Source organism: Aethalodelphis obliquidens, unplaced genomic scaffold (assembly GCF_003676395.1).
Source record: "Aethalodelphis obliquidens isolate GAN/ISIS:26980383/991018 unplaced genomic scaffold, ASM367639v1 scaffold16, whole genome shotgun sequence".
In the NCBI taxonomy this organism is placed as follows: domain Eukaryota; kingdom Metazoa; phylum Chordata; class Mammalia; order Artiodactyla; family Delphinidae; genus Aethalodelphis; species Aethalodelphis obliquidens.
The window spans coordinates 8,735,635-8,807,723 of record NW_020837960.1 but is presented as its reverse complement, the minus strand read 5'-3'; the positions used below and the strand labels follow the sequence as shown (position 1 = coordinate 8,807,723).

Genomic DNA, 72,089 nt, shown 5'->3' with positions numbered 1-72,089 from the left:
CCTTTTTTTTTAGATTCCATGTATGTGCATTAGCATACAGTATTTGTTTTTCCTCTTTCTGACTTACTTCACTCTGTATGACAGACTCTAGGTGCATCCACCTCACTACAAACAACTGTTTTGTTCCTTTCTATGGCTGAGTAATATTCCATTGTATATATGTGCCACAAATTCTTTATCCATTCATCTGTTGATGGACATTTAGGTTGCTTCCATGTCCTGGCTTTTGTAAATAGTGCGGCAATAAATATTGTGGTACATGTATCTTTTTGAATAATGTCTTTTTCAGGGTATATGCCCAGTAGTGGGATTGCTGGGTCACATGGTAGTTCTATTTTTAGTTTTTAAGGAACCTCCATAATGTTCTCCATAGTGGCTCTATCAATTTACATTCCCACCAACAGTGAAAGAGGGTTCCCTTTTCTCCACACCCTCTCCAGCATTTATTGTTTGTAGATTATTTGAAGATGGCCATTCTGACTGGTGTGAGGTGATACCTCACTGTGGTTTTGATTCGCATTTCTCTAATGATTAGTGATGTTGAGCATCCTTTCATGTGTTTGTTGGCAATCTGTATGTCTACTTTGGGGAAATGTCTATTTAGGTCTTCTGCCCAGTTTTGGATTGAGTTGCTTGTTTTTTTTTGATATTGAGCTGCATGAGTTGTTTGTATATTTTGGAGATTTATCCTTTGTCATTTGCTTTGTTTGCAAATATTTTCTCCTATTCTGAGGGTTCTCTTTTCATCTTGTTTATGGTTTCCTTTGCTGTGCAAAAGTTTTAAGTTTCATTAGGTCCCATTTGTTTATTTTTGATTTTATTTCCATTACCCTAGGAGGTGCATCACAAAAGAACTTGCTGTGTTTTATGTCATAGAGTGTTCTGCCTATGTTTTACTCTAAGAGTTTTATAGTGTCTGGCCTTATATTTAGGTCTTTAATCCATTTTGAGCTTATTATTCGGGGTCTTTTGTGTTTCCATACAAATTGTAAAATTTTTTGTTCTAGTTCTGTGAAAAATGCCATTGGTAATTTGAGAGGGATTGCATTGAATCTGTAGATTGCTTTGGATAGTATAGTCATTTTCACAATGTTGATTCTTCCAATCCAAGAACATGATATATATTTCCATCTGTTTGTATCGTCTTTGATTTCTTTCATCATTGTCTTAGAGTTTTCTGCTTACAGGTCCTTTGCCTCCTTAGGTAGGTTTATTCCTAGGTGTTTTATTCTTTTTGTTGCAATGGTAAATGGGAGTGTTTCCTTAATTTCTCTTTCTGATTGTTTGTTGTGTCTAGGAATGCAAGAGATTTCTGTTCATTAATTTTGTATCCTGCTACTTTACCAAATTCATTGATTAGGTCTAGTAGTTTTCTTGTGGCATCTTTAGGATTTTCTATGTATAGTATCATGTCATCTGCAAACAGTAACAGTTTTACTTCTTCTTTTCCTGTTTGGATTCCTTTAATTTCTTTTTCTTCTCTGATTGCCGTGGCTAAAACTTCCAAAGCTATGTTGAATAATAGTGGTAGAGTGGGCACCCTTGTCTTATTCCTAATCTTAGAGGAAATGCTTTCAGTTTTTCACCATTGAGAATGATGTTGGCTGTGGGTTTGTCACACATGGCTTTTATTATGTTGAGGCATGTTCCCTCTATGCCCACTTTCTGGAGAGTTTTTATAATAAATTGGTGTCGAATTTTGTCAAAAGCTTTTTCTGCATCTACTGAGATTATCATATGATGTTTAATCCAACAATTTGTTAATATGGTGTATCACAGTGATTGATTTGCATATATTGAAGAATCCTTGCATTCCTGGGATAAACCCCACTTGATCATGGTATATTATCCTTTTAATGTACTGTTGGATTCTGTTTGCTAGTATTTTGTTGAGGATTTTTGCATCTATATTCATCAGTGATATTGGCCTGTAATTTTCTTTTTTGTTTTTAGTATCTTTGTCTGGTTTTGGTTTCAGGGTGATGGTGGCCTTGTAGAATGAGTATGGGAGTGTTCCTCCCTCTGCAATATTTTGGAAGAGTTTGAGAAGGATAGGTGTTAGCTCTTCTCTAAATGTTTGATAGAATTCACCTGTGAAGCCATCTGGCCCTTGGCTTTTGTTTGTTGGAAGATTTTTAATCACAGTTTCAATTTCAGTGCTTGTGATTGGTGTGTTCATGTTTTCTATTTCTCCCTGGTTCAGTCTTGGAAAGTTGTACTTTTCCAAGAATTTGTCCATTTCTTCCAGGTTGTCCATTTTATTGTTATATAGTGGCTTGTAGTAGTCTTTCATGATCTTTCGTATTTCTGTGGTGTCAGTTTTTACTTCTCCTTTTTCATTTCTAATTCTGTTGATTTGAGTCTTCTCCCTTTTTCCTGCTGATGGTTTATCAATTTTGTTTATCTTCTCAAAGAACCAGCTTTTTAGTTTTATTGATCTTTGCTCTTGTTTCATTCATTTCATTTTCATTTATTTCTGATCTGATCTTTATGATTTCTTTCCTTCTGCTAACTTTGGGTTTTTCTTTGTTCTTCTTTCCCTAATTGCTTTAGGTGTAAGATTAGGTTGTTTATTTGAGATTTTTCTTGTTCCTTGAGGTAGGATTGTATTGCTATAAACTTCCCTCTTAGAACTGCTTTTGCTGCATCCATAGATTTTGGGTCATTGTGTTTTCATTGTCATTTGTTTCTAGGTATTTTTTGACTTCCTCCTTGATTTCTTCAGTGATCTCTTGGTGGTTTAGTAGCATATTGTTTAGCTTCATGTGTTTGTATTTTTTAGTTGTTTTCCATGTAATTGATATCTAGTCTCACAGCATTGTGGTCTGAAAAGATACTTAATATAATTTCAGTTTTCTTAAATTTACTGAGGCTTGATTTGTGACCTAAGTTGTGATCTATCCTGGAGAATGTTCCATGTGCACTTGAGAACTAAGTGTATTCTGTTGTTTTTGGATGGAGTGTCCTATAAATATTAATTAAGTCCATCTGGTCTAATGTGTCATTTAAAGTTTGTGTTTCATTATTTATTTTCTGTTTGGATGATGTGTTCACTGGTGTAAGCTGGTTGTTAAAATCCCCTGCTGTGATTGGGTTACTGTTGATTTCCCCTTTTATGGCTGTTAGCATTTGCCTTATGTATTCAAGTGCTCCTATGTTGAGTGCATAGATTCTTACAATTGTTATATATTCTTGGATTGATCCCTGGGTCATTATATAGTGTCCTTCCTTTTCTCTTTTAATAGTCTTTATTTTAAGGTCTATATTGTCTGATATGAGTATTGCTACTCCAGCTTTCTTGTGATTTCCATTTGCATGGAATATCTTCTTCCATCCCCTCACTTTCAGTCTGTATGTGTCCCTGGGTCTGAAGTGGGTCTCTTTTTGACAGCATATATACGGGTCTTTTTTTTTTTTTATCCATCCAGCCAGCCTGTGTCTTTTGGTTGGGACATTTAATCCATTTACATTTAAGGTAATTTTTAATATGTATGTTCCTATTACAATTTTCTTAATTGTTTTAGGTGTTTTTTTGTGGATCTTTTGCTTCTCTTGTGTTTCCTGCCTAGAGAAGTTCCTTTAGCATTTGTTGTAAAGCTGGTTTGGTGGTGCTGAATTCTCTTAACTTTTGCTTGTCTATAAAGCTTCTGATTTCTCTGTCAAATCTGAATGAGATCCTTGCTGGGTAGAGTAATCTTGGTTGCAGGTTATTCCCTTTCATCACTTTAAATATATCTTGCCACTCCCTTCTGGCCTGTAGAGTTTCTGCTGAAAGATCAGCTGTTAACCTTATGGGGATTCCCTTGTGTGTTATTTGTTGCTTTTCCCTTGCTGCCTTTTAATATTTTTTCTTTGTGTTTAATTTTTGTTTGTTTGATTAGTATGTGTCTCAGAATGTTTCTCCTTGGGTTTATCCTGTATGGGACTCTCTGCACTTCCTGGACATGATTGATTCTTTCCTTTCCCATGTTGGGGAAGTTTTCAACTATAATCTCTTCAAATATTTTCTCAGACCCTTTCTTTTTTTCTTCTTCTTCTGGGATGCCTATAATTCGAATGTTGGTGCACTTAATGGTGTCCTAGAGGTCTCTGAGACTGTCTTCCATTCTTTTCATTCTTTTTTATTTTATTCTGCTCTGTGACAGTTATTTCCATCATTCTGCCTTCCAGCTCACTTATCCATTCTTCTGCCTCAGTTATTCTGCTTTTGATTCCTTTTGTAGTATTTTTAATTTCAATTATTGTGTTGTTCAATACTGTTGGTTTGCTCTTTAGTTCTTCTAGGTCTTTGTTAAATGTTTCTTCTGTTTTCTCTATTCTATTTCCAAGATTTTGGATCATCTTTATTATAATTACTCTGAATTCTTTTTCAGGTAGTTTGCCTATTTCCTCTTCACTTATTTGGTCTTGTGGGTTTTTATCTTGCTCCTTTGCTTGTAAGATATTTCTCTGTCTTCTCATTTTGTCTAATTTACAGTATTTGAGATCTCTTTTCTCCAGGCTGCAGGGTCATAGTTCCTCTTGCTTCTATTCTCTACCCCCAGTGGTGAGGTTGGTCCAGTGGCTTGTGTAGGCTTCCTGATGGGAGGGACTGGTGCCTGCGTTCTGGTGGTGGAGCTGAGTCTTTTCCCTCTGATGAGCATGGCCATGTAAGGTGGTTTGTTTTGGTGTGTCTGTGAGCTTAGTATGACTTTAGGTAGTCTGTGTGCTGATGGGTGGGTTTGTGTTCTTGCCTTGTTTTTTGTTTGGTCTGAGGCATCCAACACTGGGAGCTGCTGGTAGTTGGGTGGAGCTTGGTCTTGGATTAAGATAGTGGTTTCTGTGAGAGCTCTCAGCAATTAATATTACCTGGGGTTGGGAATTCTCTAGTGCTACAGCATCCTGGACTTGGTGTTCCCACCCCAGAGACTCAGGTCCGACTTCTTGTTGAGGGACCAAGACCCCACAAGTTGCTTGTCCCAGAAATAAAGGGGATTAAAAAAAAAAGACTAACAAAACCCCAGACAAATGGTAAAAAGTAAAAACAAACAAACAGAAATGGAAATAAGGAAAGACACACAGACACAAAAGAAACAAAAACAGACCCAAATAAATCAAAAAGCAAGAGAACAAGCAGACGAACAGAAGAACCCAAGAACCAAATCAAACAATTAAAAAGAGAGCTGACAAAAACACAAAAACCAAAACCAAAGCAGAGTGCCAACTAAAGAATGAATCAAAGAAACAAAACAAACTGACAAAAATGATTAAAAAAAAGAAAAGCAAAAGAGAAAGGGGAAAGAAGATAGAACAACAGAAAAGCAATGCAGAAACAGGAATATAAAAGAAAATAGAAAATATATTAAGGAAAAAAAAAGACAAAACTCCAGAGAAATGGTAAAAACAAAATCAAACAAACAGAAACAGAAACGAGGAAACACACACATGTAAAAGAAACAAAAACAGAGCGAAATAAAAGAAAAAGCAAGAGAACAACCCGACAAATAGAAGAACTCAAAAACAAAATCAAACAATTAGGATTAAAACTAACAAAAACACATAACCTAAAACCAAAACCGAAGCAGTATGCCAACTGAAGAATAAAGCAAGGAAACAGAACAAATAGATAAAAATAATTAAAAAATAATAAAGTAAAATAAAATAGTATAAAATAAAATAAAATAAAATAAAAAGTGAAAAAACACAGGACAACAGAAAAGCAAAGTAGAAATGAAAATATATATAGAAAAGGAAAATATATTAAAGGAAACAAAAAAATAAGGGAAACGAACACAGAACAACAGAAAAGCAAAGTATAAATAGAAATATATATATAAAAATATATGTTATAAAACATAGAGACCCCAAAGACTAAATAAAAAAAAATTAAAACAGCAACAAACAAAAAATAAAGAAAAAGAAATCAAAAAAAAAAAAAAAAAAGAAAAGAAAAAAAGCCAGAACAACCAACAGAATGAATCAAAACATAATAAAATTAGTAGTGATAATTTTGTTTCCCTGGGGTCTCTGCTGTAAGTGAGCCACAACCCACCTCCACCTCCCCAAGAGGCTCTCCTCTGTCTCTGGGCTGGTCTCTGGACCTGCTGTGGGCCCTGTGGGGGCCCCTCAGACTCTGATCTGGCCCAGTTCCTGTGTGTGGTGCCCCCCAAAGTCCACAGCTGCCAGAGCTAGACCATTTTCAGTTGTGGGAACACTCACTGTCTACGCAGATATTCCATAGATGGGATTTATCTGCAGCTTGTACAGCTGATGGAAAGATTTTCGATCTTCTTCCTTAGTCACCCCATACCTGGGGTTCAGCTTTGGTTTTATCCCCACCTCTGCATGTAGTCCACCCACAGGATTCTGGTCCTGAGGCTCTCTGGGAGCTCTTGGGTCTGCCCCTGTGAGGACCAGGCACAGAAGTGGTATGACGGACTGGATTGCGTGAGCCCCAGCGGTGCCAAATGCATAGGGAAGCCAATGGCCAAGGGCACAGGAGATATGGCTCTAGTGAGGGCCTTTTCTGGTGCCCGGCATAAGGCATGTGATAGCCAGCTCTGAGGGTTTTTTTTTAATTGTTCAGCAGCCGGCACACAAAAGCCAGCCCTGAGCGGGCTTCTTTTATTGTTGTTGGCAGGCACCAGCGTGTGGGGAGAGAGAGGCTACAATAGTGGCTCTTCCTGCTCCGTGTGACTCAGCAGTAACGCCTGCTTCCATGGCAGTCCAGTCTTCCTCTGTAGGCATTCCCTGCTGCAGATTTCCTCCCTCCCATCCCCCAGTCTGTCTCCCCACAGCCAATGGCAGTTCACTTTCTGGGCCTGTTCTCCAATCCCCACGCACCAGCTCCCAGCCTCTTTGCACACCTGTGAACACACATCCCAGTCTGGGGCATGTAGGGCCGTGGTATGGACCATCTGTGTATTTCTTGCTCCATCCCATCTGCCACAGATCGGCTGCTTCATCCTCTTCCAACAGCCTCAAATGCTTCCCTTCTGTCCCAGTCAATTTCCCCAATGGAGAGGGGGTTTCCCCATTGGAGAGAGTGTTTCCCCGAATTCAAGAATCTCTCCTCTGCTTCAGATCCCCCACCCTGGGGTCCAGGTCCCATCCTACTTCCTCTCCTCCTCTTTCTCCCTTCTTTTTTTCCATCCTACCCAGTTATGCAGGGATCTTTCTAGTCCTTTCTGGTGTCCAAGGTCTTCTGCTAGTTTTCAGCCAGTGTTCTGTGAAAATTGTTGCATCTATAGATGTATTCCTGAGGCATCTGTGGAGAGAGATGAACTCCACGTCCACCTACTCCTCGACCATCTTGAATCTCTCCCTCTCTCTGCTTTCAAAAGACAAGGAATCTTTTCTTTAAGTGGAAAATTATTAAAACCTGACATATAAGATAATTGGTTTCCTGACTCCAAGTCCAGATCTTGTATATTTGGCTGCACTTTTTCATGTCTGTCCAGATATGCTTACAAATGCAACAAATAGATCTCACTGGTGGATTGATATCAGAAATTTCTCAGGTAGAGGTTTATTCCTTTGACTTAATATTTCATTACCCATAAAAAACAAAGCCTGTGGGGGAAAAACACAGTAAGACATTATTAAGCCCCACTAGTTCTTAAGACTTTAGTGGAGCCAAGTTTACATTCTTTCTTTGGAGTCAGTTTTGATGGGTAGAGGAGAGGAAGCTGGATCATGAAGATTACATGCATGAAAAATGGGGCAATGTCTAGGGAGATGCTCCAGCAAGAGGAGAGGGCCTTGTATGGTAGTTTCAGTGAGGCTTATTGAATTTGTATTGTGTAGTCACTTTTGTCTTCTAGATTTGCCCCCCTCACACCATCTTTAGGAAAGTTTCAGTGCCTTAACTTCCTGTTGGTTTTGATCAATTTTGCTAAGACACTATATCCGCCTACCTGGGGAATATTTCATGTTTCTGTTAGTGGCAGATCATTCAGAAAAGCCTGAGTCTCCTTCCAGGTGAGACATTCATAAAGTCCGGCTAGATCCTTCCACCCTGCTACCCTCTTACTCCAGTTCAGAGATAATCCAAGGGACTACTGGCAAGAGCAGATTGTGGTCCTTTTACTTGGTTAACTATAAACCACCAGTGATCCCCTTAGCCCTGCCAGGTAGCTTTGCACATTGTGGGTTGGAGAGAAATCTTCTCCAGGAAAAGATTGCCAATCAGGTGGTCACCTCACCCTGCTGTTAACATATTCCATGAGAGCTGATGAAAGCTATTGGCACTTTCCCCAGTGTATGTATGCCCACAAAAATTGTGTGCTGTTTTGAGAGACCAATGGAACCCTTGAAATCTCATCTCTAGAATGTCTAGGGGTACATGGAGGCCAGGTTAAGAACCCCTGAAGGACCCTGGACCCTATAGGCCATCAAGGCCTTGGAGGCAGTCACTGGTGATTGCTACTGACCTATCAAAACCCCACAAACCAGACTGACATAGACCATAGAAAACAGTGGTTGAAAATGGGAAAGTCATTCACTTCTTCCCTGACCTTCAGGTTCCCCAACCACAAAATGGGGGAAATAATAATACCCCCTACTTAGCTCAAAGGGTTATTGTGGTCATCAAATTATTTTTAAACAGTTACATATTAATCAAGAATGAAAAATCCAAATGCCTCTGGGGTGGGGGTGAGGGCCAGACAAATAAAGTGAATCTGTTGATTAGGGCCAGATGTAAATAAAAGAGAATGGTGAGGTCTGTGGCACACTGAGACAGGCATTGTGTGAAATTCAAATTTTATGAAATAATGTGGAGCCTCATAAAAAATCTGTGGGCTGAATTTGGCTTTGGGCTACACACTTCAGATTTCCAAAAAACGTAAAGTAGGGCACTCTGTTAACTGATGTGTGTGTGGGGGGAGCGGCGGGCGCAGATGGGACAACCAAGGCCTATTTTTTATGTTTTTATGTGCCTAGCATAGAAGACTGATAATTAGTGTGGTTTGGAGGGGCTTCTCCTTCAAATATCTCCCTCTTCCAGGAACTGAAATCCTAACCATTAGGGTGTGGGGACTTGGAGGGAGGGAGAATAGTGATGATTAAGGGATTAATGGTTCTCATTAACATGTAAATATGTTATCTATAATGGAAAACCTATTGATTCTCTTTTGGCTGTTAACACTTAAGCATTTTAAGACAGTAATCAAAAACCTCTGTAAACTGTAATTATACCCTTTAGCTTTAATATCAATGTTTGATTACCTATTGTGTATGAGGTACCCTACTAGGGGCTGGGATTACATACATGAATACAGCTTGGCCCTGCCTTCAAAGGCTTTTGACTGTAACGGCCAAGGTGGTGCTTTTTTGTTCATTACTGGATACCTGGCACCCCACAGTGCCTGGAACATAGCGGGAACTTGAGAAATGGGTGGAAGCTAGGCACCGCCGCAGCCTTGTGACATGCATGACAAATGCCAGTTGTGAGGTGTAGTGGGCACTGTGAGTGAGTTTTTCAGAAAAGCTTTAGGAGGGAGAGGAGACTGAGGAGATGGATACAGGTGGGGGGAGAGCGAGGAGTCAGGGACTGTTGAAGAAAGAGGTGATCCTGCTGGGAACTCCGTTTGCCCAGCAGGTCTGGGATGCTTGGGTGGTGGAGACCCCAGAAGAGGAGGATGTCAGTGAACAGGGGGAGCCGGGGAAGAGCTGGAATTGGGGGGCCAGCTGGGACAGAGCTGGTGGTAGGACGGCTCTAGGGACCAGGTGGGGCTGGTGGTGGCCAGCTGAGAAGGCTCTGCTAGGTGGGCATTCAGGCCAGGCTGCTAGCAGGCTCCTAGCCTGTGAGGGCTTCCCATGAGGTCCTACTAGGTGAGTGGAGAGCCACAGAGTCCCAGGGTCCCCAGTGGCCCTGGCCTCTGTGATGTCTGCCGTTGGTCTCATGAGAATGCTCCTTGGATAGGAGTTAGAGACCTTTCCCAAGCCCAGTGTTTTCATGCTTCCTGGTACCTGGAGAAAAGGGTTATCTCTCAGTCCTCTTCCAGACTTAAGTGATAATTTTTATAACTGCAGGGTTTTATGTTGGTTATTCTCCCCTGGTAACAGAGCTGTTAATTGCAGCCCTTATCAATGTCCGTTAGAGCAGAATGGTGTGAAGTGAAAATAATGTTTTCAGGTGTGACTTGCACGCTCTCCCAGGTTTGGCACCTTGACTTAGTTTAAGGTCAGGACATCCTGTTAGATACTGGAAGTGAGGATCTGAGCTTGACTCATATCTGTGGGCAGCACTGGCGGTTTTCCCTGGTTCCTGCAATCTCACCGACAACATTTCAGCCTCCTCTCCTGCCATTCCAACCCTCAGGACGAGGAACCAAAGTATTTGCAGTTACTGCACAAGCTGATGTTTTCACACCTGGAGACACTGAATGATTATGCCTCTTTAGTCTCTAAAAGCATTGATTTGCTCATTTAAAAAATGGGAATAATCACATCTAACTGTTAAGTTGCTGTGAGGAAGTGTGGTGTGGTTGAAAGCATAGATTTTGGAGTCAGATGGAAAAAGGCTGTAATTTCTTCTCTCCCATTTACCACATTACTGTGTGGTCTTGTGTTATTAACAAGAGTCTCAGTTTCCTCAACTGGTAAAATGCATATAATCATGATGACCTTCATTTGGCACATAGAAGACAAGCTTGGGTGATAGCACCCTCCCTTTCTTCCTCATCCATATGGTTCATCCTAGTCTTAACTCCTTGCGGACACGTAATAGAGGCTCATCATGGCGTCTTGTCTCTCACCTTCCCTGAGCTCCCAGAACACTCCTGAACTGGGTGGTTCTCCCTTTCTCAGCCTACTATTTCCCTTTCTTGCAAAATGACCACTCCTTTCTCCCTCATCTCACTCTTCCAAGAAGTTGGCCTCCATTAGGTGTTGGGAGGAAAGCAATGTGATTAAATTGCTTCATATCAATGTGCTAAGGAATGATCCACCTGTCAGCTTTATGGGAGTATTTGCATTTTCTAATGGAATTCATAATCAATGGTAGAATCATCTTAGTAGAATTTCTGGCTGGAGGACAAAGGAAAGTGTAGAATTTCAGGCATTATGGAGTAGGCAATGGTGTTAAGATTGGGAAGGTGTTGAGGTTGGTCAATTATACAGCCCAGTCGCCTGCAGTGTCTGCACCTAAATCTGTCCCTGGGCAGTGTGTGACCAAAGAACACAGCTCTTTGAGAGCTAAATCTAGAGGGAGATGCTATCTATCTGAATCCAAGTGCAATTCCTTCAAAGACCTGAAGGATTAAGATCTGGCCTCTTAAAATTATTTTTTAGAATTTGCATGGCCCATTTTATTTTCAGAGTTCTTTTATTCATTAATTAGTTATTCAGTTTTGGTTTTCTAAATTTATTTATTTAATTTATTTATTTTGGCTGCATTGGGTCTTCGTTGCTATGTGCGGGCTCTCTCTAACTGTGGCAATCGGGGGCTACTCTTGGTTGCGGTGTGCTGGCTTCTCTTTGCGGTGGCTTCTCTTGTTGCGGAGCACCGGCTCTAGGCACGCAGGCTTCAGTAGTTGTAGCACGCGGGCTCAGTAGTTGTGACTCGCGGGCTCTAGAGTGCAGGCTCAGTAGTGTGGAGCACAGGCTTAGTTGCTCCATGGCATGTGGGATCTTCCCAGACCAGGGCTTGAACCCATGTCCCCTGCATTGGCAGGTGGATTCTTAACCACTGCGCCACCAGGGAAGCCCAGTTATTCATTTATTTAATGTAGTTTTTAATTGTGTGCTTATTCCATCTCTCAAATGTGGAATTATTCAGAAGAACATTTAAAAGAAATTAACAGTATGACAGGGCTTATAATTATGCCTTAATCTTAAATTAATATCCCTCCTGTTTTCACGTCACCACGACAATTATCCCAAACGGTACCAGAAGCAGGAAATTATGTATTGCCTTATATATGGCATTCCCTCCTGGAGAGCACACCATTTATCATGGCTTTTTAATCTTCTCCACGTGCAATGGAAGATAAAGCATCTCAACAATATTTCAGGGTTTGGAGAAGATTAAAGCCCTACAAACATTGTGTTTGTTTCACCCAATTCCTCTGCTGTATCTAACTGGGTCAGAGTTTACGTGGGTTTGGATATACCTGCAGGAATGTGGTTGTTTATTTGGGGTTTCTGGGGACCCTCTGAAAAAGTCACATAAGTAACCCAAGCAGGAAAAACTGGAAACATGTAGATTTCTCTCAATATTTTCTTCTCCCAGAACTTCCTTTTTTCAGTGCTAACAGAGCGTGCCTGTGACATTTGCTGAATTAAGAGTAAAGAGGGCAAAGCCGGCATTTAGATCCTTGGACTGGCTGTGGATTTCTTTTTCCTTAGAAAAAGGATCCTCACTTTAGGCTGCAGCCCCCAAATGGAAATGCTGCTGCCACCTTTTCTGCCCTCAGAGGAGGCCTGAGAAAGATGCTTTGAGACCCCTGAGAATAGCCTGTTGGAAATTGTCTTAGTCAGGGACCTCCAGAGAAATAGAACCAATATGGTGAGCCAATATAAATAGGAACTATATAAACCAGTATTTATATAAATTGGCCCACAGCACTGTGGGAGGTGTCAAGTCCAAAATCTGTAGGGCAGTCTGGACATTCAAGTAAGAATTGATGTTGCAGTCTTGAGTCTGAAGTTTGTCAACCCAAGGCAGAATTTCTATGTTTCAGTCTAGAGGCAGAATTTCTTCTTTTGAGGGAAACCTCACATCTTTGCTCTTAAGCCCTTCAACTGATTGAATGCGGCTCACCCACATTATGGAGGATAATCTGCTTTACCTAATGTCAACTAATTGCTACAAATGATCTTGGCCAAAAGGCTGAGAAGTGATAAAAGTCAACTGATTGTAAATGTTAATTACATCTAAAAAAAATATCTTTCCAGTAACACCTAGATGAGCATTTGACCAAAAAACTAAGCATCCTAACATAGCCAGATTGGCGCTTAAAATTGACCAGCACCGAGACCAAGCATCTTGTTGACTGTGGAGTCTGTAGTGCCTTCTTCACATGACAAGCAGGGGACTCCAAAGCTGCCTGTTCCCCTGACCATGACTGGTGAGCTTGCCCAGTTGGCAGTTTCCTCCATCAACCAGATTCCCTTCTTTGGAGAAAAGCTCAGTGTGGCCCTTGTAGGATGGCCAAGGTTTCTTTCTGGGCATCTCTTCCTCTCTTTGGCATCACTTCCTCTCTTCCTAGCACAGCATTCCTGACCTCCCATTCAGGGGCACAGGGCATTTCCACAGTAGCATTTTTGAAAAGCGAACTCTTTCATCTATGTGTAATATACATCCAGAAAAAAGCACAAACCATATGAGCACAGTCTGATGAATTTTTCACCAAGAGAGCCTCCTCGTGTAACCAGCCCTGGACCAAGAGACAGAGCATTCCCACTCCTCAGAAGCCCCCCTTGTGTGCAACCCCAGTCACTGCTCCTGACCCTTAAGGGTGACCTCTATGTTGACCTGTAGCAAAACACATTAATTTTACCTTTATTTTGAGTTCCACATAAGGGGACAACATGGTAAGTCTGCTTGCACCATAGCCTGGTTTTGTGTGGAGAAATACCATGATGGGAAATCCTCTGAGTGCCCCTGTCCTGGTCTTTTCATCTCTGCTTGCAACCAACAAACACGGCAGGTCTGTTACACACGGGACATTGTGCCAGGGACTGTGGACACACACGGTTGCCTAAAGGATGTTACAAACAGCACCTGGTGGGGATATCGGAAAGGGGCCCTGTCTCCACATTCTCAGAACTGACTTCAGCCCCTAGTGTGTCCTCTCAGAAACCCCCTCCAAGTGAGGGCAGCACTCCCGATTTGCTCGGTGGAGAAAGGGAGCTGGAAGTGCTCCCTTGAACTTTCTTTTCCGGGCAGAGCCCCAGGCTGGGCGCTTCTGTCACTGACCCACTGTTCTCACCTCTCAGGGCCCTCCTGGCTGATCGGCTGCTTGCTGATAAGCACTGTGGCTGGTAGCGATTTACTGCACCACCCTTCTGATAAGGTGCTTGTATCTTAATAACATTGTAAGCCACAGGGCAGCCTTGCTCCCGGGGTGTGTGTGTGTGTGTGTGTGTGTGTGTGTGTGTGTGAGCCCATGGGGGCTGTTTGCTCCCATCTCCTTCAATGGCTTCTTTCCTCCTCCAGACCCCTAAATAGGATATTACCCAGGGTTGAATCCTTGTGCCCCTCTCTTTATTACGTTGCTCTTGATCATAGATATTAATTCCTTCCATACCTCCAAGTATTCCTGAGCCCTGATTTTCCACGGCCAGAGGACGATTTCCTCCTGGGATCTTGCCCACGCCTTAGACTCGTGCTCCTGAAATGTCCTTCCCCATCATGACCGTGCTGCTCTCCTTGCCCACCTCTCCACAACCCACCCATCTCTTCATTCTGCCTGCGAGATGCCCATGTGTCTGTGCCTTTTTTCCAGCCCGCTCCCCCCACCCCCGCCCCGCCATCACCCTCATCCTCTCCCTTTTTACCTCTGTCTGGATTGCTGAAAATGCTGCCCTTCTGGCCTCATCACTCTGTATCCCCATATTCCTTGCATCATCACTGGATGCATTATTTAGTCAGCCTTAAATTGCTGCCCAGAGCCTATGGGATAAAGCTTCAGTCGTTGGCCGGGCATGCAAGCCCTCCATGACCTGTCCCTGAAAACTCATCTCAGTGGAGATCCTGTGATTTCCCCAGGCGCCGGCAGCCACAGCTCGGCATTTCTCTCTCCTGCTGCTTTTGCTGCTGTTGCTTCTGTGGGACAAAATGCTTTAGCACTGGACAGATGAGTGGGATCACAGAGATCAAGCCCTTCATCTCATGGAGTATCCTGGTACCTCCTGCATATCACACAGCCTCTTGTCTTGGGAAGCCTTTCCTGATGATCCCAGCAGGAAGTGATCTTTCCCTTCTTGAACTCTGTGGCATCTATGATCTGTGTGGTTCTTACCTTATTTAGAATTAATTTTATATCTGAGTGTTTAACCTCCCTGTGGTTGACAGAGTAATGTTCCTCACCCACCAACAATGTCCATGCCCTAATCCCTGGACACGGACTGTTATGTTACAAGGCAAAGGGGAATTAGGGTTGAGGATGGAATTAAGGTTCCTAATCAGCTGACCTTGAGATGAGGAGGTGATCTTGGATTATCCATGTGAGCCCAATGTAATCACAACTGTCCTTAAAAGTAGAGGAGTAGGGCAAAGAAAAGAGTCAGTTTCAGAGGGTTGTGAAGTGGGCAAGACACTCCTGGCCAAAGACAGAGGAGGTGGCTACGAGCCAAGGAATGTAGGCAGCCTCTAGAAGCTGGAAAAGGTAAGGACACGGATACCACAGAAGGGAACTCAGCCCTGATAACACCTTTGATTTTAGCACCGTGAGATCTGACCTAGAATTATAAGACAGTACATCTGTGTTGTTTTAAACCAATTTTGTGGTTATTTTTAATAGCAGCAATAGAGAATTAATACACTAAATTTTGAGGACAGGGTGAGCAGAAGACCTTCCTTATACTTCTTTGTGTTTCTCACAGAGTGTAGCATAGTGCCTTGTATATATTAGGTGCTCAGTAAATGTTTGCTCTATGGATGCAGACTGGTTCCAGGAAACTGAAGAGGGCAAAGCCAGGCTTGGTGCCTTCCCATCACCCCCTCAGAATCTGTTATGCCCTCCTGGGCTCTCATCCTGGCCCTTCACCATCAACCTTTTCTGTGTCCCATTCCTGATTTTATGTAATTTCTGTTAATGGATAATATTTTAAGATTAGACCCTTCCTGGGAATATTCACACTGAAAAGGGTAGCCCTAGAGCTATAAACACACCCACACCCAAAGGCATTAAGCCATAATGGTGGAACAAGTAGGCTAGGAGGTGATGATCGTGACCTTGGATCAACTTCCCATGGGTTTGTTAGTCCTCCTTGTCCATTTCTACTCCGATGGACAAGGAACCAGAAGACGTGGGTCCTCAACTTGGCTTCTTCACCAACTTCCTGGGTGTCTTTAGAGGAATCACTTAACATTTCTGACCCTGAGAACAGGTTTATAAGCTTTCCCCACCTCACAGGCTGTAACTCCAGGCCACCTCAAGAAGTGGGGTGAGGGCTGACCCTGCCCAGAAATTCAGCAAGTGAGACAGTGAGTCGAGAATGTACCCCTGTTTGTTTTAATATACAAATAACATTTAAAGTGGACACAGCTGGAAGATGCACATTGATCCTGTGGCGTTCTACACCCCTGGCACCTTGAGGGTAGAATACCGCAGTCTAGGTGTTTAGTTTGGTTACCTTGTGTCCATTTTAAATGCTGTTTTTATATTAAAACAAATATGGGCGCATTCCAGACCCACTGTCACACCTGCTGAATTTCTGGGCAGGGCCAGCCCTCACTCGCTCCATTTCCCAAGGTGGCCTGGAGGTACAGCCAGCAGAGGGCCCGGCTACTGGCCCTGATCTCATTTACACTTTCCTTTTACCCCAAGCCTGGGCTCAGCTAGGTGAACAGGACCCAGAGTTGGCCACCCAGAAATTTAGCAGGTGAGGTAGTGCCCCTCCTAGGCAATCACATTTCCCCTTCTTCTTCCCCCCTGGGGTTAGTTCCTGACCGTCTTGCCTCACTGTCCGGTGCGATGGGCTCTGTTACCTTATCTGCTGTGTGGAGCAATGGCACTTCCACTTCTGCTCAGACACACCTGTGTCCTGCGGGTGGGACAGCAGAAGGACCTTGTGGGATTGAGGTCACAGTCGGGGTTCTGGTCTCAGTTCTGCCATCAGCCAGCTGGGAACTCTAAGCAGCTCACCTCACCTCTATGGGCTAACCGTTCCTCAATTAAAAAGATGGGCTTGGAGTAGATGGACTTGGAAAATGGGGCAACCAAGAACCCCGACTCAGAATTCTTTAAGGACAACCATCCCCATCAGGAGGAAGCCCAGCTTTCTCACTATGGCTCACAAAGCCTTTTGTGGTCTGGTCCCTCCTTACCTTGAGGGCTTTTTCTTGTTCTCCTTCTTAGATTCCAACTTCTGGCGATAATGAATGCCTGCCAGTTTCCAGAATATGCCATGTTCTCTCTTATTCCCAGAACTTTGCAAATGATGCTCCTCTGTCTTCAGTGCATTTCCTGTGCCCTTTCCTGCCTCTCTCTCTCTCTTAGATTCTTACATCCTTTGGGGGGCTCAGCTAAGACTTCACTTCCTGGGGTAGTCTTTCTGACCCCGCCACTCAGATCTTATTAGGAGCTATTTTCCTGCAGCCCACTAACATGCGGCCTTTATTTTGGTACAATTCTAATAGCCTGCTTACTTGTATGAGTCCACCCCTACTAGTCTGCAGGCTTCTCCAAGGCAAGACCTGTGATTTTTTTTCCCTGTGGAATCCCCTGTGACTAGATCCGTACTGGCCAATATGGTAACCACTGGCCACTTGTGGCTACTGGGTGCTTGAAATGTGACTACTCTGAGTTGAGATGTGCTGGAACTATAAAATAGACATGGGATTTCAAACATTTAGTACAAAAAAATGCAAAATAATTTTACACTCTTGTTCATAATTTTTTTAAATGTTGGAATGATAAGACCTAGGATATACTGCATTAAATAAAATATATTACTAATATTAATTTCACTTGTATTTTTTTACTCCTGCGGCTACTAGAAAATTTAAAACCACATATGAGGCTTTGCATTTGTGGCTCGAACTATATCTCTATTGAACTCTACTGGCCTAGAGTGTATAGCCTGGCACATCTGTTGAGTGAATGAGTTGGTGGATGGATGCATAGGAAAGGGAAAGGATAGGTGACCGTCTTTTCACCTCAGCCTCAGCTCATGTTGCTTTAAGATCTGACTGCTTCAGGTGTGACCCCATGGTCCTCTCATGCTGAATGTTCTGAGCTGGGCAGTCTTGCAGCTGGCCTAGATCCCCAAGGGATGGAGAAAATTGAGGTGAAACATGCTGCCTGGAGTCTATGGGTCCAGTCCTGCAGGCGTGTGGTGCACCTTGCCCATAACCTCAGGAAAAAGTATTAACTTGACATCCTGAATCGGGAACAGGGTAGATGCCCATTTTGAACAGTCGCAACGCCCTTCAATAACCATCTGGGCCATGTCTCTCATTAGCAGTGGGTGAGGGCACTTCTCTTACTGGAAACAACTCATTTTATAATATCTTGATGCCATAATCAAGAGGAGTTGATTGATTTGGGAATTTCCCAAGGCTCTGTACCCCTGAAGAACAAAGACCTCTTTTCTTAAAGACTATCTGTAGCTTTCTTTTGTGTATAGAACTTTGACTTTTTCCTCATCCTGTACTTTGTGGGCTGATTGTAAAACCAGATTGCGAAGGGGAGTTGAATAGACCATGCTATCACTGTCTTTGAACTTTGATTTTTTTTGAGGATTTAGTGATTGCTTGGAACAGCCATGGGTGTAGTGAGAACACAATCTTCTGAGGTGCTAAAGCTCTAACTGGGCACAGAAATGCTTCAGTCTGGCTGACATTTTGAAAGCCATATTCTTAGAACACAGAAGGTTCAGGTTCTTACAATCATAGCCAGCATTTACATAGTGCATTTATAATTCCAAAGCACTTTCACACACGGTGTCTCACTTGGTCCTTATATTTTATTGGTACCCTTTTAAACAAATCTCTTTGACTGAATGGTCTGTACTTTGTGGCTTCAGTTTCTTTCTTCTCTGTCTGTTAAATGTCCTCAATCATGCTTTCAAGGCCCACCACTTTGTTAAAACTGCTCTGTTAAAGGTCACCCTGACCCACACATTGCTAGGTCCAATCATCAATTCTCAGTCTTCTCATTTTGCTTGACCCATTTGAGTCATTTGACACAGTTGGTTGCTCTTTCCCTCTTGAAATTCTTTCTTCATTTGGCTTCAACAATGTCACACTTGCCCGCCTTTCTTCTGACCTCACAGGCAGCTTCTTCTCCATCTCTTTGGCTGTTACCTCCACAACTCCCTGACTTTTAACCTTGGAGGCTTTTAGATCTTAGATCTCAGACATTAAAAAAAAAAAAAGAAATCTATAAACACTTCATTGGTGATTTCACCAAGTCCCATGGTTTTAAACATTATTGATTATTGATATGCCAACAATTCTATAAGCCTGGACCTCTGCTCTTAATTTCAGACTTCTATATCCAACTGCCTACACAACATTGCAACTCACATGTCTAAAAAACACCTCCAACTTTATAATCTCAAAGTGAGTCTCTGAACTTCTCCTCTAGACATGCTCGTTCTGTGGCCTTCTCCATTCCAGTTAATGCCAACGTCATTCTTCCATTTGCTAAGACCAGAGACTGCAGAGTCAGTCTCCTCTCTTTCTTTTACAGCCCACAGCAGATATTTCCATCTCTAACATCAAGTTTCATCCAGAACATGACCACGGCTCACCATCTCCACTGCTGTCAATTTGGTCTGTACACCATCATCTCCTGCCTGGATTATCTCAGAAGTCTCACAATCAGCTCAGGACAGTCTGATCTCAACCAAGTAGTCAGAGTGATTCTGCTAAAAGAGAAATCAGACCATGTCATTCCTCTCCTCAAATGGCCGCCACTTACCCAGAGACAAAGCCAACATCTTTGTAATGGTCTTAAAAGCCCAGCACAACATGGCACTCCCTCTGACACCACTGACAAGTCCCTTCCACCTCATTCTTTGCCAGCCAGCCTGGCCTTCAGGCTGCGTCATTCAATTCCAGGTGACATGCCTGCCCTGTGGTTTTGCATTTGCTTTTCCCTGGAATGCTCTCCCCTCAGACAGCCTTATGTCTTCCTCTTCTACCTCATTTGCACTTTTACTCAAATATCTCCTTCCTACACGCAACCCCTGATCTCCCTATTTCCTTTTCCTTCTGTATTTTTTCTCCATGGCACTTAACACCATCTAACACACTACATCTTTTACTTATTTATATTTTTTATTGCCTGTCTTGTATTAAACTGTTAGATCCATGAGGGTAGGCATTTTAATTTTAATTCCTATATCACCTGGCATCTAGAGCAGTGCTTGACACATAGGACACACTCATTAAAGATTAGTAAATAAATGAATGAATAGTTTTATTAACTAAGAAGAATTATTATTCTTTTCTCCCTTCTATGAATGAAAGAATTGGGAACTCAGTAAGGACCCAAAGTGACACCAAACGTACATGCACACCTATAGATACCTATACACACAAAACAAAACTTAACTAAACACAGGTATGGCATAACCAACGTGTGTGACCCAAAGAAGTGGGTGAGGTGCAGTGCAGGGTCAAGATTATGTAGAAACTACTTATATTTGATAATGGTTGGTCTGGTCACTGGAGGGTTGTAACTAAGCAATAAATTGAAAAAGAATTCAGCTTAATGTTTTATACATGTTACTTATTTTTCAAATAATCTTGGAAGCTTTTCATTAAATATTAATTTTCATGAAGACATCAAAGTCACCATCCTTCTAACTCTAAGTTTTACATCCTATAAGAAAAGTTGAAACTGTAAAGTGTCATTATATAGCAACCAGAGTGGGAAATTCTTAAAAGCGAGATTAAATTAGAGAAGCCTCAGTTCCTCTCATCACAGTATTGCTGGCGCCTTCAAGTTCTAGTTGCTGGTTGCCAAAGGCCGCTGGATAGGAACAGGAGGAGATCAAAGAGTACCCCTTCTATCCTGATACTGCAAAGTCCATTTTTAGGTGGTACAGATTAGAAAATAAGGTTTCAAGTATCAGTTTGGGATTTCACCTCCCGTAGGAAGACTTCCTTAAGCCTCCAGAATTGGCTAGATGTCCCTTGCTGTAGTCAGGGCTGGCTTCATGGTCATGCCACCTGTGCGGTCCCACAAGGCCCCCTACTTAGAAAGGTTTTGCACTTGGTTTTATGCTTTGCTATCACTGCCTTAAAATTCTTAATCATTTTTGAACAAGGGGTCCACATTTTCATTTTGCACTGGGCCACACGTGGGCCAAGCCTCATGGATAAGTAAGTCATAGCTGAGCTAGGTAGGGAGTGTTAAGTGAGGCTCAGGATGGACAAGGAAGAGCCAACTTCAATTATGTTTAACTGATCATACATGACGTTGGGTTATTTGATAGTTTTGTGATCATATTTGCATGAATTTCCTGCACATGTTTGCCTATGGCTTCATTTTATGATTCATTAAATTTAGTTCTATTTAAATAGCAGTTTCAAAATTTGTTTCACTGTGTTCTGATAGTTTTCCAAAACTCATAAATCTAAGTTTAGTGATATGGCATGTAATCCTTGGTAATACATTCTAACATGATGCTGTTCTTCTGATGAAATAGAGGAAATGCAATATCTAAATTGCCACATTCTTTCTCTCTTTTTTTTTTTTTTTGAGGAAATGTTCTTTGCCTGTGAAAAGCTGTTTTTCAAATCTGAAATCATGAGAACAATAATGGCATATCCAAAAGTCCTATAAAGGCTAGATAGGTCATACACATAAAGGAAATAGACCAGGTGTGAATGATAGGAACGTGGCCAAATGGGGAATAGGCGTGTGGTTTAACGGGGCAGCTGCTTCCCAGCTCCAGCTCACTGATACGGGGAGTGTAAGTCTGCTGTCACTAGAACTTTCTTTTGCCCTCAAAGGAACTCCAGACATAGGAGTTTATGTGAAATTTCTTGGTTTTTAAAAATGTGGGCTCAAATAAAATGCCATGTGACCATTCTTAACTAATTAATTAATTAGTTTTTGGTTGCGTTGGGTCTTCGTTGCAGTGCGTGGGCTTCTCATTGCAGTGGTTTCTCTTGTGGAGCACAGGCTCTAGGCACGTGGGCTCAGTAGTGGTGGCTCATGGGCTCTAGAGCGCAGGCTCAGTAGTTGTGGCGCATGGGATGTTTCTCTGCGGCATGTGGGATCTTCCCGGACCAGGGCTCGAATCCGTGTCCCCTGCATTGGCAGGCGGATTCTTAACCACTTTACAACCAGGGGAGCCCCCATGTGACCATTCTTGTAGAGGTAATTCTTAACATGATTCCCTCACTTTGTCCCAAATAGCTCTCCAATATTTTTCCTTTCTCTTACATGATAAGCATTTTAAGATAAAGAAAAAAAAATCTATAATTTCATTTTGAGGCTCTTTAGAGAGAATGTCTGTAACATTTAACACTTATGAAGAAATGTTAAATTTGAAATCTAATGACAGCAACACACCTGCTTAGCTAACCTCCTATCAGTGGGAAGGGCCAAATGGTACAACTTCTGACATTTCTGTAACCTTTAGAAGCTTCTCCATCATAGCAATAGAAATTTAATGTAAGCCCCACAAGTCATCAAATTTTTTCTAGGAGCTACATTAAAAAAATAAAAAAGAGACAGGTAAAATTAATTAGAATATTTTATTAAATTTAATAAACCTAAAATATTACCATTACAACAGGTGATCAATATAAAAATGACTAAAGAGGTATTTTACATTCTTTTCTTTTATACTAAGTCTTTGAAATACAGTATGTATTTTATAGTTATAACACACTTACGTCTGGATCAGCCACATTTCAACTGCTCCATAGACACACGTGTCTAGTGGTTACTTTATTGGAAAGCTCAGGTTTGACGTGTCCTGCTGTGCTTACATGTCCAAAGTCACTCAGCTAGGAAGTTGGTAGATCCAATAGTTTTGCTCAGTATTTTAGACTCTTTGCCTTTTTCAGTACATGGACCTTTCTCTAAGTGCAGAATCCTGACACCTAGCTTGGGCTTGGCATTTGTAGGGTTTGAGAAGATTCAGGCAGGGAAGTAATGGAAAGAGAAAAATAAAAGACGAGACTAAATCTGAAAATGCTGCAGGAGTAGCAGGGGTCACACTTAGGATTTCAAGGTGACAACTCCTCTTAGGTGCAGAAAGTGTGCTTCTTTCTCACCATGAGAGGTGCATGAGGCTGAACATGTGCAAGTAACGCTGGGGAAAACGGGCCTTGCTGAGACAGCTGGTATCATTAACTCAGGTGGTTTGGATGTGAGGCAAGCAGAGCTTCTGTAGTGGGGCAGCTAAGCAAGAGGAGGATGCACCTTCACTTCTGGTTGGGGAAACCAACTCATCTGGCCATTTGAGGTTGACTGGGTGATTTACAATATCCAACTGGTGTGGGAAACTCAGGTGCTGCTGTTGGGATGAAGTGAAGGCAGTGGTCAGGAAACAGCAAGAGGAATTTATGTGGCCATCCTTGGTCCCAAGTGTCTGGGTAGAGTCTCTCTGGAGGGGTCCAGAGATAAGCCTGGGGTGTGGTGCTTCCTGAGTCCATTGGCCCCTTACGGTGGCAGGTGTTTCCTGACTGTACACCAGCAATCCTAAGGGAAATAGTTTTGAGCACACTTGTGGTTCATTAGTCCACGCTTTGTCTCAGAGGATGTAGAGTTTTTCTTTTTCCTAAAAAGTTAGCATATGTTGACTTTCAACACATTTTTTGGTTGTTGTTTTTGCTTTTCAGCATTTGCACAGAACTTTGCACTGGTTTCCATCAGTTGCGCTTTTGACTAGCTTGGTTCTTCATTCAGCCAACGTTAATGATTTTGCTGCAGATTAAAAACATAAGTATTTGGTTGAAAATTCTGTATTTTGGAGCTGGAATTCTCTGAACCATGATTGGATGGCTAAGTCTGTGTAGTTCCTTATACAGGATATACTTAGGGAATTAGAGTGTTTCGGGGTTTGGGTCAGGCTGAGGAACAACCTTAGGAATTCTGATCTGAGGATGAGTTGCTAGGGTGGCCATGTGAAATTACAGGGGTGTGGCCAGCACCATGACCTTGGAGAGAATTCAGGTTGCCTGAGTTCTTGTACTCATGTAATTTCTCTTGCTGGGAACTCACTCCCTTTCCTCCAATAATTTAAAAAATTCACAGTTTTTCACAATTCTCCTTGAATCAACTCATTCATTCATTCACTCATATATTTATTAAATACGTCCCTTCAGTGTACAAATGTCTATTGGGCACCAAGTACCAAGCACTGGGCCAGGTGCTGCGATTCAAAACTAAGAAGGCCTTTGTCTCCATCCTTAAGAAGCTCAACACCTGGTGAATTCTTCCCACATCAGCTCACTCAGACTGGTCCCCATCATCCATCCGGTCATTCCTCAGTATTCATGTCATTGGCTTTGAGTCCAATTTGTTGTTTTCATTCCTAGGATATTCTCTGAAGTGGCCTGCCTCCCCTGAGTGACCGGACATTTTTATTAGCAATAATTATGCTTTCTTCCTTCTTTTTAAGTCTTCATAGGGCCTGATACTTTGTACAGAGTGGGGCCTGATACACATTGTTAATGAAGGCCTCATACACACCATTAACCTTCTTTCCAGGGTACATGAATGATGTCAGTTGATTATTATTTTTACACATCATTTCTAGTATTGCTAATAGCAATTCGAGGGTTGTTGGAGGTGTTGAACACCTCCACCTCCAACCTCCAGATCTCCTTGTCTGGAGGTCAACAGACGTGGAAAGATGTGGAAAGGTACTGACTACGTACCTCCGTAGTCAGTCTGTTGGCTAAACTGGCCTCTATTGTCTTTTTATAGACCAGATACCCTGAAGACACTGTCTTCTGAAAGTACCTTGGTATGTTTGGCATTGCTTTTTAATGACGGGGGATTAAATTAAGGTTTTATCTATATGATTATTTTTTCCTGTGTGTTGCAACTGGTCAAAAAGTACAGCTTTAGGGAATTCCCCTAATGAAATGCACACACAGTAACTTTCCTTCAAGCTGTCAGTGAAGAATACAGTGTTACTCAAGTGAATTTCAGTGACGTCTTCCTTTAGAAGGAGCCCATTGTCAGAACAAATTTTTATAAATAATACACTGTTTGCTTTGCAGTGCTGATAATTTCTTCCTGTCTTTCAGTCTGTCAAATTACCAGGAAACTTGTTGTTTCTTTGGACAAAGGTATTTGCAGAAGAGCTGATCAAACTCTTATTATTAATAATCTCATTATTGAGTCATCATCAATGCTTTTATGCATTTGCTGCTACCAAATAGTACAGAATCTGAAAACTATGGAGGCACACAGGAACAAAGCAGCTTGTGAGGCAGTGGCAGGGAGGCGGGGTGTGGGGGGGGGAGGCAGGGAGGGAGAGTGGGGAGGGGGGAGGGGGAGGGGGAGTATCTTCCTGCCTAGGGCACACTTGTGTTTGAGAGAATTGCTGCCTCATTCCTGCAGGACTGCAGCCCCTCTGGAAAAGGGTCTCCTAAAGGATTGGTCATAGAGGGCTCTAAAGGTAGTCATGACTACGGGCTGCCATTGTTAATGAGATTTTTTATTTATTTGACAAGGGCACTGACATGTTCCTTGAAAAAAGGAGCAAGGAAAGCTCATTATACCCACAGACAGAGGCTACAAGCAAAAGAGAAGAGATTTTGCCCTTTGCTTTGGTGGGAAGCAGGAGGAAGAGGGAAACCACGATGGGAAGCAGAGGAAGCTTTCCTCTCTCTATTCATAGTCATGGTGTTCAATCTCAGGATAATGGGTTCAGTTCACCAATTTCCACTCTCACACGTGCCATCCGCTTTTCCTGTCTTGGGCCAGATGTCTCAGTGGCTAGACCATTCTGCCAAAGGGGCCGAAGCTGAATTGCTTTGGTAGGGAACAGTGAGCTTCACAGCTCACATCCTTTCCCAGGGGGCCCTGCCCAGGTGGAGCAAGCAGCCTTCGGTGGTCAGGTTCCCAAACAAAGCACAAGATATCCAGTTCAATTCAACTGTTAAGTAAACAGCCTATCATTACTTTAGCACAGGTATGTCCCACATATATCGTATGGAACATCCCTATACTAAAAAATGATTCGTTACTTTTTAGAAATTCAGTTGGACTGGATGTCCTGTATTTTTGTTTGCTAAATCTGACAACACACTATAGGGCAGAATAGGAGAGGTAGGGGCTTCAAAACACTCCTCCTAATTTTATAAATTAGGAATTTTGGACTATCATACATATACTACTATATATAAAACAGATAAAGAACAAGGACCTACTGTACAGCAGTAGGGAGTTATATTCAATATCTTGTAATAATCTATAATGGAAAAGAATCTGAAAAAGAATATACATATATACACACACATATATAAAAATTTGAACCACTCTGCTGTACAGCTGAAACTAACACAGCATTGTATCAACTATACTTCAAGAAAAAAGAAAAAAGAAAAAAGAAAAAAAATATTCTTCCTCTCCTCTAACAGATGGCCATGGATCCCCTGTCCCTGACCTCCATCTTCACTGCACATTGCCTTGGAGCAGATAAGGTAAGCAGACCCCGTTGCTTCCAGAAAACTTCTGGGAAAATGATCCTGACCTTCCTGGGCCTGCTCTAACTGCCTATCACCACGTCCACGTGAATGTGGGTATAAAGTTGCCCTGAGAAGGCGCCCTGTGTGGCTGGTCAGGTGTGTTTCAATGAAGACCCTGCTTCTCACATGAGTACAGTGTTGATTCTGAGAGTTTGTGCAGCCCCTGAGGTGCAAGAACCCTTCAGACCAGGTCTTCCGCACTGCTCCTGGCCTGGGGGTGGGGACAGTGAGGGGCAGGGACCTTCTTTCCCTGTTTCGAACCCAAACACCTTCCATATTGAGCTGGGCTTTAGGAAATTAAAAATAAAACCAAAAAAGCACACACAAAAAGATCTGACATTTGTATAGCACTTCAAAGCTTATAAGCAACTTCTTATACAATATTTCATTTAATTCTAATGATTTAGGAATTGTTATAACACTAGGGGGCTCAGTGATTTGCCTGATGCCACTGACTAAATGAGAGAGCTGGTTTTGAATATTCAGGCCGACACCCTTTTTCCCCTGCAGGAAGGAGGGCAGCGGTCACAGAGGTGTGTGAAATGGTGGAGGGGTGTAAATGGGCCTGAAGACCACCCCTATCTCTCAGTTTCAGGAATACACCTTGAGCTCCTGAATGCCTAACCAGCTCACAACAGGGTCTGGGATAAGGAAGTCAAGAGAGAACCTTCTGGAGAAAGAAACTGTTCAACCATGGGCCTCCCGAACTGGGTCTGGGGCAGCCTCCTGCTTGGGTTCTTTCTCCTCTGTCAAGCTCACGGGCCGGGTGATTGACAGCGCAGAGCCCTGACTGAAGTCCCAGGGCAGACACATGGCTGGTGTCTCCTTCTGAGTGGGGCTGTTGAGAGAACTCTGTGTGGAAGCAGACACTGCAAGGGAGCGGTCAGAGACAGCCTGGGCAGTAGCCAGTGAAGAGGGAATCCCCTGGGGAGAGTCACAGTCTCTAGATGGAGTTCCCTAGCTTTCCCTGGAAAGCCGCATTCAGGACAATGGGGGGGCAGGGGACAAATAGAGATGGCTTCTGGGCAAAAGATTGAGGCTTACTTTTCCTTCCTGGGGTCCCCAAGCTCTTCATCCACAAAGACTACTTTCACCCCATCTGTTTCAAGGAAGCGTCAAGTCGGAAACCAGATATTGGGCTTGCAAAAGCGCATTTGAGCTAAGATTTGGTAGGAGAGACCCAGATTCAAGGGCAGCTGGCAGAGTGGGGCTCAGGACCCGACGTGCAGGTGACGCAAGTTCCCGGCTGTCCTCACCTTCCTGGGTGGTCACGTGCTCTCTGGCAGCTTCCTCTTTCCCTGCACACTGGCCCGGGGGGAAATCCCCACTGGGCACTATAAGAAGCCCTGGAGCTCCTGCAGCAGCTAGTGGCTCCAGCCTAGAGCACAAGATGAAGCCGGGCCTCCCCTGCCTGCTGGCCCTTCTGTGCCTCCTCCACTCAGATACTGCGAGTGTCGGTGGGGCCATCGCCACCTCTACCCACTTCCGCACCACCGCCTCCACCTCCTTACTCACCTCTGACTTCAGCTCCACCTCCGCCTCTGGCTCTGGCTGGTCCACCCCCGGCTTCGAGTCCCAGGTGAGGATGCCCCAGAGTCTGATAGCTGCGTTCCTTCCCTTCCTCTGGCTTTTTGGGGAACTGAATATAATTTCACGGATGGCTAGGCCTGAACACTGGAGCAGAGTTACGACTCTCTTTGTTAATTGTAGGTGCCCTGAAAATGAATTAAAACCTGGGTAAAATAATTAAATTGTTAGCAGGAGAGACAGCCTTTCGGTTCGCCGGCTGGGGGCTTTAGGGAAAGAATCTAAGCTTTCAAGAGGTTCTCAAACCTGGCTGCACCTTAGAATCGGGGCGGGGCGGAGGGGACTAAGAAAAATGAAGATGCCTGGGTTCTCTCCCAGATACCAGCTGTTAGGGGATGAGCCCTGCCAGTAGACGCTCCAGAAAAGTGTGTCTAATTGATTTGCGGCTATCAGGGACCCACAGTGCTTTGGTTGGAGACCTGAGAGTTTCTCTGAGCCTGTTTGTAAGGGAGATGGGTGACAGAAGGAAGAGGAGGAATCCCTGGTCCTTGGGAAAGTGCTGTTACACATGCATAGTTCCCTGGAGGAGTGTTAGCTCTTTTCAGTCTTTCTTATAAGAGATCTTAAGAGCCATTTCCAGTTCAAAATGACGATAGCAGTAGCAACAAACAAGACAAACAAACAAATGAAAAACAAAGCATGCACTAGAAAGGGACTGGTCCAGCTAGCCTACATCTCTACAACGTGCAGTGAGCCTCGTTCTTTAGGGGATGAGCCCTCTTTGGATCTCCTTTGAAGAAAGGGAAATAGGCACAGAGGGGTGAGAAGTTAGGTCGCAGGAAGCAGCTCCTCCCTCCATCAGCTCCGGGCTTCTCTGTAGGAGTCCTGCTCTGAGAAACCTAGGCTTTCCTTGCTAAGGTATGATTTGGGATGGGGGAGTCTTAACTCCCCCCGAGGCTGTCCTCTGTACTTCTATGATCTTTACTCACAGGTCAGGTCACTGTTTATAGGATCATCTGAATGGAAGGGCCAACGGGAAAAGAGGAGGAAAAGACTTTTGTTTTCCTTTCACCATCAGAACCTCAAAGGCAATGAAAACTTGTCAATTATGAAATGAAATGGTTTGGATAGGGCTCAGAAATGGCAGTAACAATGTTTACTGAGTGCCTTATAAATGTCAGGACTACGTTAAGTGCATAATATATATTATCTTATTTAACCTCAGAGGTAAGTATAATTAATTGTCCCATTTTAGAGATGTGAAAACTGAGGCTTAGTGAGATGAAATCATTGGCTTAAAGTCAATAAACTAGCCAGTAATACAGCTCAAACTTAGTTGTTCATGCTCTTCACCATCTCTCTCCATGCAGCCTTCTATATTTTCATGGAGTATAGATTTAAAGTGCTTATTTTGAAGAAGGGAATGGTTTGGGAATCATGAATATGAACCAAGATTCTTTGTAGCCAGAAATCAGACGTATCATTTTATTCTATGATACTAATTGACTTCTGGGGACAATGAGAACTGGTTAGCATTTAAAAAAAATTAAAATGAAAATTAATAGTATATTGTGAGGTTTCATCACCAATCAGAAACCGGCTTTTAGGTAAGGTGATCAGCTAACATGATAGAAAAGAAAATATAGGTCAAGAAACAGAAACTCAAAGTGTCTGTTGTTTGGTAAGAAGATAAATATTTAAAAGATAAGATAAATATTAACTACCATTAACAGTAGTTAAATTATACTTAGAGTTTTTAATTTCCTTCCTGGTTTACTTATCTCCCTCTGGTGAGTTAATATCACGACTCCAACTTCTTTTTTATGGCAGGCTAGGTGTCACTTCCGCTATAAACCCAGTTTTCTAGGGCTGCTTGACGAGCTCTTTGGAAAGTGGTGGAAAACCCCTTTATGACTGTCATTGAGCAAGTTCCAAACATATCATTTTCTGTGCTTTGAAAATGTTGAGTACCGTTATTTTATGCCTTGAATCTTTACAGGCACTTAGACTTGGCTGCTAATTAGAACCAATTGCAACCTGAGATCCCAAATGTGAGTCGCACCTTCGCTGGCGTGCTCAGAGCACTCCGCCAGCCTCAGGTGTCGCCCTTCAAAGAGGGGAGCTGCTATCACGGTCCTCAACTCACAGGCAAGAAAAGCCTCGGTGCTTCGCCTCACACAGCAACTGGCAAGAGCCAGAACCTCGAGTCACATGCTTTTGTCATCAGGCTAAAGGGCTTGTTGAGGAAAAAGACACTAAGGCTTTCATAATGACAAGGGGCCTGATTCACGGGGCCGGAAGTGGGTCTTATTTGTCTCTTATTTGTCCGGCTCCAGACCAGAGCCTGGCAAGCTGTAGGCACCAGTAAATGTGAATTGAACACAGGCCGAGTGAGAACTGATCAGTGTAAGGTGTCTGTGGGGTCCACAGGGGGATCACATACCCTTCCAAAGGCCAAGGGGACAAGGGCTTCTTTTTGTCTCCCGTCCCCCATGTGACACTCACATAGAGATTAAGCATTTGCCACAGAAAGTGACCCATCGCCATTAGTTTCATGGTCTTTGAGTGCGAGGAACAGAAATATCTCTAATGGGAAACACTGATCAAACTTATGGACCGTTTGGATGTCAGCTGAGCACGCTGGGCTGATGATAAGAAGGATGGAAGGCGGGAAGTCCACTGTGCCAGGACGGAGATGTGCAATACAGGACAGCGGAATGGCTATCAGCAGGTCTCAGAATTATTTGCGTGCCTTTCAGGTGAACTTCAGGATGCAAAAGTTGTGAGCTAGTAGTTTCTAGTTGATTGTCTAGAGACTGCTGGATGATCTCTACTGTTTATGGAGTTGCCAGAGCTTTTCCAAGAACTCTCAGAATGGTCCAACCCTGTCTTGTGCAGCTAATCGGCCTCCCCTTGTCAAAATGCGATGCAAGACCGTTTTTTTTTGGTAGACAGTTATTATAATAAGCTATTTCTTCAAAAGTCCATGATGGCATGGACAGGTCCTCCTGCAAAAGCCTTGGCATGCTTGAGCTGAGGTCTTTCTACCTTCCGTGGGAGTGATAAAACTGGTTCCCAGGGAAGCTGCTCTCTGACAGGCTCCTGGTGTGGCTTGTCTAGTCTTTATTTGTCCCTGGCAAAGACCTTTCCCTTACCCTCCTCCCAGCCACAGTGTTCAGCATAAACCTGCTTGTCCCTCCTCCTTACTCCCCAGTTTTTGCAGGTGTGGGGTGTGATTGGCAAAGAAAGTTGAGGCCAATGTCAAGAATTGATGTGGCATAGAGAGTTTTGGGTACAAATATATATATATGTGTGTGTGTGTGTGTGTGTGTGTGTGTGTGTGTGTGTGTATTTGTTCATCTTATAGAAGATTAGGTTAAAATAACAAGCAATTTGGCTGCGAAAGCCTGAATTAATTGGTTCAGAGGTCACTGATGGACTAGATCTTGATTATAGAAGCATCCAAGTCCAGCTTGTTCAAGAATCAGGGAAGGTGGTAGACATTAAATCACAGAGCACACAACCTCAGCTACAGCCAGCTGACCTCTGAAATATTAAGAAGTGTAGCCTGCATTTCTTCAAACTCTGAAAACCATCGCTCTCCCCTTGGTAGTTTCAGAAAAAGACCCTTCGGGCTGATGTTCCACAGGTGAGTCTTGGGCTGGCCGTCAGAGAAGATCATTGAAAGGCATTCAGTCGGCTGCCAAGAGTTACTCTGTAAGGCAATTGTAGCAATAAAAAAATGTTAATTGTGCCGGGATCCCCTTGGGGAAGCTCAAAGGGGACAAAAGAAAAACAGGATCTTTCAAACCTGTCATTTTAAAATATTCAGTGGCACCGAAGTGGGAGCCTGAATATATTAAAGAAACATCAAATATTTAAAAATGACTTTTCTGCAAGTGATAAGCTGGAAAACTTAAAAAAGAATTTGCACAAAATCTTCAAACTCATACATTGCTCAGTTTTTAACAAATGGCTGGTTTGTCGCCATTTTGAAGGATGTTAATTATACACTTTCCCAGGTGAAGAGAGGATGTGAATTTGCACTGCATAGCTTCACTGTAACCCACATCCTTGATGTTTTTCTCACTTTCCTGAAAGGCATTGGGTTGGGGCTGGGGTAGAAGTGTGGAAAAGGAAATGAGGGTGTAGAAGGAAAAGGAGAGTGACATTTACTGATCACTTACCACGTGCCAGGGACTTGGTTTACATTACTTTGTTCCTCTTGGGAACAACCCTGTGAAGCAGGTTATATCTATTTGACAGATAAGGAAACAGAGACTTAAAGAGAATTCAGGTCCAGTAAGTGGTAGAATTGCCAACTTAGGACTTTCATCGCGTCTTCTTCTTTTTTTTAAAATAAATTTATTTATTTATATTTTTGGGCTGCGTTGGGTCTTTGTTGCTGCGCGCAGGCTTTCTCTAGTTGTGGCGAACGGGGCTACTCTTCGTGGCGGTGCGTGGGCTTCTCATTGCGGTGGCTTCTCTTGTTGCGGAGCACGGGCTCTAGGCACGCGGGCTTCAGAGCACAGGCTTAGTAGTTGTGGCACACGGACTTAGTTGCTCCGCGGCATGTGGGATCTTCCTGGACCAGGGTTCGAACCCATGTCCCCTGCATTGGCAGGCGGATTCTTAACCACTGCGCCAACAGGGAAGTCTTCTCATCATTTCTTTATTTCTTTTTCCTTACATGGGGACAATAGTAGTTTCCTTAAAGACTCTTCCAGAAAGGAGAATGATATGGTTTGCTTAACAGGTGGAGAGGTGACTGAACACTGAGCTACACTTGGGAGACATGGCAGCAGCTTTGGGGTGTTTCTATGATTCCATTCATTTATGTATTGAAATCCACTCGCTTGCCTCTGAGCACTTGTTTGACAAGCCAGTTTCTGTCACTTCCCTTGCCAAAGGCTCATTTCCCGGCTTATTACTGATGTTGAACTTATTTTTATTTACAGTCGTTTTCCAACTTCACTGGCTCCAAGGATGACCGTGGGACCTGCCAGTGCTCTGTTATCCTGCCAGACACCACCTTTCCTGTGGAGAGAGTGGAACGCTTGGAAATCATAGCTCAAACTATCTCCCAGAAGTTCGAGAAAGAGTTTTCTAAAGTAAGTATTGTATTCTTTTTTCCTCTTCCAACAATATCTTGTTAAGAACAAACAAAATACTTTTTATCCAGGACTTCATAAGCAGCCTTTCTTCACTGTATCAAAGAGCACATTTGCATCTAATGGAAGCTTTAGCATTTATTTCACAGCAACCTATGGAGTTCTTTATAGCAGGAAGAGTGAGAGCACAGGGAGAAGATGGGATGGAGATGAGTCACGCCACAGGATAAACTCGCTTCAATATCATGGTGTGTGTGCAGCTGGAAAGAAGCCTGAGTTCTCCCTGTAAATTTCAACTCTGAAATCTGTATTTGGTTTTGTGGTTTCTTCCTTTTGGTCTTCTTCTTGGTCATTCCTCCAGCTTTGCCTTCTTTTCTTTCCTCTCCTCTGTCCTCTTTATGTTCTATCTTCCTGCCCTTGCGTTTTTTTCAGCCTATTCTATTCCATTCCTCCTTTCCTTCATTTCTATTTCTCCTCTTGCCTCAGTCCTTTCTTTCCCTTTTCCTTCTTATTTTGTTTTTTACTTTTTTTGGTCTTCTCTTGCTTTTGGACTTTCCCCTTCCTTCTCCTCCACCCCTCCCACAAATCTCCCTCTCATCTTCCTTCCTTCCTCCCTCTTTTCCTCTCTCTTCCTCCTATTTTCTCTTCTCAATTCACTCTCTTTCTTCTCTCCCTCTCTCTCTTTCTTGGGGTTAGCCTCTATTGTCTCAGCAGGGACATTACATCAGATGCCTCCAGCATTAGCCCTAAACCGAAGGCTTCCCTGGGAATTTGAAATGAGACTAGTAGGTGGCTCAGCCTTGATAAAAACCTCCACTTGACCCCCTGATTACTGCTTTCTCCAGCCAGAGGAAGTCATCTCATGGGGTTAGCCCTTCTCTGAGCTGGCTGGAGCAATGAACTTGACATTCCAGTTTTGACCCCTTTAACCTTTTTAGCCAAGTTAAAAATCAACCAAAAGAACTTCCATCTTCTGTACAGGTGAAGTCCAAGCTAGGCTATCATCACATTATGCATTATTTAATATCATTCCATTAATTTACTTACAAGGAGCTCTGGCTTCCCTGCAAGATTCAAAATAGGTTTTCCCAAGAAATTTCAGCTCAGCTACCTCAACATCGAGCCTAGCTCTCTTTTAAGACAAAAGTTCTGATGAGGCTGAGCCCCTGCTTTCAACCTCAATTGGTAGATAAATATTCTAAGTTTAAACAAGGGTCCAGGAAAATGTGTTTGACAACTCCAGGAACCTAGCTTCTTAAGAAATAAAATGTCCTTGAATTAATCAGCAGAAAAGGCACAGAACTAAATTATAAATTCCAGTCATTAATATTCATAGCATAATCAAGTACAGATAAAAAGTTATGCATAAAAACATAACAAGTGGAGGAAATCCTAGGTAAAGATCTTTTCAGTTAGAGTCATTTGCTTTGAAATAGTGGGAGCTACTGATTTGCATGTCTTCTTGGCTGGCAGGGATGTGAACGGCAGTTTGAAACCCCAGGCTGCTCCAGGGAGAGTTTTGTGAGTCTGGGACATTTCATTCCAATCCTGTTAAGGGGGGGCAGGTGGTATCTGCCTTCCTAATAATTGGCAGGGAAGAAGTGTGGAGTAGGTGGAAAAACTTTCAGTTCGAAAGTGTCAGTAGCTGGTTCTAAAAATAATTCATGATTGAAGCCTAAGAAAGGAATTGACCTGCCCACTGAGATTTGCATAATGGATTCGGGGTGTGACAGGTGAGGATAACAACAATAGCTTCCCTCTGCGCTTTCCCGTTCTACTCTCAAGCAACCCTTTAAGGCATATAAGCCAGTGTTCTTTTCCCCATTGTAGGGATGGAAAAACTGAGGCTCATAAGGGTAAAGAGACATAAATGTAAAGGTCTCTTGGCTGGTTAAGCCAGATCAGGAATCTCGGTCTTCGGAATCATTCTCTTTCTTTCTTTTTTATTTTTTTGTGGTACGCGGGCCTCTCACTGTTGTGGCCTCTCCCGTTGCGGAGCACAGGCTCCGGACGCGCGGGCTCAGCGGCCATGGCTCACGGGCCTAGCCGCTCCGCGGCATGTGGGATCTTCCCGGACCGGGGCATGAACCCGTGTCCCCTGCATCGGCAGGCGGACTCTCAACCACTAAGTCACCAGGGAAGCCCCGGAATCATTCTCTTTCAATCATTACCTTTCCTCTCTGCCGTGCGGTTATCATGCTCTAAGAAGAGATGCACCAGGTCAGTAATGCCTTCCATCCAAAATTATCTCCAGCTGAGGGCTTTTGAGTTTCCAGGTGAATTACTATAGCTGTCCCTAGGTTGTCTTGGAAATCACCGTTTATCTAGAGGCCTGGGGGCACGCCCGTTTGGGCAGGCCAGTAGAAAAGGATTTGGACTGTCTTACATTGATTCATTATCTGTCAGGACAGGGAGAAGACAGGGACGGCCTCTGCCTAAGATGCTGAAAGCATTTTATACTTTTCTGTTGTTATGAGATGTCCCTGTGTAACTGTACTTAGAAAGGAGACAACTCAGAATTTTTTTTTCTCTAGAGGGTTATGGTCTTTGGGGCAAGTTATTTAATATGACACTTTTGCTAATAGTTCCTCATGCATGAGAGGGTGGAGGCAGCCTGGGAGACATTTAGGCAACCCATAAACAAACAACGTCTACGGAGCCACGTTTTGTGCAGTGAAATATAATAAATTAAAAGGTCAGATTGAAAAAAACCTGAAATCACTGTCTAATAATTGCTGTAACTTATAGGGCATCCATTACACCAGGCACTTAATATACATTATCTCTAGAGTTTACAATCATCTTGTGAGCTTGTTACCGTTACCTCTGATTTATAGGAGGAAATGAAGGCTTAGAGAAATTAAGTGATTTGTCCACGAAGTACTGAAGCCAGATTTGAGCTTAGGTGGATCTAGCTGCAAAGTGCTTCATATGTCTTGACGGCCAATTCAAGCTCAACTAATCTTGTTGTTAAAAAATATATTAAAATGACAGTATGTGGCAAAGTACCTTTATTTATTTCAATTAATCTAGCTATGGTGAGGATCACAGGTTTTGAGGAACTGGCAGAAACACAAGCCAACTAATTCTTTAGCTTAATAGCCACCTGGGCTGCATCCTTATCTATTACAAGACCACATTGACTGTGTAGAGCAACAACCCCCCAAAGAGACTTTAATGCTTAGAACCCATCAATGACATGATACGTGCATAACGAACAGAAGAATGGGAGCTCTGAATGAAGGGCTGAGCGTTTGAGGGCAAGTGTAGATGAGTCGTCTAAAGCTCAAACTTGTAGTGACGGGGAGCTTTACACGAAAAATGTTGACCCAGGGAAGTGTCCCTGTAGGGCTGGACGCATATTCTTGCTACACATCCCCAGGTAAACTGAGCGCCTCTGCTGAGGCTGCACCTCCCAGGGAGAGTTGGGATGTTTCCAGAATTGTCCATTCCATCTCAACACTAGAGATCCGTACACGTGAAGAGTTTAGACTCACAATCTATTTAAATTAGTAACATTCACACCACGAAGCCTTTCTGGCCCATTCTCAAATTCTCTCCTGCCTTCTGTAACTCCATGGACGATTCCAATTTTCCTGAACATCCCGGAGCTATTCTTGACATTCCAGTCAAGTCCAGTTCTTGAAGGAACCTCAAGATTTCCCCCAAACAGATCTGTAGAGACCCTTTACTTTGGGGCAGAACCAGGGCAGGCCCACCATACGTTCTCTGAGGTCTGCAGTGAGAATCTGGGAGAGCCACATTTTATTTAGCAGAAATGACAGTCGAACCACTTATTTTTTATAGAACAACAGCTGTGATATGCCACCAAAATGTGCCAGGAAAGCTGAGGGTGTTTCATTCGTTCCAAGAGCTGGCAAGACCAAATGCCAAGAATATTCATTTCGCAAACTTCCATTTCTGCCATCGGTTGGCACTCCGTTATTATTATTTTTTTTCTCACAGCCAATGTTTTATGCCTGATTTTTGGAGGAATTGAAACCTGGCTACCTTATATATGTGTTTGTACTTTTGAGTGGGACTTGCTAGGTATATATATATATATATATATATATATATATATATATATATATATATTTTAACCTCCTTATCCACCAAAATGTCACCAGCCTTATCAGCCTCATCTGATGGCAATGAGCATCAGTTGCCGAAGGAGATACACGAGCAGTGCCAAGGGCTGCGTTTTCAACTTTCATTAAAATCCTCTTTGCCTGAAGCCCTAGCCCTTTAGGTTCGTGGCCTATGTGTCTAATTTGTACAGTGGGGTTAAGTGGAAAGGCTAAAAGGACAGAAGTTAGGGCTGCTTTTGGTATTAGAAAGATTAGAGGCTGACATCTGGCTCTGAATTCATCCAGGCCCCATGGATCAGCTTCTTGACATTAGTGAAGTTTGGGGGAAAAGTATTACTTCTCTTCACATTTTTAAAAAGAATATAAAACCGGCAACTTTTAATGAGCAGGTCCTTAAAAAAGCCATGGCATTTCTTTTAGAGATCAGATACGGAAAGAACCACCAACTGTGTTTATTGAAATATCCATTTGGAGATTCCAATTATACACTAAATCACCATGGGAATTTTTGGAAGTATTTTAACTTAATGATCAGACATTCAGAAATATGCAACAATGTGTAATTTAAAGGTCTGATTGCAATAATCAGTTCTTGGAATAAACTTGGAATAAATATGTGGGTGCACTTAATGAAATGTGCACTTTACAGTTGCACATACCCTCACATATTGTGGAGTCAGTTGGATCTTTTTTTTAAAGTATAGTTGATTTACAATGTTGTGTTAGTTTCAGGTGTACAGCAAAGTGATTCAGTTATACACACACACACATATATATATGTATTTTTTTAAGATTCTTTTCCCTTATAGGTTATTTCAAAATATTGAGTATAGTTCCCTGTGCTATACATTATGTTCTTTTTAGTTACTAAATAGACATTTCACCAGAGAAGATATCAGATGGCCAAAAAGCACATGAAAAGATGCTCAACATTGCTAATTATTAGTGAAATGCAAATCAAAGCTACAATACCTCGCATGGGTCAGAATGACCATCATTAAAAAGTCTACAAATACTAAATGCTGGAGAGGGTATGGAGAAAAGGGAACCCTCTTGCACTGTTGGTGGGAATGTAAATTGGTACAGACACTATGGAGAACAGTATGGAGGTTTCTTTAAAAACTAAAAATAGAGCTACCATATGATCCAGCAATCCCACTCCTGGGCATATATCTGGAGAAAACCATAATTTGTAAGTTGAGTCTTTATGTCACTCTATAGAAGGCAGAGGGGTTCAAAACTCATTGCATTTGGTGATCAACAAAGGAATTCTTCTCAGAGCATTTCTCCCTCTTCTAGAAAATACTTAGATTTAGAGCAGTGTTTCTAAATGGAGGGAAGGGGATGATGGTGGTGATTTTGCCCCTGGGGGACGTTTAGCAATGTCTGGGGCATTCTTGGTTGTCACAGCTGGGGGGTGGGTAGGTGCTATTGGCATCTAGAGGCCAGGGATACTGCTAAACATCCTATACTACACAAAAAAGCCCCCCACAAGAAAGAACAATCTATTCCCAAATGTAAATAGTGCTGAGGTTGGGAAACCCTGATTTAGAGCATGTGTACTAAGCGGAGGAGGGCGGGCAAAAGACTGATTCAAACGAGTTTAGTTTGGGGTGCTAGTATCTTCAAACATTAAAATGGAGATTAAAATGTACTTGTGAATGATGATTCTGCAGCACAATTATTTTTAGTCTAGGCAAGTGCAAAATCCACCCTCTCCCCCACTGTAATAATAACTTCTTTGTATTTGGATAGATTTTAAAAAATATTTAGGTAAATATATTTGTGATCCATTTCTTTAATTAAAAAAGATCGAAGGCAATCAAATAGTTCCCAAGGACTTGGTTAGTGGAGGAAAGCTGTATGACATCGCTCTGAAAACTGACTTGAGCTGTTTGATTCCCCTCTAGGTGAAGGAGTATGTGCAATTAATCAGCGTGTATGAAAAGAAACTCTCAAACCTAACCGTCCGAATAGAGATCATGGAAAAAGATACCATTTCTTACACTGAACTGGACTTTGAGCTGATCAAGGTAGAAGTGAAGGAGATGGAGAAACTGATCGAACAGCTGAAGGTCGGTTTTGTTGGAAGCTCAGTGATTGTTGACCAGCTGGAAGTGGAGGTAAGGAATGAAATCGCTTCTTGTGCATTAATAATGTCTCTTCAGTGAGCAAGTGCTAGGATCAGGATCGGAGTCCCTCTTCTGACATCTAATGCTGTACTCTCTCATGACCGCCTGGCAAGGCCCGTGTTCTGTTTTGGATGGACACCTGGCTTTGAACAGTAAATTACGCACATTGGGAACATGCTGATTGAGGAGTAGGTGTTGTCTAATGGTCAGAGTCCTGCCCCAAAACCAAATGGCCTTTCAGTGTCTCTAGAAAGGAGATGACATAAGTGTGAACAACTCCATGGCCAAGCTAGATCAAGGGGTCTTCTCTGTTTTGGATTTATCCTCATGGGACTGGAAGACCACAGTTTTGGATTTGCTAGGTCTGTTTCTCCTTTTGAATGATCACACAGTCCTGATCCCTCTTGGAATGCTTCTCTACGTACTCCACAAGCCTCTTTAAAGGAGTTTCTTGTGAGAATGTTTTGCGAAGCCTTTTAAGCTCTGTGGATAAACACTATCCCATTAATGTTATGCTTGGGTAATTTATTTTTTATTTTTTTTAACATCTTTATTGGAGTGCAATTGTTTTACAATGGTGTGTTACTTTCTGCCTTATAACAAAGTGAATCAGCTGTACATATACACATATCCCCATATCCCCTCCCTCTTGCATCTCCCTCCCACCCTCCCTATCACACCCCTCTAGGTGGTCACAAAGCACCGATCTGATCTCCCTGTGCTATGCGGCTGCTCCCCACTAGCTATCTATTTTACATTTGGTAGTGTATATATGTCCATGCCACTCTCTCACTTCGTCCCAGCTTACCCTTCTCCCTCCCTGTGTCCTCAAGTCCATTCTCTATGGCTGTGTCTTTATTCCTGTCCTGCTCCTAGGTTCTTCAGAACCTTTTTGTTTTTTTTAAGATTCCATATATATGTGTTAGCATACGGTTTTTGTTTTTCTCTTTCTGACTTACTTCACTCTGTATGATAGACTCTAGGTCCATCCATCTCAGTACAAATAACTCAATTTCGTTTCTTTTTAGGCTGAGTAATATTCCATTGTATATATGTGCCACATCTTCTTTATCCATTCATCTGTCAATGGACATTAGGTTGCTTCCATGTCCTGGCTATTGTAAATTGAGCTGCAATGAACATTGTGGTATATGACTCTTTTTTGAATTGTTTCTCAGGGTATATGCCCAGTAGTGGGATTGCTGGGTCGTATGGTAGTTCTATTTTTGGTTTTTAATGAACCTCCATACTGTTCTCCATAGTGACTGTATCAATTTCCATTCCCACCAACACTGCCATAGGCTTCCCTTTTCTCCACACCCTCTCCAACATTTATTGTTTGTAGATTTTTTGCTTGGGTGATTTATATCAACGAGAATTTACTAGCACAGTCATGACATGGGCTATCATTGAGAATTCCAGTTCTGTATTTTAGAATTTAGGTTTTCTCTGGCCCTCACCATTCATTAGAAACTTAATTATAGTACGGCATGAGTAAACACGAGTTTATAGGGGAAGGTTATTAGAGATGAACTTTAATGGACACTTGTGGATACTTAGACGGAGCCTGTTCTCTGTTATTAAAGCTGTTAAAATCTTTGCCATTTTCTTCTTGTCACGCACATCGGCCTGCAATCTGACAGGCATTCACGCTAAACCATGAAATGTATTCTTCCAAATGAAACCAGTCAGAAGAATCTCAGGTGTATTCTCTGGCAATGTTTCCCTAAGTGACATATTCAGCCCTGAATGTTTATGAAGGAAATTGCACAATAATATAAAGTCACTCTGAATTTTGATTTCCTTAGATAAGGAATATGACTCTCATGGTGGAGAAGCTTGAGACGCTAGACAAAAACAATGTCCTTGCCATTCGCCGACAAATCCTGGCTCTGAAGAACAAACTCAAGGAATGTGAGGACTCTAAAGGCGGAAACCTTCCTGCCCTACCCCCTCCCCCTGCACCAGGTAAGGGGGCCCATTTTTACCAGGCCCCATTAGGAGCTAAGGGTTGGGTGGGGAAGGGCTCTGGGATTGTGGCGGTGAAGGAAGGATGGGATTTTTGCGGCTCTGAGTTTACTCTTCCCCGCTTTTAAATCTCACCTACCAGAGCTCTACGTACTGTCATGTCCTGGGGCACACAGAAGAAATGTCTCTACGGTGATTGTCTGGTTATCAGGGGCCCGGGGAAAGCCTCCGCAATCCGCTTGGCTTCCCCTCCGGGCTGTCCTGTGGATTGTAAGGGCTGATTGGCTCATTTATGTGATGAGCTGGGTTACGCCTTGAATCCTCCATCCCTCCTTCCTTCCTTCCCTCCTTCCGTCCACCTCTTTATTTCTCCTTCCTGCTTTCCTTAAATGCACGTGCTGTGGAGTGCCTCCCAGGATTCAGTGAGGATTTAACGGATGGTTCCACATGTCCAGTATGTGAGGATGTGTCCTGCCGTCCCTCGTGGACTGTGAGTTCTTTCAGGGCAAAGACGGCGTGTTCCTCTCTAAGGAATCATCCTTGGAGGGGGTTAAGTGTAGCGTAGAGGTGGGTGCTCATAAATACCTCCTTGAATGGACTGGTGGAGTGTAGGTGTCAGGGGCGTGGCATTGTGACCCCAAAGGCCTGAACTTTCCAGCTATGTAGCCACAGCAGAAAGGTTCTTAATCTCCTCCTTGGTAAAACGGGAGAACAGTAATACCTACTTGGCAGCGTTGCTGTGAGGATTCATAAAACAAGTCTTGGGAGACTCAGAGCTCTGTGATCGGCATTTATACACTGGCGATTTTATTTGTTGTTAATGAGGATAATTGAAGTGAACATCTTGCTGCAAACAAAAGCAGTGCTAGATCCGCGTGTGTTCCGGCACGTCCCTCCAGGAGAACTAAAGCCGCAGGGTCCAGCCCTGGAGCCAGGGTCATAGGGAAGCTCTCTTTGCACATCCTGAGCATCTCAGCCTGAACGGGGACAGTATCTGTTAATCAAATCGTACAGCTCTTGTTATTCTCGTTCATTCCTGTTGTCACCACCTGCTTCCTTTTGGGCCATGGGTTTCTGGATCCTTGTCAGTGTCGCTGGTTTCTTTAAGGCTTTAATTAAATACTGCCACAGTTATAAGCCTCTTGGTGTTGTTCAGAGCCCTACCTTCCCTCCTTCTGCAGTTGGGAATCTGTCACAGTATGACATGCAGAGGAGGTTTGGGACAAAGGCCATGCTCTGTCCTCTAACAAACCAGGCTAAATGTGGTCTGGGATCAAAGGTGTCAACGTCGTCATCGGAAATGAGAGCTCATTCTGCGGGGCCACGGAGGGCTCCCTGAGGGCAGGAATCAAGCAGCGACCACTCCTGATACTACCTGAGCAAGTCTTTCTTTCCTTCCTCTATCCCTCCTGTCCTTTTTTCTTTCTCTCTCTTTTTAAACCTCAGCAAATTGTCCTCATGAAATAGCTTTTTTCTGCCACAGTTTTCTATGCATCCCTTGGAATGAGGACATTTTGGAGCAGGAAAGAACATTCAGGGCTGTCATGTCTCAGAGGAGGGGACTTAGTGGTGAGGATACCGTTTTTCCTGAGGCCACACAGGCAGCTGGTGACAGAGCTGAGGCCGAAGTGCAAGGCCCCTTGCTCCCTGTCATCTCGGGACCTCGAGGGTTAGGCGTCAGTAACTCAAGGCCGGCGGTGGGGGAGAAAGTACATGGCTTAGTATCTAAGGAAGAAAACAGTGAGTCTGTTTTCTTATTTTTGTTAGCCTTTTTTTATCTAGAACTTTCCCCCACGTCCTCACACTTAGACTTTTGTGAGCCAGACCAGCCCAGCTGTGTTGTTTAAACAAATTGGACGAGATTTCCTCTCACTTTCCCACAACCTTGGCTGTAGCTGGATCCCAGCCAAGCCACTTGGCCCTCCTCCAGCTCTGTTCATATTATATTTATGATGTTTATATTAAACTGACTTTTTGTCATGTTTTGAAATCAATTTCTTTCACTTGCTCTCTTTCTGTTTGGATTGGTTGATAATGCAGAATTGGAAAGTCCCCAGGCACCACAAAGTTGTGAGCCTGTGGAGACTTTAATTAAAGTTACTCACTATTATGGGACTTTAAAATCTGGCCTGTCTGCTTTTTTTCACTGCAGAGTTGCACGGAACAAAAAACACTCTATGCAAGTTTCAGCTATAAAGTAATTCTGTGCTCTCTTGGGCCCTCTGGGCAGCTGCAGTTCGCTACCCCAGCGGTCAGCTTGATCTGAGAGCCAGTACATAGCATTAGGGCTCAATAAAATGTGCTTTATAGATGGCTTCTGCTGCAAATGGCATCCTTTTCTGCTTCATTTCATAGAACTGTCTAATCTAAAATAATTGGCCTTGTGCTCATTAACTGTTTTTTCCTGAAAACAAGTGACTTCAGTTTCTCTCTGTTCTCCCCCTGAATCTAAAGGACTGCAGATAGGAAAATGGGATGTGAATGCCCAGGGGTCATCACTGTTGTGCTCAAAGATGCAAGGATCTGTGCTGGCACATAGTAGGTGCACAGTAAATGGTCCACGAAAGATGTAGGGTGACCGGTCAAAATTCCAAGCCTAGAGAGGAGCAGAGTGTTAGGTAACACATATCCATTTCATCTTAATCATTTTATGATTATAACCATTTTAATTGTATTATCGTCTTTGCTCAAAGTTCACTGGCCCAGGTGAGAGAGGGCATTGATGGATCCAAGATTAAGTTTCCTCTGCTGGTATATAATCTTTAGCTTTAAAAAAAAAAAGTGCTACTGGCCATGAGACTTTAAAAAAGCCAAGTTAGAGTATTTTAAAATCTCACCATGTGGCCTCCCGGGATATTTTCAGAATACCATGGCAATATCTAATAAATTGCATGACAAAGAAGAGATTGCCAACCAAGGCTATCCGGTGTAGAGGGTTCCCTGCATTACGTTCAGTGGATTGAATACCAGGCTCTTGGAAACTTTCAGTTATGTACCAGGGTAAAGAGCTAGTGTTTTATAAATAAGGGTAAGGTGAGTTTGGGGGATTTAATCAGTTTTTATTTCCACAAACATAATTTGGTGTCACTGGGTAGCTGGTCCTGTTCTGGGCACTCGGGTTATCAGGGTAAGTACAGAAACCTCCAGAAACCACTATCTTGGAGGGGAAGCAGTCGTGTAAACCTTCAGTTGTAACATGGATGTGATTATAATGCTGACCGTTATCATTTATTGAGTCAAATGTACATGTCTTCTGTCTACTCTTCCTCACAATTCTGCAGAGTATGTATTCTTATTTTTCCTTTAACGTAAGGAAACTGAGGCTCAGAAGGTTGGGTAACTTGCTCAAGGATACGCGGTTCATAAGTGCTGGAGTCAGGATTTGAATTGGAATCTGGCAATGTTTTCAGTGTACCAGGCTGCCCTCCACAGATGCTGTAATGGAGAGAGAGGTGCACCTGTGATTCCTAGAGTGACAAGAAAGTTGCAAGAAGTCACCAACCTGATTAACACCAAATTAGCTTGGCTTTTTTGCTTGTGGAGTAGCTGAAAGGGTACCTTCGTTCTCATTTCTATGGTGTGTTCTCTTCCATCAGGAAGTGCAAAATGATTCGTTGGTTTTTCATAGTTCTCGGGTCAGGGTTGGGCAGTGGGCTGTTGTTCCACTGGTAGGATAAAGTTGGCATAAAGAAAGAAAAGAATGGAGTATCTCTAAGACCTTGAAATGCAGGCTGGGAAAGGGTACAAGATTAGAAAGGGCGGGGAGAAGCTTGGTGTATAAAGGGTGGGCGGATGGGGTCTCTGCTTGCGCTAGATGAGCAGTGGGCACTGGGCCGGCTGTCAGTTTCACTCATATTTCTAAGACGGTTTGTCGCCAGGAGTCGAGGAAACCCGCCATAGCCTTGTCAGCAGTTTGTCACTGCTGTAGCCACATCTGTAGCATGGACAAGAATACTTAGTTTTCTTCTTATTTCCACTTCCTTTGATGAGAGCCAGGGCTCTAAAAATGGTCTAAAGGAGATAGAGGATAAAAACAAAAAGGACAGGAGATGTTTAGAGTTGTTGTGGGGTGAGGAAAAGAGATTTAAATGACCTACAGTTTTAATATTTATACCAGGTACAATTTTAATCACCTGGTCAACTTGTGAAATGATGAGACATTAGTAGTAGTAGTGATTTTTAAGAGAAGTTTATTTTGGTTCCTTCATATCTAAGGATTTCCACATCTAGGACAGAATAGTTTATTTTCTTTAATCCCATGATAAAATACTTGAATGTGTTATATGCCTCGTAAGCTTTCCTTAAACAATTTGTTGCTGTTGGTTTGGAATCTTTCCTTTCAAGGAGGGCAAGATTCAATTAAGCAAATAATGCCTGAGTCTTCTAACCTGCAAGGAAAAAGTGACTTTCCTTTATTTCCTCAGAGTGAAATGTAGTTGAATAAATAAGTTCTCGGGAAGGTATTTTAACTAGAAAATCCAGTTTGTAACATATGGAAACTCAAACAGTTTTTGTTATCATTAAACTGAACACACCGCTAACTCTATTTTAATAATTCATGCATTGTTTCATAAACAAAAGCAAACAAGCATTCATCTGAGAGATCACTTTTAGAAGAGGAAATAATAATTTATAATTTTATTATTTCTTTAGAGGAGAGCAGTCTCTTAGCTGAACACACGTTGCTTTTTATTTATGAAATGGTGCATGCATTATTAAAATAAACCCGTGACTGTGTTCTGCTTAATGATATGCAAAATTATTTGAGGTTGGATACAGAGTGGTTTCATTTCTCTACCTGTTGTATGGCTGGCTGGCTTTCCCACCAACTGCGGATTTATGAGAGCATTTAAGGAGCACGTATTTAATTCCAGGACCAAAAAGCCCCAACAGATTGGAAAAATAAAAGCAGGATTTCTAGTGATGGTTTCATCTCTGAACAGTCCTTGAATGAGGAGGGGAGAAAGGGGAGGCATTTAGCAAGGAAAGGAATGGGTCTTTCCATATGTGTCAGAGGCCGGGACTCAGAGGCGAATGCTTTGTACCCTCTTGCTCCCCACAATGTTAATCTCGGGCAATTCTTTGGAGCTCTGCTTCTGGCCCAAGCCCACCTCACACACTCTCCATGGCTCCCTGATTCCCTCCAAGCATTTAAAGGATGAGGGAAAATGATCTCAAATGTATCTGAAGTTGACTTTTCTCTGTAATTCCAATAAAATTTATGACCAGTTTTTTAAGAGTATTTGTTAAGATTCCAGAAAATGTGTGTTCAAATCTTTAGATAGCTATTGTAAAAATACTGGAGGAATTTTATTTTATTTTTTATAGCTCATAAATGGTCTGGGTTGGCAGGCATTTCAGAGGGAGGGCTCTGCAAAGGGCCAAATTGCCCAGCCTGAGTTATGCACCCAAGTGTTACAGAGAATGTAGATTCAGACACCGGTGAGTCTGGTCCCACTTGATTGTACACATTGTGACAATGACAGCAACAGAATGGGAACAACGAAGTGCTTGCCTGTCATTCTGTGGCACAGTAGACTATGGCTTATGAACAGCAAGGCCCACCTTGTAACTGTGCAGTGAGATGGGTCACCAAGTGATCGGCTATGTTTTGGGCACAGAGCAGGCAATGTTGCCCTATAATAACTTCCATGGCTTCTCAAGGCTGAAATCCCACCATTAGAGGACTGTTAGAGGACCTCTTAGAGGTCCATTAGGAGACCATCTTTCTGTATCTTTTAAAATGCCATAGTACAAACTTCCTCTTTTGAGAGTAGCTTGGGGCATCATTGGTACCTGGTGTGGATATGCCCTTGGGGTCCCAGGGAAGGGCAGAGGGTGAAGGGAAGAAAGACTTGCCTAGGACAGACTTCTCCTTCATCCCAATTCTCCCTGACCCTGGTGAATAGCAACTTCTGGCTTTATGAAAATAGGGTAGCATTCTCACCTGATCTTACTTTCTTGATTTCTCTATAAGGAAAAGGAAATAAAATAATATTGGCAAAACGCTTTCTCGTAGAAGAAAATATATTAAATTCACCAAGTCCTCCTTTCTACTTTCTGGGCCCTCAACGCTTCTTAATATGGCTCTTGGGAATTTCATTATCCCCATTTTCCAGATTGAAAGCTCATTCATGTAAATAGAAGGTAGTGCTCTCTAGAACTGACAGCGGGTTTGCATTGAGACAGAAACCAAGAGTAGGTTTTGCCTCTTCTCCATCAGGACCACGGTTGTCATTGAACATTGACAAGAAAAATGTTTATGGATTCCTTTGGTTCTTAGGATATTAAACTGTTTGTATCTTGTCATTCATTTTCTCTAAGAATGCCCTTTTATTTGCTTGTTCCTCTAGGGAGCTGTGCTCACGGTGGTGTGGTGAACATCAGCAGGCCGGTTATAGTTCAGCTCAACTGGAAAGGATTTAGCTATCTGTACGGTGCCTGGGGTCGGGATTACTCTCCTCAACACCCAGGCAAAGGGCTGTACTGGGTGGCACCTTTGGATACTGATGGGAGAACTTTGCGATATTACAGAATCTACAATACACTGGATGATTTGCTCTTGTACACAAATGCCCGAGAGAACTGGATATACTATGGCCAAGGTGGTGGTATAGTAGTTTATAAGAATAACATGTATGTCAACTGGTACGACACCCGGAACATTGCCAAAGTTAACCTGACCACTGCCTCAGTTGCTTTGACTCAAACTCTCCCTGATGCTGCCTATAATAACCGCTTTTCTTATGCTAATGTTGGTTGGCAAGATATCGACTTGGCCGTGGATGAGAATGGATTGTGGGTGACTTATGCAACTGAAGCCAGCACTGGTAACATGGTGATTAGCAAACTCAACGACACCACACTTGAGGTGCTAAACACTTGGCATACCAAGCAGTATAAACCATCTGTTACTAACACATTCATGGTGTGTGGGGTTCTGTATGCCACCCGTACTCTGAACACCAGAACAGAAGAGATTTTCTACTACTATGACACAAGCACAGGGAAAGAGGGTAAACTTAACATTGTAATGCAGAAGGTGAAGGAAAAACTTCAGAGTATTAACTATCATCCTTTCGAGCAGAAACTTTTTGTCTATAATGATGGTTACCTTCTGAATTATGATCTTGTCTTCCAACAGATACCCCAGTAAACTTTTATGTGTTAGGGTGGAGAGAAATAAAATTTTTTTTGACAAAAAATGGTCTTCTCCACTTATTTAGGTATCTGTGGGGGAGTGAGGGATGAGGAAGCGGGGGGCGGGGGGGGCCTCAGGATTCAAAAGTGTATCCGCTTAGTTGTAATGTTTGGGAGCAGAGTTCTACCACACTAGAGACTTAGGACATTGCCCTGATTGGATGAGTTCTCTTGGAAGCCACCTGCTTCCTGGGATGCATTTCTCAAGTGAAAGGTCATTTCAGGGTGGACGGGTTGTCAGAGGTCTCAGGGCATCATGGTTCTAAGGAAGCCTTCAGTGAGGTGACATCTGGAAATTAAGGAACTTAAAGAGAACTCTGTATGGCTTTGGGGATTCTTTGTACAAAAGAGAGGGCTCAAGGACCAGTTCCCCTCCATATAGCTTGGTTAATTCTTCCACACCTGAAAGAAATCTGGGGCTTAATTAGACAGATTAATATCTGAAACTCCTTGAGGGTCCAAATCTCCAACTTTGTTTTTCTTACTAGCATGTGGAATGATGTTTTGTATGTATCAGATAAGTAAATTCAGTGTGCTTGTATTCTATCTGTGAAATGCTCTGAGTTTTCTGGAGAAAAGTCCTTTCAGGCATTAAATTATCTAATCAGTCCCAGATGGATCTGCAGAGGAGGCACTTGGGCTTTTCTTTTCTCTTTTGACCTTCATAAGAGTCAGTAGAAGACTCTTACCTCATAACTTCATTCCAAAGGCAGCTCAGAAGATTAGAACCAGACTTACCAATCAATTCCTCTCACACCTCCCCCAAACTCCTACTTAAAAAAAAAAAAAATTAACCAGTTTTTAATGGAACAGATATAAGATAAACAAAACTAATTTTCTTTTGTTTCATCATGAACTTTTACTTTCACGACTCTAAGACCATAAGAAAAGCAAACGGCCGTGATAAAATGATAGCCTATCTGGTTCTATAGTAAAGCCCTTAGAGCATACGTTAGACTTGTATTAAGTCACATCAATGGCTTCATGCAATTTTTGTCTTTAAGCCTGAAACTTGTAAGAAAATTAAATTTTAATTTTTTTTGAGGAAGCAATGTGAAAAAAAAGTTGAAAGTATGTAGTAAATCAGTGCAATCTGAAAACCTTGCAGGTGTGTGTGCTTCTGTGCTTTTCAATGGCTTTATCTTCCGGTCTTGGTCTATTTTCGTTTGATGTTCAGAAGTCTTCGTTGATAGGACTGGCTCCTTAAATGCTGTGTTCTTCCCCTTTTAATAAATGATTAAAATGTGGTTTGAAAAAGTGTTGTCTCTTGTGTTTTTTCACTTTTATTTTACTATAAAAAACCCCTCTTACCAGTCCACACTTTGCTGTGAGGTTCAGAGAATGGCTACCTCCCAAGCGCCAGGACACCTAAGAGCAGAGAAGAACATCAATACCTTTTAAGACTCCAAAGTCAGGGCTGGCTCTTTAGTTTTCATTTCCCTTTAAAATCCATTCTCTCTGGCAGCTTTTGTTGTATGAGCCTGCACTCTTTTCTTTTGGGATGTGATCTTATGTACTCATTAATTTGCATGACTGATCTGATTATTTCCAATGTTAGACTATATTTGTGTGGCTTATGTTCCTTTTCCAACTGAGCTATCAACATGGGTCTGAAGCTTCCAGATCTTCCCCAAACAGGAGGTCTTGGATAGAAAGCAAAGAGACTAACTGGCCACACTGGGGAAAGAATACCTTTCCTCAAAAAGAATGTGTCGGGGCACAAGTGACCTAGAGCTGAAAGAAGAGGTAAGATAGTGGAGTGAGTTTTACTGAAAGGCTTATTTTTAATCCATGCCAAGCTTTTTGAGTATTTTTAGCAAGACTTTTTTTCTATCTTTCAGGGCTGAGCATAGAGACAGGTATGGCCTTCAAAATGCAACAAGATATGAAGATAAAGACAGGTATATCATGTGACATAGAAGTTAAAAACAGTGATGTTATATTTAATCTGGCTCTAGGCAATTTTCCAGATGAATGTTTCTACCAAGTACACAGTATGACCTCTGAAGATTCAGGAAAGGAGACAGGAAGCCAAGATAGCTCTAGCAATTAGCTCTTTATTTAAACTTCTACAGAAGCGTTTGCATGAAAATTCCCCTCCAAACCTTCTTGCCACCGGACCTGGTGTATCACCCTGCAGTGGCTGCCTGTAGGAAATCTCCCCGCTGGGAAGTTTGAACAACCAAGGGATTCTGGTCCGAGGGTTTACTGCAATGTAGCTACACAATGGGAATTTTAGCTCAAGGTTCATCAGCTAGCACCCTTTTGGGAAAAAAATATGTATATATATTTAAATCAGCTTTACTGAGATGTAATTTACATGCAGTAAAATCTACCAATGTTAAGTGTATGATTAAATGAATTTTGAAAAATGTATACAGTTGTGTAATAGCTAGGATAATTACCATATAAAACATTTCCATCATCCCCCCAAATTTCTCTTGTGCCTTTTGTGGTCCACTCCGCCCCTCAGCTTCTAGCTCTTGGCAACCACTGCTCTGTTTTCTATCTCTGTGGAATCACACACAGGAAGCTTTTTGAGTTTGATTTCTTCAGGTTTCCTCTTGAAAAAGAGAATGAGTGGGCTCAAATTACTGCAGAGGGTAACTGGACATTATCAGCGACTCTCAGGGTTCCCTACATTTTATTATCTGGGGGGAGGTTAGATAGGGGATTGTGGAGAGCTATGGTGAGCTCCTGCTTTTACAAGTGTTCCCTAGTGAGCTGAAATTGCCATGGGGAGTGGTCAGTCAAGCCCATCTGGCATCACTCCCCAAACTGGGAGGTTCCCTTGCTACCAGCTTTATTCAATGTTTGTTCTCTAATCTCAACCCCTGTGCCATAAGCATCTCGACCCAGGTGGGTCCTGAAACAGAAGAATGATGCATAGTGGGTAAGAGGGCAGGATATGGAGTCAAGTAAAACTGGATTTGACTCTTGGTTCTGGTGCTCACTAGTGGTATGGCTTTGGGCAAGTTCCTTAATTTTTTCTGACACTCAATGTCTTTTTCTGTATAATGGGATAAAACCACCTACCTCAGAGTCCTCTTGGGTGAATTCAACGATACCAAGTATATGAAGTACGCAGTTCAGTGTTTGGCTCACGCTCTGCCCTCAAAAGAGTTATTATCTCTGTTTCTCATATTGAATTTTAGGTTCAAAGTGCTCAATGAGTTGACGAGATATAAAGCTTATTGGGACCAGAGTTTATATCCTCTCCGCTATCAGACTTGTGGCAAGTAGTAACTCTTTAAGCAGGTGCCATTTTGGCTTGGAAGAGTTCCATCCATTGGGACATCCTCTCTTTGTGCTCAGCTCCAAGACTGATCCTCAGAGTTGACGTTTTCTATCTTTTGACTCCAAGAGACACACTGATGTGAGCAACAGAAACTGAGGCTGCTTCCCTTTGCTTTTGAGCCACTGAAAACCTAAATGAAGGCTGGCTTTCATCAAGCCCTGGCTGGGACCAAAATAGATGCACATGTTCTCCTACTGGCTTTGCTGGAGTCAACAAGCACGTCTGTCCTCTCAGAACATGCATGGGTACTTATTTTGTGCTTCACTCTTAATAAAATACATTTAACTTTTGGGGATTTGTTGTCATTGCCAGCCTCAAGAGTGTGTTTTCCTCTCTCCTTCATTCGTGAACCAGTGAAAGGGCAATGGCAGTGAACGGACTGAGGGTGACTGTGTGGCCACCTTCGGGATGATGTTTGGGAGGTACTGGGCTTAAGCTGTCAGCCACCTCCAGCAGGTGTCTCACCATGAAGGATGATTAGCCTTCTGTGCTCCAGAATGTTCTGGAACAACAAAAGGGTAAATTGTGACACATCAGAAAATGAAAGGCAGGCACGTTTCTGAGGCCTGCTCCCAGCCAGGGGAACAGACCAGCTGGCCTGGCTCCTTCATGAGAGATGCTATTTGAGTTGTCAGTTCAGCTGCCAGGCCTCACATCTGTAGCTTGGGATGTGCCCACTTTTCTCTGAGATCTGCATCCGCTCCTGGAATGCATTCAAAGGGAACAGCCCTTGGAATCAAGGTCCATTGTGGAGAAAGATGGCCTTCACTCTGTCCAGAGGGGAGACTTCTTCTTGGGCCCCCTCCCTGGACACCTTGGAACAAGGAGTTCCCCTATGAGGATGATTCCCCAGACTTCAGCCCCTCAAGAATATTAAAGAAAGACCTATGGTTTATTTGGGGGCTTCTATGTGTTTTTTCTGGTGCTCAGTGTATGTGGTGGGTGGTGGAGGATGAGGATGGAGTGATGGGGTTTATATGATCAAAGGAACTTCATTCCTGAGCTTCCACCCAGGAAATTTATGCTGACCTCCAACTCTCTCTTTTCTTAGTTGGATTCTGCCAGCTTACATGTTGTTGTTGTTTGTTTTTTTTTTGTTTTCTTTTCTTTTTGGTTGTGGCCTATAATGTTTTCATGTCAGTATTACCAGTGACTTACTCTGACTTTCACCCTGGTGGCTGTTATCAGTCAGAGTTTAGTGCAGAAACAGAAAGAGCCTCTTTTAACTGGGGTGCTGCTAATGCCATATTAGATAAATTTCATAATCCCAGGGACTTAGCATAAGAGCAGGTTTTTCCTCCCTCACTTTGATGACCACTGCTTTCACCATTTCATCCTTGGTGATTGTGTCCATAACATCTTCCTCATCTACCATACCACTTTCCCCCCTAACATACCAGTTGCATACCAGTTGCCACTATGATGGGATGGAGCTTCTCTTCCAAGATGACTCCCCTCCAAACAGTGATTCAGGGACCCAGACTCATTTCCTTCCCTCCTGTGTCTCCAGCATCTTCACACATAGCTTCTGAGGTCACTGTGCTTGTCTGCATCAGACCAGCAGAAGGGAGAAGAGTGTGCAAGATCTTAGGTGGAAGTTGTTTGGCTCCGGTCTGAAAGGGGTATCCAGTTGTGATGCACCATGACAGTTCACCATCCATTGACATAGGGCCACGCCCAACTTCAAGGGAGGCTGGGAAATGTAGAGCCCAGCTGGGTACATAGGAGAAAAGGAAATGGGTGGCCAGGCTGCCTCACCACTTCAGGTATTGCAAGGAGAAAAGGATTTAGGTGCTTTACAAAATCACTGGAAAGGCTGGAGGCGTGACAACCAGAAGCTGCCATCTGAGCATTTAGCTCTGAGGTCACACTCCTACCAACCACACAGAGATCAAGAAACCACATCTACTACCACATCAGCCACAGAAACCACTGGTGTCATCTCCACCCCCCTTCAAACTGGTACCAGACATTACAGCATGGAGTCCATTTGCTGCCAACTCTCACCTCTGCTGGGGCCCACTTAACCCCCTGTACTCCTGGAAAGCTTCCACCTTCCAGAGTGGATCTTGTTCACTGACCCTAAAAGAGCCCAGAACTGTATCTACACAGGAGGCTGGGAAATGCAGTTTATTCTTCCTTCCCCTGTGACACAGGGAAGATGATAGAAGAGTTTGGAATTGATGCCAGTGCCAATAGACAGTGTCTGCACAGCAACCTCATTCGGTGACCACTGCTTACACTATTTCTGCTGCTCCCATTTTGTCTCTGGTGACTATTTCTTTCAGCACATCCTTCGTCCCCGGTCATTCATCACCGTTTAAATTTTTTCTTTTTTTATGCTCACACCTAGTGATAGCGTTGCCTGATGCCACCGTAATGGGAGAGTTTCCGCTCCAGCAGCTCACTCTGAATGAGCTTAAGAAGGGGACCTGACTTTTACAACTTTATAGCTCCTGTGCCAGACTCTATCAGAGACATTGGAACGGTAACCCACGGTGAATCCATCTTGTGGGCCCACCAGTGCCCTAAAAAGGGCTTAGGTTCTTCAGTTCCTTTTCGAGGGTAAGAATAAGAATCTCTTCTATTTGTGGTACCATCCAGAAACTTCCAGAATTTGGGGTAAGACATTTTCCCCTGTTCATCATCCCTGAAGTATTGGCTGATATTTACCCCCAGCGGACCTAGGGGGTCCTTGGGCTGATGGGCTGCTTTTGGGAGGTGATGCTTTATCCAGACTTCGGAGGTGACAGTGCAAATAGGGATACCCCAGGGCCTTCCGTAGGCTCTGATCTGCTCCTGAAGAGAATCCCGGCAGGTATGAGTATGCAGTTTTCCTTCTAAGGATACCACACAGTTTGTGGATTTTCTCAGAACCATTCTGGGAGGGGCTGTGATCCACAGCCCCCCCGAGACGATCTGCTGTCTGCTGGAGCCAGGGTGGCAGATTTTCTAGCAGGATCTCAGGAGTCAATGACTGAAGGCAGAACTGCCCTGGAGAGGAGGGATTCTGGCAGCATAAGCTCAGGGAATTTGTTTGGGGAAGAAAGTTTATAATAACAGTGTTCCCGTTTCTGCTGAATAAAACATTTGGAGAGCTTTTCTTCTCCCGGCAGAAAAATCAAATACTCTGGTGGCAATAGAATGGTTGTTCTTTTTAAATGTTGTTTTTAATAAAAATCAGATGGTTGCAGTCATTTGATGGCTACACTGCCTTCCCTCCTGACCCTGTCCTGGGCATCGTGTGGGAGCACATGGGACCTCATGGCTCGGGGCTAGAGCGTGCGCTCTCATTTAAGCAGATGGGGAAACAGCCATTTGAGCGAATGGGGCATGATCCCGGAGAAGGTACAACCAGCTGCAAACAGACCAGTAAATACGGTTGTTACGCATCTGGTGGGTAGTTCTATAGCGACGCAACTTAATGGTGTTGGTATGTAAACGGCTCTTAGTAGACCCTGGATTCCGTGCACCCAGTTAAGAAGTAGCCTGGAAGCTCTCTCTTGGTGCTCTTCCGCTGTCGTTTGGCTACAGACCCAGCCAGCAGCAGAGCTCAGGTTTGCCTAGCTGTCATCACTGCCTGCAGGGAGAGAAACTTCATTTTTGTCAATAGGAGACAGGAGATTCTGGAGTGGGCCTCGCACCGATGGGGCATCTCAGAGGTGACACTTCCCTTAGCCCTCTCCTGCGTGCGGAAGGATGCCAGCCCGGCACATCATGTGTTCCCAGTATCTGCCTCCGATGAATCCTGAATGGACAAAACTCAGAGCCAGTTAATTCTAGGGATTCAATACTCGTGAGTGCCAGGTTATTCCCCTTAAGCCCTCTGGCAAAGAGAAGAAGAGGAGGTGCTTTTTCATTCTGAATCAACCTCACCTGATCAGAGACCTGGGCAGGCATCTTCCTGCCTCTTATAGGATTCCAAGGACCCGGGCTGCTGAAGGTCACTCTGTGCCTTAGGGATTTGTTCTCAGTTAAAATGCAAATGCTTTGGCAAAGAGAATATGTTCAGAATGGCTTGTTTTATTTACACCTTGCCTGAAAAGTTTGAATAACGGAGAGCCTGAAGACTTTGAAGGTGGGGCTATGTGTATATGGGGGAATCTCTGACAGTCTACAGGCTGGGAGAAGGAGAGAGAGTGGCAGGAAACACACATATTACCTACACTTGCTGACCACCTCCCCTTGGGAAAACACCTGCTTTTTTTTTTTTTTTATTGATAGTATTAAAAACAAACACCACCACTATGACCACCTTCCAATATGCTCCAGGCTGCACAGAAAAGAGCGGAGATATAGACGCTGCTCGCTGAGAGTTACTTTCTGCCTGCACATCTTGTTTTGCTGGGGCTGGTCGGTTTACGCTTGTTGCCCTGCTGTAATTGTGACTAGTGGGCCCCCTTTCACTCTTAGAAGGTTCTAGTGTGAGCAATCATATAGTCACCCTATCTGTAGGTATCTCATGGGAAAATATCATTTGTTTTGTCTCTTTTGTTTAATCTCTTAATTTAATTTTTTTTTTTTACTTTTTTGGAGGAAGCAGCAAAGAGACACATGCTTCTACTTTCATACAGCAATTAAGTGACAAGCAAAAACATGAGTCGACTGGAAGAAAACCATGGCCAGCCTGAAAGAAATCAGGCTTTACAGCGATGCAGAACGAGGTGGAACTCGGGGTTCCTGGTTCCTCTTTAGGCCCCTGAGGCTCACTCAGCACCAATGCTCATCTTGGTGGCCACAGGGGGGAGCATCAGGGAAACGGCCCTGGTGGGCTGGTCTGCTGATGGCCTGATGGCCTGAATGGGACTTTTTTGGGTAGAATATGCTGGAGATGTGGCTATGTGGTAGGGGTATCCTGTGACAGAGGTGCGCAAAGTGGAGGTAAGTCACCATCACATCGGCTCCTAGCTCCAGTGGTGAAGTGAAGGCTGGTAATGTGACTTGGCTGCCTCCACTGGGGAGAAGGTTTCTTAAAATTAGGAAAAGATGGGCAGAGCTGGGCTTCTAGGCAGTTTGCTCTGCTAGACTGACCTGTGTTCAATTCCCAGGGTGTTTGGAGATCTGTATACATACATGGGCACACACACACACACACACACACACACTTCCATGCATAGTATCTGCTATATAGCAGGCACTTAACATATGGAAGGGAGGTGATAGTGTATGTGATCTGTTAAAGGAAACTAATCTGGTTTGGGGGCAATCAAACTTGGGTTCAAACCTTCCCAGCTCCATGATTTACTAGCTGTGTTACCTTGGTCAGGTTTTTTAAACTTTCGGCATCTCAGTTTTCTTTTTGAGAATGAACTGACAAAATATTTTCCAGCCCTTAGCTCCAGGTCTAACCCATAGGGTCAGAAAATAAATGGTGTCACCAGCTACTTCTCCTCCTTAGCCCAGCTCTAGTGTTTAAGAACCTTTAGGTTGAATATACAACAAGGACCTACTGTGTAGCACTGGGAACTATATTCAATATCTTGTGAATAAGAATATTCACAATGGAAAAGAATCTGAAATAGAATACATATATATGTGTATATATATGTATATATATACCTGCCTATATATTTCTGAATCACTTTACTGTACACCTGAAACTAACACAACATTGGAAATCAACTATCTTTCAATTTTTTAAAAAAGAACCTTTAATTTGAGCAGAAGAGGCTTGCAGAATAGGAAAATGTGCTCTTCTGGTTAAGGGAGGCTGCCCACAGTCAATCCTGTATTTAGTTCCAAATCATCCAACTTCGTATACTGCATAGGGCTTGTGTGTGCCCACCCCTGGCTGGCTCAATGTGTAATAATTGCTGCTGAATGAGGGAATGACATCGGGTAGGGAGCAGGGAGACTGTTTTGTGTAGCATAGGCCTGCAGCTCAGAGTTCCGTCTTGGCGCTTTGAGGTTCCTGCAGATGGCTCCTGTAGAGATTTAACAAGGGTGTTTGTGTCTTAAAGACACTGCCTGCTGCTCTTTCTGTGTTCTCCTGTCCCCAAACATTAAGGATAATAGGATCTGTCCCCCAGAAAATGGCCTGCGCTTGGCCTGTTTCTATTGTGCATCATCTGGGTTTGGCCTTGACTCTTCTGTGTTCTGTGCCCGTGAGCAGAATATCAATTGGTGTGGAGGAGAAGCAAGCCAGGCGCTGCCACCCATTGTGTACAGCGTCAGCGGGAAAATCACGCTACATGCACAGAAAACAACTTCTTTTCTCATTTTATAAATTAGCTCAGTGATCCTTGGGATTATGAACCCTCATTCCCCCATAGATGGTGCTTAAAAAGGAAAAAAAGAAAAAAAAGAAACCGAAAACAAAGAAATCAGAACGCAGTGCTCTTGGCAGTTCCAGAAAGGAAGCACGGGGTAGGAATGTGATCTGACCATCTTTAGAGCACCCAAGAGTTCTCCGCCTGCCCTGATCTCACTTTTTCTCCTTAGTGTCACCCCACTTTGGCTGCATAAGCACATCAAGCTTTGGTTAAGGCTTGTAATCTCAGCTGGGGCTGCTAGGATGGAAGGGAAAGAGGTCCTGCTTTCGAGAGCAGGAAGGTCATGGGAAGGGGTGGATTCCTGTGCCTGGTAGCCTCCTGGCTTTTCAGATATAGGTTTATCCTCTATCCTGATTGGGTCATAGAAATATTGACATCAGAGCAAGAAATGAACCAAAACATCATCTAAACCAGGGGTCCACAACTTCCCCACCGCGGACGGATGCCGGTCCGCCGCCCTTAGGAACCTGGCTGCACAGCAGGAGGTTAGCAGCAGGGCGAGCGAGTGAAGCTTCATCTGCCGCTCCCCACCGCTCCCCATCACTCCCCACCGCTCCCCACCGCTCCCCACCGCTCCGCACCGCTCCTCACCGCTCCTCACCGCTCTTCACCGCTCCCCATCACTCCCCACCGCTCCTCACCGCTCCCCATGGCTCCCCACCACTCCCCATCACTCCCCACCACTCCCCACCGCTCCCCATCGCTCCGCACCGCTCCCCATCGCTCCGCACCGCTCCTCACCGCTCCCCATCGCTCTCCATCACTCCCCATCGCTCCCCACAGCTCCCCATTGCTCCACACCACTCCCCATGGCTCCCCACCACTCCCCATCACTCCCCACCACTCCCCACCACTCCCCACTGCTCCCCATCGCTCCGCACCGCTCCTCATTGCTCCCCACCGCTCCTCACCGCTCCCCATCGCTCCCCTTTGCTCCCCATCTCTCCCCACTGCTCCCCATCACTCTCCATCGCTCTCCATCATCACCCCCCATCGCTCTCCATCGCTCCCCACCACTCCCCACTGCTCCCCAATCACTCCCCATCGCTCTCCATCATCACTCTCCATCGCTCCCCATCGCTCCCCACCACTCCCCATTGCTCCCCACCACTCCCCACTGCTCCCCATCACTCCCCACCACTCCACATCGCTCCCCATCACTCCCCATCGCTCCCCACTGCTCCCCACCGCTCCCCACCACTCCCCATCGCTCCCCACCATTCCCCATGGCTCCTCATCGCTCCCTACCTCTCCCCACCGCTCCCCATCGCTCCCCTTTGCTCCCCACCACTTCCCATCGCTCTCCATCACCCCCCACCGCTCCCCATGGCTCCCCACGGCTCCCCATGGCTCCCCACCGCTCCCCACTGCTACCCATCGCTCCCCATCGCTCCCCACCTCTCCCCACCACTCCCCATCGCTCCCCATCGCTCCCCACCACTCCCCACCGCTCCCTACTGCTCCCCATTGCTCCCCACCACTTACATTACCTCCTGAACCATCTCCCCAGCTGTGGAAAAATTGTCTTCCATGAAACTTGTCCCTGTGCCAAAAAGGTTGGGGACCACTAATCTAGACCAACTCCTTTGTTCCATAGATAAAGAAATTGAGACCCAGAGAAGGTGAATGACACACCCAAGTCCTCACACAGCTGGTCAGTGTCTGGGCTGGACCCTGGGTCCAGGTAAGCATCCTAGGGCATTGCTTTGACTCTGAAATAAACAGACTTTTAGGTTTCCCAGGGGAAAATGGGCAGCTCTTTCCCATTTCATTTTATTCAAAAGTAAAAACCACATTCCTATTTGTTCTTAGTCTACTTATAAACGCTAACAAATAGTCCTAGTGTTAAGTACTGAACATAATTTACTGAATTAGCTAATTGTTAACAGTGGAAAGTAATTTTCTTTGACCTTTTATAATCCATGTTCCTCCCACAGAAAAGAAGTTCCACTCATCAGTGTTTTGGTGACACTGGCATAAAAGGTGAATTACTTGGCAGGAAACCAGAGTCCAGTTCCTGAGGGTCATGATTTCCTCTACTCAACACCCTACACTATCTTATTCAGTAAAATGCAGTGGAAAAAGAAGGACATTTTTAATTAGAAGCATTACACACACCTATATATTTGCTGAGCGTGGAGGAGAGGTAAGTGGTAAATCAGTGTAGGGAGACGGGGGCCAGGGGTCTGACTTTAAGCCTTGCCTCCACCCTTTCTTGGTCGGATAACTTTGAACATAGTCTCTAAGCCTCTGCTTCCTCAGCTGTAATATGGGTTTGATAACTGTGCCTGTTTTATAGAGTTATGAAGATTAAGTGGGTTGGTATATACATAAAGTTCTGGCACATAGTAAGTTTTCAGTAAAGGTTATTATTATTGCTGTTGTTAATACATATTTGTAGAAAAATGTGCAAGTTCCTAAAAGTACAAAGAAGGAAGCTGCCTCAGTTTGATCCCTGAGAGTTTGCTTCTCAACGCCCTGTGGAGCATTGTAATGTATGTATAATTTAGTAGGCTGTTTCTTTCATTTAGCATTCTTTTATAAACATCTTCCCTTATTCTTCAAATCCATGATTTTTAATGTCTGCACAACGTTTTATAAATAGACCGTAATTTAACTATTTCCCTATTGTTGCAATTTAGTTTGTTTTCCCTATTTTTTTAATTTTTATAAACATCCTGGCTTGTGAATCTTTGTCTGCACTTTTGATCACTTACTTAGGAGATATTCTGAGAAGTAAAATTATTGGGTCAAAACATAAACATATGTCAGAATCTTGATCCAAACTCCCAAGTCGCTCTGGAAAAAGAAGCTGTGCTTTACTTCGTAAAACTCATTCTCCAAAGCTGCCCATGTTGACATTTCCCACTGGGCTGATTCTGTGAGAGGGGCAATCAAATACTTAACTAACATCCTTGGTTAATCAAGAGTCAGTTTCCTTCTCCTTCTGCTCCTGGGCTGCATATGGGAGTTGGAAATGTCCCCAGCTCGAGGGTCCTTTGGAATCTCCTCTTAGGGAAGCCGTGTGTCCCGGTTTGGAGAGTTACCCAAACCCGAGCTGACCTTGAGACCTCAGCCGATCTAATCCAGTCTTCTGATCAGTGGAATGAGTGGCATCCTCCATCATGCCCACCTTTAGAAGCTTTCAGAAGTCTAGTCCATGGGTCCTTTGCTTAGTCTATTGCTCTTTGGATAATGCCCCTCATTTGCTAGAAAGTCACTGCTTAAGTTTACCCCCCAAATCCTTGACCAGTTTGTTCCCTGTTAAGCAGAGCTCTGCAGGTACACATCTTCTCTCCACAGGGTGGGTTGTGACCATGTCACAGGTGTGCTTTGCTGCTACATCTCTGGGTCCAGCACAGGGACGGCTTGCCACATGGCTTAAGTATTGCTCAGCTTCTCTTCCTTGGATCCAGCATCATTACCTTTTCTGGGATCAACCTTTCTGTTCTCACTGGCCTTCACCACCCCCCACCCCCATCCAGGGTGCCCATTCTTTGTGCCTCAGGCGCTGCATCCTTACCTAATCAATCTCTCTGCTGCCAACCTCTTCCTCCTTCAATGAGTCCTACCCCCAGTTGCCAGATTAATCTTCCTTAAACATAGTTCCGAAGCTGCCACTCTTCATTGAGGCCCAGATTAAGCACACTCTCGAGGTCATCCATTGTGTAGCCTCTACTTCCTGCTTACCCCATAACACTTTCCAGCCAAACCGCATGGCTCTCCGTTCCTGAATTGACACCATCCTGGTCCAATTCATCATTTCCTCTTGGCTTTTGCTGCCCTTCCTTTTCACATGTCTTTCTCAAAATTTCATCTATTAGTGCCCATCCCAAATACCTTTATCTGAAGCCTGTCTTAACGTCCTTTCACCAGCACGAAAGCTCACCCACCATGAACACTTGTGCACATTACTTCCTTTTTCTCAGTTTCTGTCATAATACAATGATTTCTAATCCTCCCTTTGTCCCAATCTTGGTAGATAATAGAGATTACCAACCTTTATTATCTACCTCTTATTATCTCATCCTCCCTTTGTCCCAATCTCCGTAGATAATAACCTCCTGGAAGGCAGGACAGGGCCTGCTCCCTCTGCCCCTTACAAAACCCCACAGAGTGCTTTGTCCATGGGGGACGCTTGTGCTGAGACAGACGTTCTCTGACACAGCCCCCCTCTCATGCTGCCACAGAGTGGGAGTTGCACAGCTGCCTGGATTTATTGCTTTTCCCTGGAGAGGCAATTATCACGCTTTATCTTCCCTCTTTGGCTTTAAGCCAGTGGCTCTGCACCTAGTCTCTAATTTTCTTTTTGTTTAAAAGGATATTCTGTCTACTCAGTTAAATGATGATGGTAATGAGAGTTGCTACTATGTGCTAGACACTCTCCTTTACATATAAGATCTTACTTACAAATCTTGATAAAAATCTTATACATTAGCTATTATTATTCTACTTCATGGATGAGAAAATGGAAGCTTAGAGAGGTTAAAAAACCTGCACTATAAACCCTAAAGTTGTAGATCAGAGTTGGAGTCAAAAGCTGAAGCCAGATCTACTGGTCTAAGTCCTTTCTAGAAAGTCCCACGAGAAAAGGATGACTTAAAGTTAGGGAGTGGATGTGAGGCTCTGGCTCAATGTTCCTGAGATCTAACACCCTGAGGCTTTTCGGTGGGGAAGTGCTTACTTCTACTGTGGCTTAGTTATGCTAAGCCCCAGTTTCTCTTGACCAAGTTGCAGGGCTAGGAGAGGGCAGGGAAGTGGAGCAGAGCCCCTCCTTGGAACCGAGTGCCTTTGGTGAGCAGCACGTAATTTATAAGGATCCAAAGATCTTTGACTCTACACATACTCTATGCTTCCTCCAGAAATCTCCAGAGCTTCCAGACCTATCACTGCAACAGTGAGCAAAAGCTACTCTTGACACTAAACTATGGGAAACCTGACCCTGCTACACTCTCCAGGTCATCTGCTTGCTGGGGGGAAGACAGCTGAATGGGCACAGTATATACCAAGATTACGACAATATCAAACTTCTTACTTTAGGCATTAAAACTGGGTATGTTCGGATTATTCAATGCTAAGTTTTAAAGAACTCTAGAAAACAGCATCCTAGCATAGTGCTTGAAATAAAGTAGTTTTAAAAGAAACATTAATTGGATAAGTGAGTAAATGAAGTCAGGAATACACTGTATAGGAATGAATGAATGATACTTACAATCTTGTTTTTTCATGGCAAGCAATGGGGAATAACAGAGAAAACGGTACCTTGCAGTTATTAGTAGTATGACTCTGGGTAACTTTCTCTCTGAGGCTCAGTCTAGTCGTGTGTAAAATGGTGATGCTAATACTGGCTGTCAAGAACTGTGAAAAGTCTAAAACTTTACCCTACTTTCAGCTAACATGTGAGTCTGCCACAGTTTTAAAGATGCTGGCAGAAGACATGGACTTCTGGGTCAGATACACTGACTTTATTACTCATGGCACAGCAAAACATGAACATCACCATATTTGTAAAAGTTTCCCTTGCAAATGGCTCAGATGGGTGCCTGCACACACAGAGAGCTGTGTTATAAGAAAGAAACCCCAGGCTTAGGGATCCTAAATTTATAATGGGCAGGAAGCATGCCTGCCCTTTCCTCTGCTTGCTATACAAATATCCTTGAGAAGATATTCTGGAACAAAGGGATCTATTGCTTTGCTTGTAAGACATGCAGAAATGCATGAAACTCAAGAAGAATCATCTCCTAACACAACTTCTGAGATTTGTTTTTTAATGAGGATCAAATGAACTATCATATTGCATCAGTCAGGATAGTTCAGGTTATGCTGAGCTAACAAATGACTTCCCAAGTTTCAGTGCCTTAAGCCTCCAAAGATGTATTTCTTTTCTTTTTTTTAATTGAAGTATAGTTGATTTACAATGTTGTGATAGTTTCTGGTGTGCAGCAAAGTGATTCAGTTATATATATATATATATATATATATATATATTTCTTTTCATATTCTTCCATTATGGCTTATTAGAGGACACTGAATATAGTTTTCTGTGCTATACAGTAGGACCTTGTTGGTAATTTTATATATATTAGTTTGTATCTGTTAATCCCAAACTCCTATTTTATCCCTCCCCCACCCCCTTTCCCCTTTGATAATCAGTTTTTTTCCTAAGTCTGTGAGTCTGTTTCTGTTTTATAAATAAGTTCATTTTTGTTGTATTTTAGATTCTGCATATAAGTGATATATGGTATTTGCCTTTCTCTTTCTGACTTACTTCAGTTAGTATGATAATCTCTAGGTCCATCCATGTTGCTGCAATTGGCATTATTTCATTCAAGGAGGTATATCTTGCTACTGTCACCCACTCAGGGAGAATCAGCTGGGAACTCTGTTCCAGGTCATCTTCACTCTGGGTCCCAGGCTGAAGGAGGCTCCATGAAGGAGGCACATTGCCCTGGCAAAGGGAAAGTGAGCGTGAAAATAACAGGCTGGCTCTTAATACTTCATCGAAAGTGACGTGCATTGCCTCTGCTCAAACGCCATTCATCGTCCAAAGAAAGTCACGTGGCTAAACCCAACCTTGAGGGGGAAGGGAAGTGTGCTCAGAAGAAGAGCACGGAATATTTATTTGGTGGGCCACAAGAAATACTGTGATACAAATGCTAAGTCCTTGCACAAGGCCTGGAACATTAAGAATTGTAGCGTCCATCTTTTTTTCCACTCTTGGCGCCATGAGATTGGGCAGGGTCAGAAATGTGCGTCTTTGGTTCAGGGGAAACTCATAGCGGTCAGGCATTCACATTGTTCTCTGGCTATCTGTGGCCGTGGTCAAGAAAATTTGCAGAATTCCCAACATAAAGTTATCTGCACAGCCTTAGTAAATCAAGTTAATCAGTACTGATCATTAACATGCATTCAAGTCCACAAATTTGTTGGTCAACATTAAAAAAGAAGGAACATAGGATTTCTCCCAATCCCCAATTATTGCACAGAGATAATAACTAGATTGAGAAAGAGAAGAAAAATGTTGATTTTTTATTCATGATACAATGCAATCACAGATTCAGCAGCTGAAATACTTCTGACTTGAATTGGTGCTCCCCCGATCTGACTAGAAATCATGAAATGTCATAGAATGAAATAAACATTATAGATCATCATGGCCTCCATGCTTTAGAGTTAAAATATGCCAGACAGGTCTTAATTCATTTCTTCAGTAATTAGTCATTGAGACCCTCCTATCTGTTAGATTCTGTGTTAAGGATCTGAGTACAGAGTGAGGAACAAAATACACACAGTTCCTGACTCCATGGAGTTTAAAGTCTAGAGGGAAAAAAGAGATCCTAGTAAAAGCTAACCCTTATTCACGGTTTGCTTACTAGGGGCTGAGCGCAGGGCTGTGCAATATGTTAGCATTTCATAAAAGACTCAATAGCTTTGTGGTGGTTTATTACTGTGATAACTCTTTGTGGGAACCACAGCTTTGACCTGGTGTAGTCAAGCCTCAGAAAAGTAATTCTGGGGGCACCAGGGTTGCCAGGACAGAATTCAGGTCTTAGCAGCCCAGGTAATAGATGCATCAACACCTAGATATTATCACTAACCTGTATCACAAGAACCAGCCTTGTTCATGGGCTGTAGATCCCCCGTCTTCAGGCTGTGCCTTCTTTTAGTTACTATTCTCCATCAATGATGAATGAATCATTCAGAGAACTTATTGCATACCTATTAGGTGCCAGACACTGTGCACCTACAATTATCTGCAAGGTAAGGAATGACTATCATTACTTTATAGATGAAGAAATAGAGGATGAGAAGGGAAGACTTTTTTTTTTTTCCAGGGCTTCACATTGGTAGAGGGAGCCCAGATTCAACCCATCGTGCCTGAGCCAGAACTCCTCCCAGGGGCACGAAGCTGCCCCTTCCAACCACCAGTGGGCCTGGTCAGTGGATGTGCCCGGACCTATAACCATGGCTCCTGCCAGCCATCCCTAAGTCCCCCTGCAATAATGCTGGGTTATGAAATCCAGGCAGCTCTAGCAGAAACAGACTCATTTGGAGAACACTGTCCTCTCCTCATGGCAGCAGTACAACATGCAGCTTCTACTCACCTGTTCAAATGGACACAACAAACATTGACTGAACATCTTCAAAGTGGCAGGACTCAGAGGTGAACAGGATGAGTCCCTTGTAGCCCTGCACTCCAAGGGCTCGAAATCAAGAGTGTGAGAGAAACTTTGAACCACAGCAACTATAATGCAAGTAGATTTAACTCAGGGTTATTTCAAATAAAGCCCAACAGGAGGACAAGGAGAGAGAGACACACACAGTCCTACTGGGGGATCTAGGAAGGCTTTGGGGGCAACTGTGATTTGTCAGGGTCTTGAAGGATGTGTAAGATTCAAGTGCTGGCGACGGGGCAGGGAAGGGCGAAGAGGAAAAGAGTGAGTTTGAAGAAGCCAGGTCAGGCAGGCAGAAGAGGGTGCCGTTGCTTCTAGAGAGGGGTAACCTGCAGAAGTTGTTTTACCAGAACTCGCAAGGTCTGACCCATTTTCCCAGAGCCCCTGGCGAGGAGCAGCTTGTAGGAGGCAGGTGTAGTCGGAAGGGGCTGCCTCAGGGATGAGCAGAGATAAAGGATGTTGTGGACACCTGGAAAGTCTTATCTGAAGGGGAACCATCTGGTGCTCAGTACCAAGCAAACTTCTTTTTGTTTTCTCCAGGCATCTGGAGTGTGGTGCCTGGTGAGCCGTCCCCTGGGGCTCTGTAAGGGTGGAGGGGCCCGCGATGGCCCCCGGGCTGGTGAAGGGCTGCATCTCCTGCCTGAAGCCTGACTGGTCCCAGGCCCCACACCTCTGCAGACGGCACTGCCCAGGGTGGGCTGATGAGCTGACAGCTGTCTGTTTAGGAGCCCCCTGGGTCTCCACTGCCTCCATGTGCCTGTCCCCTTGTGGGAGAAGCATGGTAGGTTTTTAATCCTGACCATTTACATCTGGGAAAAACAATGCAAATGTTAATCCATCTGGAGAGAGAACGAATCCATATCTTCTGCTACCCGTACCTTTTGTTTTTATCTCTGGATCTTTAAATATCATTATAAAGCCAGAAGGAACCCCCTGCAAGCCTGTCTCTTACCCTTCAGAAAGTTTTTTTTTTTTTTTTTTGCAGTACGCGGGCCTCTCACTGTTGAGGCCTCTCCCGCTGCGGAGCACAGGCTCCGGACGCGCAGGCTCAGCGGCCATGGCTCACGGGCCCAGCCGCTCCGCTGCATGTGGGATCCTCCCAGACCAGGGCACGAACCCGTGTCCCCTGCATCGGCAGGCGGACTCTCAACCTCTGCGCCACCAGGGAAGCCCCAGGCAGCTTTTTAAACATTTCTTTGTCCTCCGTCTTCTGCTCCTCACTAACAGACCTCCTTTCATCTGGATGTGGCACTGCTCTCGAAATAGCTAAACAAAGCCTCACTGCACCCCCATGAGGAAAGAGGCGATCGTAACTCGCTTTCCTCCTGCCTGAGAGGAGACAAGCCATGGAAACTACAGAGACTTGGTAAAAGTGCTCCCGCAGCCACCCTAAAACAACAAGAGCGCGGCCACAACGTCTGCCCAAGTGTGCTTTGGCAGGAGTGGACTCACAGGTTCAGAAAGAAATTTGGTATATTTCTTCCTAAACAGGCTCCTCCCCCTCTGTGCCCTGTTTGGGAAAATGGCATCAACCAATCCCCCACGCCTGAAAACTTCAACTGTCCTAGGCTTTAGGGACTTTGCGGATCTCCAGTGCTCATGCGTGTTCTACCTCTTCTCTCGCTCTCTCCAACACGTTAGGGCACCCTGCTTGCCTGGATTACAGCTTGCTCTCCACAGTCCCTGCTCCCACTGTGTTTCCCTCCTAATCCACCCTCCAGGCTGATCTCGGAGTAATCTTTCTAAAATACACATTTAGTTAGGTCATGCCTCTGCTTAAAACCCCTCTCCATCAGCGTAAGATTTAAACTCCTTAATCTGGCACAGAAGCTCCATGCTCGAGTTTACTGGTCCAACCTCATCTTGCACCTGTGCCACTCCAAACGCTCCCTAACTGGCCATATAGAACCACTTCCTGTTCCTTGGGCATGCGCATCAAGCCTCTGCGCATGCTCCGTGCATAACTCTGACCCTCCTATGGAGGAGTTCTACACCGTCAAAGCCCCGTTCAAGAGTGGTCCTCATGACATTTTTTTTTTCTTAGATTCCATATATATGTGTTTGCATACCGTATTTGTTTTTCTCTTTCTGATTTACTTCACTCTGTATGACAGACTCTAGGTCCATCCACCTCACTACAAATAGCTCAATTTCCTTCCTTTTTATGGTTGAGTAATATTCCACTGTATATATGTGCCGCATCTTCTTTATCCATTCATCTGTCGATGGGCACTTAGGTTGCTTCCATGTCCTGGCTATTGTAAATAGAGCTGCAATGAACATTTTGGTACATGACTCTTTTTGAATTATGGTTTTCTCAGGGTATAGGCCCAGTAATGGGATTTCTGGGTTGTATGGCAGTTCTATTTTTAGTTTTTTAAGGAACCTCCATACTGTTCTCCATGCTAACACATATATGTAGAATCTAAGAATAAAAAAAAAGGTCATGAAGAACCTAGGGGCAAGATGGGAATAAAGACACAGACATACTAGAGAATGGACTTGAGGATACGGGAAGGGGGAAGGGTAAGCTGGGACGAAGTGAGAGAGTGGCATGGACATATATACACTACCAAACGTAAAATAGATAGCTAGTGGGAAGCAGCTGCATAGCACAGGGAGATCAGCTCGGTGCTTTATGACCACCTAGAAGGGTGGGATAGGGAGGGTGGGAGGGAGGCAGATGCAAGAGGGAAGAGTTATGGGAACATATGTATATGTATAACTGATTCACTTTGTTATAAAGCAGAAACTAACACACCATTGTAAAGCAATTATACTCCAATAAAGATGTTTAAAAAAAAAAAAAAAGAGTGTTCCTCATTCTGAGCACCAAATGGAACCGACCACTTGCTCCTTTGTGGCACGTTATATCTCCACTGGTTTTCTGTTAGAACACATAGTAAGATATCATGCTTATTATTGACGTACTTCCACCTCTGCCCCCAAATGGTCTGTGCGTTCCTTCTCGGCTAGTGCTGTGTCTTGCTCATCTTGGCCTTGCCAGTAACTGGTACCGACCTTGCAAATAGTCATCCAATAAAGTTTGCTGAATGAATAGGATCATAACATCAGTTCATGGGAAAGGGTAAAACTAACAGACGGGGAACCTGAGGCCAAGGACAGTTAAGGAGTTTCCTTAGACTCATGTTGTTAATTTAAGTAGCAATGCAAAGACTAACACCCAAGTCTTCTGGTTTCTAGGTCATGAGAGCTTTCCGGCCCTTAAAGCCAACAAATATAGCAAGCTGTTTCAGAGGAGATTTTGTATTCCTCTACATGATACAGGTAACATTCATTCAGATATTCAACCAGTATTTTTGAGTGTTTAGCATAAGGCAGGCACTGTGCTAGATATTGAGATTACAGAAGGGCACAAGACAGAAAGATATCCTTTTCCACCAGAAACTTTCTACTGGAAACGGATACAAAAATGGTTAAATAAGTAAATAAATAAGATATAAGGTGAGCAGGCAGGGGCCAGAGCAGGTAGAGGCTTGGAGGCCATCACAGGGAGCCTAGATTTTATTCTAAGAGCAGCCATTGGCTTCTTCAAGCAGGGAGTTCGATGATTGTGGGGACGAGGGTGTGGAATAGAGTGGATGCAGGGAGATGAGTTGAGTTATTGCACTGTTCCTGAAGAGATAGGATAGGGCTTGGATCAGGGTGGTGGGAGCGAAGGCAGGTTGTGGTTAGAATCTTTGGTCTGAAAGAATGGTCATAAGCCATTGTTCTCATGTGCCAGCATTGAGTGGATGACTACAGAGGCAGTAAGTTAGGATCCTTGAGTCATCGAGAGATTTCAGCATTTACTCATTGCCAGCTGCTTCTGTGAACTACCCCAGTATACTTAGGTGAACAATATTATCAAAGTCCTCTTTCAGGGGTCAGAGTTCTTCTTGTACCTCTTAAGGCCAAGGATGATGGCAATAGGATCCTGGCCATGGACCAGTCTGGCTTTGTGTGTGGCCTCTGACCACACCTTCTGGGGTTTGACATGACGGCCAGGGTGGTGTAGGAAGAGCATGGGTTTCAAAGACGTACTGTGCCTGTTTCAAACTGTGTAACCTTGGGAAAGATTTATAACCTAAGCCTCAACTGTCTGATCTGTCAAATGAGCATTAAGAATACATATCTCAGAGAGTCAGTGTGAAAATTTAATGACATAAGTAAAATGCTTAGTTGGCCCTCAGTGACTTTTGGTTCTTCTCCCCAAAACCAGTATGTGGGTAAAGTTGAGGTAAAGGAAGGAAGAGTTTTCACATTCTCGGGCACCAGCTGGGGCCCTGGTGGAACTGCACCCACAGAAACGGCATCTCCTTATCCCTAAATAGGGGCTCACCTAGTCTTAGGGAAGAAAATTTTTCCTCCTGTTGGAAACTTGAGGAGATATACTATGGGGCACAAAGTAATTCTTTTCACCAGCTAGTGGCTTGCAGTTTCCTCTGTTCCCAGTGAGGATAACCATAGAGGAATAATGACAGCGTGATAAAGATGTCCATCTTGAGCCAGTACTGTGGCATCTGGTGTTTTTGATTCTGGACCTGGGAGTTAGGTGGAAAGTACAAGAGGAGACTCCTATGAAGAGCCTTATCTTACTGACTTTCAGAGGAACGTGTGTTTTGAGTTGGTGAGTTTAGAAGGGCATCTCTGTGGCTGGTGTGAGCATCTCTGGCATAAGTTCTTCCTGCAGATCATTCACTTGACACAAGGTGGTCCTCAGAGGAAAGTGGGAAAGTGGGAAAGTGGAAGGTGGGCTTTAGGCAGGCAGGAAGAGGAATGTTCTAGCTTTCTCCCAGCTCTGGCCTTTTAGATAAGGACTTTGAGGAGTGTAAAGCAGGGATGAGTAAAGCAAGCTGGTTTAACTTGGATGGATTGGTAGTTGATACCTAGAGTACTAAGTCTACTCTGCTCTCAGTGAGGAAGAGTTCTGTGGTTGATTGGTGATGTCTGCCATGAGCAGTATAGGGAGAACATGACACATGTGGGCTACAAGTCAACCATCTCTGGTGTAGAAATTCATGAGATCCCTGTAGGATGGCATGGGCTAAATGTGGCCTCCACAACATGGAGGCAGCTGGACTGCCGGGAAGGGAGGCATCCCCATAGGGGCCACTTACTAAAGATGGATAAACTACATGGTGTAAATCAGATGATCTGGCTGCTTGTTACTTTTTGTTGATTTATCTTTTTTGATCCCTAAGCCATTAGTATAATCTCCTAAAAATGCTGTGGTCAGGTCTCTGCTTTATCTCAAGGGGCTGGGGGAGGGTCCATGTTTGGGCTGGAGTACAAAGGGGCAATACCGGCCCCTGAGAACAGTGGGGCAGGCAGTGGACAGAGCCCTCAAATCCCAAGGAGAAGGCCAACCTCAGGGCCCAGCCCTCCCTCCTCCTGTGTGGATTTTTCCTCCTTTGGAAGCTATAGGCGAGATGAATTCTTAATTCTCTGCAGCTAGCGCACCATTCTTCTTTTAGCTTCACCTTTTTCAGAATTTTGCTGAAGACTATTGCCAAGCTAGTTAATCAACCATTTCAATTCTTAATTCCATTAGGAAAAGAAGGGAAAATTACATAGACGGGGAAGGCAACCAAGAAGACTTAAATTGAGTGAACATTTACCAAGTATTTTTATGTATTTTATTTATTTTTTATTCCTTTTTAAAAAAATCCACTTTATTGAGGTATGACAGACGTATAAGAGCTGGATATATTTAATGTATACAGACCCGATGAATTTGGGGATAAATATACGTCTGTGAAACCATCACAACCATCGAGGCCATAAACATATCCATCGCCTCCCAAAGTTTCCTTTCACATCTGTTTTCATCATCATCATCATCATCATTTGTCATAAGAACATTTTTATCCCGCAATTACCCTATGAGGTAAGTACTATTGTCACCATCTAAACCATGATGAAACTGAGGTTCAGGGAGGTCCAGGAACAGGTCCCAAGTCTCAAGTCCAGCCAAAGGCAAAGCCATGCCC

General features: G+C 43.6%; 1 protein-coding gene across 1 annotated transcript; it reads left to right on the top strand.

Annotated features, from left to right (window-relative positions):
• Positions 1–27,756: 27,756 nt before the first annotated feature.
• OLFM4 (olfactomedin 4) lies at positions 27,757–48,345 on the top strand. Its single transcript, XM_027116776.1, has 5 exons — positions 27,757–27,902; positions 32,809–32,961; positions 38,963–39,175; positions 40,993–41,152; positions 47,506–48,345. Exons 3-5 carry the CDS (start codon positions 39,035–39,037, stop codon positions 48,306–48,308), a joined length of 1,104 nt encoding a protein of 367 aa, XP_026972577.1. The 5' UTR covers positions 27,757–27,902; positions 32,809–32,961; positions 38,963–39,034; the 3' UTR covers positions 48,309–48,345.
• The last annotated feature ends 23,744 nt before the right edge of the window (positions 48,346–72,089 follow it).

What these genes read in the sequence shown, in the direction of transcription:
- OLFM4 (XM_027116776.1), top strand. Translation starts at nt 39,035, where the DNA reads ATGGAAAAAGATACCATTTCTTACACTGAACTGGACTTTGAGCTGATC. An exon ending in TTGACCAGCTGGAAGTGGAG is followed by an intron (nt 39,176 to 40,992) that starts GTAAGGAATGAA and finishes TGATTTCCTTAG; the next exon opens with ATAAGGAATATGACTCTCAT. An exon ending in ACCCCCTCCCCCTGCACCAG is followed by an intron (nt 41,153 to 47,505) that starts GTAAGGGGGCCC and finishes TTGTTCCTCTAG; the next exon opens with GGAGCTGTGCTCACGGTGGT.